This window comes from Coffea arabica, chromosome 8c, assembly GCF_036785885.1.
Source record: "Coffea arabica cultivar ET-39 chromosome 8c, Coffea Arabica ET-39 HiFi, whole genome shotgun sequence".
In the NCBI taxonomy this organism is placed as follows: Eukaryota; Viridiplantae; Streptophyta; class Magnoliopsida; order Gentianales; family Rubiaceae; genus Coffea; species Coffea arabica.
In genome coordinates, this window is record NC_092325.1 from 37,476,886 (window position 1) to 37,548,974 (window position 72,089).

The 72,089-nt window shown below is 36.3% G+C and overlaps 5 protein-coding genes, 1 long non-coding RNA gene and 1 other non-coding gene across 7 annotated transcripts; 5 read left to right on the plus strand and 2 right to left on the minus strand.

Annotated features, from left to right (window-relative positions):
• The first annotated feature begins 18,421 nt into the window (after window positions 1-18,421).
• Window positions 18,422-18,528, plus strand: LOC140013957 (small nucleolar RNA R71). Its single transcript, XR_011820809.1, has one exon. It is a non-coding gene; the product is annotated as a small nucleolar RNA R71 (small nucleolar RNA).
• A 3,854-nt stretch (window positions 18,529-22,382) lies between these two features.
• On the minus strand, window positions 22,383-24,472 carry LOC113705490 (isoleucine N-monooxygenase 1-like). The gene is made up of 2 exons (XM_027227353.2): window positions 23,474-24,472; window positions 22,383-23,006 (listed from the first exon to the last, which is right to left on the minus strand). Exons 1-2 carry the CDS (start codon window positions 24,470-24,472, stop codon window positions 22,383-22,385), a joined length of 1,623 nt encoding a protein of 540 aa, XP_027083154.2.
• Window positions 24,473-36,745: 12,273 nt separating this feature from the next.
• On the plus strand, window positions 36,746-38,082 carry LOC140013558 (uncharacterized). The gene is made up of 2 exons (XM_072062873.1): window positions 36,746-37,507; window positions 37,750-38,082. The coding sequence occupies exons 1-2, from the start codon at window positions 36,746-36,748 to the stop codon at window positions 38,080-38,082; spliced, it is 1,095 nt and encodes a 364-aa protein (XP_071918974.1).
• An 890-nt stretch (window positions 38,083-38,972) lies between these two features.
• LOC113706065 (uncharacterized mitochondrial protein AtMg00310-like) lies at window positions 38,973-39,377 on the plus strand. The gene has a single exon (XM_027227957.2). The coding sequence runs from the start codon at window positions 38,973-38,975 to the stop codon at window positions 39,375-39,377; it is 405 nt and encodes a 134-aa protein (XP_027083758.2).
• A 5,391-nt stretch (window positions 39,378-44,768) lies between these two features.
• On the plus strand, window positions 44,769-47,454 carry LOC113706601 (uncharacterized). The gene is made up of 3 exons (XR_003452059.2): window positions 44,769-44,980; window positions 46,368-46,431; window positions 47,197-47,454. It is a non-coding gene; the product is annotated as an uncharacterized lncRNA (long non-coding RNA).
• Window positions 47,455-49,111: 1,657 nt separating this feature from the next.
• Window positions 49,112-49,750, plus strand: LOC113706066 (phenylalanine N-monooxygenase CYP79D16-like). The gene has a single exon (XM_027227958.1). The coding sequence runs from the start codon at window positions 49,112-49,114 to the stop codon at window positions 49,748-49,750; it is 639 nt and encodes a 212-aa protein (XP_027083759.1).
• A 2,660-nt stretch (window positions 49,751-52,410) lies between these two features.
• Window positions 52,411-59,262, minus strand: LOC113706067 (isoleucine N-monooxygenase 2-like). Its single transcript, XM_072062875.1, has 2 exons — window positions 59,038-59,262; window positions 52,411-53,034 (listed from the first exon to the last, which is right to left on the minus strand). The coding sequence occupies exons 1-2, from the start codon at window positions 59,260-59,262 to the stop codon at window positions 52,411-52,413; spliced, it is 849 nt and encodes a 282-aa protein (XP_071918976.1).
• Window positions 59,263-72,089: the final 12,827 nt, after the last annotated feature.

Genomic DNA, 72,089 nt, shown 5'->3' on the forward strand with positions numbered 1-72,089 from the left:
CCACGAATAATCCGTTCAAGCCTATCTATTAATTTTGAATAGGTCTAAATAGGTACCCATTAAATCCATTTAATTGATGGGTAGTGGATCAATTCGACCCACCCATTTAAAATAATTATACATGTAAACTCAACTTTTAAAAGTGTTAGACAAATAAATTTGAATTTCTTGTTAATCTAATAATAATAAAATACTATTATTTTTTGTCAAACAACATGAAAAAATAAAAGAAAAAAGTAGAATTTTAAGTGATTCATAAATAGGTAATTAAGTATACTCATACCCATTTATTAAATGGATTGATCCAATTACAACTCATTTATACCCATTATTCAATTATAACACGTTCAAATCCATCTATTTCACCCATTTTGACACCTTTGGAGGGTCAATTCAGAACTAAAATATATCTGTTAAGGGATCTAATAGATACTTTTAAAAGTTGAATGACCAAAGAAGATATTCATAAAAGTTGAAGAATTATTGGATTCGTTTATTCAACAAGAAATCAAAATAAAGTCATTCTCCTAGTGGCAATCGTTTTGAACCCCACATTGATACGAGAAAACTATTGAACATAACCACATGAATAGACAAGCGATGAATGGTCCGCCCCATATTAAGACAGGTGCAAGGTTGGCTCGATCGAAGGGGGATGAGTCCAAATTCGCCTAATCCTTGTAGAAGTGAAAAAAAAAATTTAAGAAGAAGAAAAACATGTTTCGACCGTTGCCATTTTCGAACTACAAATTGTGTGGTTCACAAGAATTGGCCGTGTACATTGAACAACGATGGTTTTGTCAACGTTTCGTCGGAGTCTTGTTTACTCGGTCAGGAGTAACACTACAGGATGATTACCCATGACTTGGATTTCATCAGTCATCACGCTTATGATTATATGAAGAACTAATCACGACAGTCATGCAAGTATATTCACTCTTTTTGAAGTTTATAGGTACTAATTCAGAGTGTTGAAACTATCAAATATGGTTTAGTACTGCCTCCAAATCCGTCTTGGGGAAAAAGAAATCCCTGCTCAGCAATTGTTACCATGATCAGTAATCCATCTTAGTTCTTTGGACTTCTGAGCAAGATGTCAAGTTCGAACATTGGAACTTACAAGCGAGTGTGTTTGAGTAACTTCTTATCTGCAAAAAATTATTTTATTGCATCTCGTAAACGCATTTTTAACAACATTTTTATCTTTTCAAAATCCCTCGTTCAGTGTACATGGCCAATTAATTTGAACCAGAAAATTGTATACCTGTCGTTCTCAAGTAGTAATAGTGTCGAAGCATGTTTGTCATCAGGTACTTGATGTTTTCAGTTAACATATTGGGTTTCTAATCTCCACTTATAGACTCCCAGTTATTTGTGGAAGTCACTTTCAGATTTTTTGATTGGCTGTTACGAGGATCATTAATATGATGGTCGTAGTTGTACTGAACGATTTCCAATAATCACGTTAATGAATCTTGATTTTCATCCAATAGAAAAAAAAACTAGTAATTATGTGGTAACAATCCAATTATTGAAGAAGAATGGTAGTTGGGTAATGGGAGATGGATTCTGTAATCTTTAAAGTTACATATACCTGCATCCCGGTCTGGTTAATTACGCTAACTAGTACAAATTAGATCCCTTCAAAGGACCACCACTTTCCACTTATGGTGTTGGATTCTGTTCTGCCTATCTTGCCTTCTTCATAATCCGTATGATGAAGACGGTGTCCTTGATGAATACAAGGTTTCCATTTAAGGCAAGTGATGAAGATGGTGTCTGATTTAGGAAAATGGATGTAATTTGAAAGGGAGTTCGTCAAATAATCGGCAAATTGGACATCAGATGACCCGACAAGTGGGTTGCCCATCTTCCTTTAAAAAAAATTGGGTTAGTTGCAAAATGCACTCTTGAGTTATCACCAACTTGTAACCTGCACCTGGAATTATGAATTGTAGCAGTAAAATATATTACCTTCATCTTGGAATTTTTGGCAAATTATTCAATTGCCATTCATTTGGTGGGCTGAATATTAACAAAAAGACTTAAACCCCCCTGCAAAATATATGTTGAGTAATTTTGCATTTTACAATTTCATCACTACCACCTCCAGTCTATTTTGCTCATTAGCAACTTCGATAAAAGGAATTTGTTCTTTCTTCTTCTCCAATAGTTTTTCACTTCTAGTGCAATGTATGTTTACACATTGTGAGGACAAATCTCTCTGCTTTTGCCTTTCTTTTCTCTGTTCTTTTTAATTTTTTTTTTGTAAGGTTCTGTCTTTTCTTTGTGTTGATGAATAGCGTCTTGGAAAAGTCTGAAGTAACGACAGTTATGATAACGAATCTATTTTTACTTAATATGATAGGTAAAAACACTTTTAACAACCATTTGATTACCTGTTGGACCGGTCACCTAAATGAGATAATGCCTAAAAATTTGGTTAGTAAGTTTGACATTAAAAATAGTAAGTTAACCCCATAAATTAGTAACTTTTATGTCTCAAAAAGCAAATCGAAATAAAAATGAAAGTTACTTTTTTTTTGAATAAATTACTACTCTATATTCGAAACTTACTTTTTGAAGAGTAAGTTTAGTTCAAGTAATAGTAAGTTTTTATAAATGAATAATAAATCTTGTTGATAGAATAGTAAATTTGGTTAATCGTCAAAACTTACTAATTTGTGGCATAAATTTACTATTTTACTTAAAGAAACTTATATTGAACAAGTATTAGGAAGTTTATTTAAAATAATGCTAATATTTTTTATTAATGATTGAAACTTAGTATTATAATTAGTAATCTGGTAACATAAATGTATAATACATGATTGTATGTAAAATTTATAAATGTTATGTGTTTTAAGCATTTTAATAAATGTATGTATGGTTTATAAATGTTATGTGTTTTAATAAATTTATGTTGTAGGTCACAAGTATAAAAGTTAAAGTTGTATTAATGTGGCATAATCATTGAAAATTATAGTAAATTTACAAGTTTCGTGAGTTTCAAATATATTTTGCATCATTTGCATTATGGATTTGTATGCATATTTTTTTTTATCAAACTTATTTTTAATTGGCAAATAGTATGTATGTTATTAGAAAATGTCATTTTATAATAATCATAATTTTTTTATAGGTGAATGGAATATAAACTGCTAAAATTGTCAATTCATGAATGATTAAATCTTACTTCTTTATGGCAAGTATTAGTTTGATTAACTAAAAAAATACTGTAATCAAGTGTACGTTAATGATTCGAAATTTGCACCCCTATCACTATTTTGTTATTACTACTACAAGTTTTTCTAGTCAAAGTAAAACAAAATCAAATATCTTTTCCTTTTTGTATGTAGTGTTTATGTTTAGCAAAAAATTATTAAACCATTTTTACATTACATAATTTCTAATGAAATTAGTAACATTTTCTAAATAAATTGGAATAATTTCTAATTCCTGTTCAGCAATTGTTACCATAATCAGTCATCCGTCTTAGTTCTTTGGACTTCTGAGCAAGAATGTCAAGTTCGAGCATTGGAACTTGCAAGCCAGTGTGTTTAAGCAACTTCTTATTTGCAAAAATTTTATTTTATTGCATCGTAAATGCATTTTTAACAACATATTTATCTTTTCAATGTCTGGCCTTGTTTGACAAATGAGTTTTTTTTGTTGTTTGTCTAAAACTTTACTGTAACTTACTATAAAAAATGTAGAAAATTTTTTTAAAGTGTGTAAATTTTAAAATATTTTGAAATATATAGTTTAGAAATTTTGAAAAGTTTTATAAGATTACTCTAGTTAGAGTTGTTAAAAACTTATTACTCTAGTTAGAGTTGTTAAAAACTTGCGAATGACAAACTTAATCAAAAATTTATTTACCAAACAGGTCCTCTATTTTTTTACATATATCATATTTTAAATAAATGGTATACCCTTTTTTTAAAAATATTTCAAATAATCTCCTGTCCTAACACGCTGCTTTTAACATTTGCAGGAGAGGTAACTAAATCATGAGAAAGTCATTAGGGTCAAACCTGTTCTGTTCCAGACATTTGCCACCTCAGGGCCCCAATCTCAAGCCAATTTTAATTGGAAGTTCATATTAATGACCCCCCTAACAACCAAACAATAAACCTGAAAGTGACTACCACAAATATCCCGATATTGAAAAAGGCCGAACTTCAAACATGATTGGGAGTCTATATGTGGAGATTAGAAACCCAACATGTTAACTGAAAGGGATAATTGCAGAAACCTCCCCTGAGATTTCTAATATTTGCACTAACCTCCCCTGTGGTTTAAAAAATTATACTAATCTCCCCTGAGGTTACTAATTCTTTGCAAATTCAGTCCAAACTATTAAAATATTGTTGTTAGGGAGTGACATTAAAAGTTTTACCAAATTTGTCCTTTGTACTACATGTCCAATGAATGACAAAGTACTACAAATCAATTAACAATTAATAAACTCTAAGGAGTATAGTTTATAGGCAAATACGCATTACTTATTTAAAGTACCGGCTCTTTACGGGTATTTTACTTTCGAACATTTAATTTATGATAAATATATCAATATTTGTAAGTAAAATTCAAAAAGTGTTATAGTAATATTCTTGCAAAAAGGAAATCGGTAGGTTATTTATTTAATATAAATTAAATTTTTTTAAAAAAAAGAAATGACCCATAAAGTATTAATTTTTTATGATTTTCATCCATTACATAAGTAAAGTATTCGCTTTTTATGTGTATTTTATTGTGAATCATTTAATTTATATTAAATACATAAATATTTATAACTAAAATTGAAAAAGTGTTATATTAATATTTTTACAAAAGAAAGATTGGTGGGTTTTGTATTTAACAAAAATTAAATATTTGAAAGTAAATACAAATCTGTATTTGAGCATAAATATTTGTATTAAATTAAATGTTTGAAAGTAAAATACCCGTAAAGAACCGGTACTTTAAATAGTTACCGATTCTTTATGGGTAAACACGCATTACTCATTTAAATTACTGGCTTTTTACGGGTATTTTACTTTCAAACATTTAATTTATGATAAATATATCAATGTTTGTAAATAAAATTCAAAAAGTGTTACAGTAATATTCTTGCAAAAAGAAAATCGGTAGGTTATTTATTTAATATAAATAAAATATTTTTTTAAAAATGACCCATAAAGTATTAAATCTTTATGGCTATCATCCATTACATGAGTAAAGTATTGGCTCTTAATGGGCATTTTATTCTAAATCATTTAATTTATGTTAAATACATAAATGTTTGTAACTAAAATTAAAAAAGTGTTATATTAATATTTTTATGGAACAGAGATTGGTAGTTTTTGTATTTAACAAAAATTAAATATTTGAAAGTAAATACAAATCTGTATTTGAGCCTAAATATGTGTATTAAATTAAATGTTTGAAAGTAAAATACCCATAAAGAGTTGGTACTTTAAATAGGTAATGCGTATTTGCCTATAAACTATACTCCTTAAAGTTTATTAATGATTAATTGATTTGTAGTACTTTGTCATTCATTGGACATATAATACAAAGGACAATTTTGGTAAAAAATTCTAATTTCACTCCCTAAAATAATATTTTAATCGTTTGGACTGAATTTGCAAAGGATTAGTAACCTCAGGGGAGGTCTATGTAATTTTTCAAATCACAGGGGAGGTCAGTGCAAATGTCAGAAACCTCAGGGGAAGTTTCTGCAATTATCCCTAACTGAAAACATCAAGTACCTGATGAAAAACATGTTTCAACTACTTGAGAACGACAGGTGTACAATTTTGTGGTTCAAATTAATTGGGCATGTACATTGAACAACGAGTATAGGAGAATAGGTGGAAAGATGAGACATCGTTAGCCATTGCTTATTTTCCGTCAATTGTCCTTTGCAGACACAGAATATATCTAATATGACGAGAAAATGAAGAAAAGTTGTTGCTTGCAGAACATGTCTTTCAGTTGTTGATCCTAGTCCACGTGCTCCTCAGTCACGGTTCCGAATATACGCAAACTCAGTGCCATTATAGATGAACAATAAAGACTATTTGATTATTGTAACCCCAAATAGAACAAGACTATGTTCGTTAAGGAATCCAGTCAACTGGCAATATCAATATAAGTTTTTTTTTTTAATTTTACCTATTAGACTGTAAGTATACAGGTCATTTCGTAATTTTGGGCAAATATCAGGTCGATTCCACAAAGAACAATTTAAACAAGTACTAGGCTCTTATTTTCTCTATTATTTAGACTTACGAGAAATCTGAGCAAGAAAATTATAATGCTATTGTCTACAAATGTGGATTAATAAATTGAAAGATACAAATGGAGATTTCTTTACTAAAAACTTAAATCTAGAGATATAGATTCCACTTATGGCATAAACAACACAAATGAATAGATTTACCTCTTGTTATTATTCTTGTTAAATCAGGGATTCATTTCTAATATTACCAAATCTCATTCTCATGATAAAATGGCCTAAACTAGTTCAGTTTTTCCTATCTTCATGGTGAAATACTAATTCTATTATGTTTTTCTTCATGAAATGCTAAGTAATCCACTTAAGTGTACCTCTATTTTCATGAACATACAACTTAAGCTCTACTCATGTGTTTTCATTGTTACTACCAATTCTCATTGAATAATAACAACTATAAACATGCCATTGGTGATCAAACAATAACAAGTAATTACAACTACACAAATAGACAAGTCAATACAAGATACAACAAATGTAAATCGCATTCAATTCATATCATTTAGCCATAAATTTCATCTACTCCCTAGATAAAGAAGTTTAGCTGCTCATGAATGATATAACAATCAAACTCACAAGTTTATTAATGCAAAACATAATAAAGTACAAGTACAAGAAAGATAAAAGAAAGCTTAGCCAAATAATGGTAAAGCCCTCAAATTTCTGATATGTCTTGTACAAGATGATTACAAGTGAAATCTTCAAGTGCTTTCTCAAGAACCTCTAGCTAGAGAGAAATATGTAAGAAAAAAACTAGCTACGGATGGTCCTCCCCTGGCTTCTCATTCCTTTTCTGCATAAAATGTGGTAGAAAGGCACTTTCTTCTCCTTCATGATTCCAACAACTCAGATTTTGTAAAGAAAGTCAAAAGAAATGTTGTTTTGACTTGTCAATAACTCATTTTGTCTTCCTTTTTGTTGCAGAAGCATGTGCCACCGAATTCTCTCACCCAAGATTGCTGGAAAGTTGTGTGAAAAGTGAGGAAAAACGGCTGTGCCACTTGCAGTAGAGAAAGATAGATCCGAGCCTAGGATCCGAGGGGTGAAGAAAGTTCTGAGCTCAGATCATGGAGGACTGAGGCCTTTCTATATAAATCCGAGCTCGGATTACCTTACCTTGGATCCATTGCTCCAGAAGTATAGATGAGGCTTGGATCGCCCTTTGTTTACTCGGATCCGAGCTTGGATCCGTGCTTGTCAATTTCCAGATTTTCACTTCTTTCCTTTTTCTTCATTTTTACTCCTAGTTTCTTTTGTACTTTATCCTCTGGACGATCCTTACATTTCCTTCATCTTGTGCATAAATTTCATATATCAATATCCTTCACAATTTTACAAAATTAACGCATTGATCCACTCATTTATCAAGTTTTGAACACTTAAACAATATTTAAGCAATTATCATCAAAAGAGTTCAAATATGACTTTAATCTTCTCAAAAAATACCAAAAGTTCATGCCAAACTTGTACAAAATATACGTTAAATATTTTCTTATCAAATTCCTCCATACTTGAATCATTGCTTGTCCTCAAGTAATTTCACACATAACTTACTACAATGATTCAAGAGATAAAACAATATACGTACTTTTGTCAAATTTAATTTCTTAAAACTTAGAAACCAATCATTATGCAATTTCTCAAGTTACACTAAATACTCATAATATCAAATTAAAGAAAGATAATTATACCTTAATTTCAACAAATTCAACTCAATCTCTCATTCTAACCTAATATCATCAATAAGCAATTCACATAGTCAATTTATGGTCTTTCTCATCATATATCCATCAAAATTTTCATAACTAAGATGGATTTATTTATACTTTTACTTAAATAGTGATAATGCCTTTTTACGCGAAAATCGACACTTTTAGGTGAAGATTCCCGGTTACTCAACATTTCACTTATTCAAATTGCTAAATATACTCTTAATTTCAATACCTTTTTACGCGAATGGCGACATTTGTAATTGCCAACCCCCGACTACTTAGTATGTGAATTATTGGAGTAGAATAATAATATATTTATTTATTTATTTACTTATATATATACATATTTTTACAATCAAATATCCCTCTAAGCATAATTAAAGGATGAATCTGGTTTTGTTTTGACTATATCAATCACTTACTTATAAAATTAAGTAAAAATGAGAAATATCATTAAATATGCAAAATTTTAAGCATAATTTTCCTCATTTAACCGAATATACTTTCTAAAATGTAAAAATTCTAATTGCATAATAACTAATTTCAAGTCAAATGAGGACTAAATGACAGGTTGTCAGCCTGTGCAATAATAAAACCTGTTCAAACTAAAAGTAATTTCTGTAGATAGTGGTGCGTAGGGTCGAATCCACAGGGATTGGGAGTAATTGTTTCTTTTCAAATTCACAGTGACAAGGGGGTGTTTTTGTGCAAAAGATGACAACCATAGAAATCAAATAAAATCTAAGAAGCTACTAAAAATTAAATAACAAATTACTAAAATCAAATGAATGATAACTAATGATCTAGCCAAGGAATAACTTCAGCAATGGTTCACCTAATTGATAATCGATGCACAAGTAATTCCAATTATTTATTAATAAATAGGTTATAACTGCCAAACAAGCGATGACAGTCAATGCCTCCTTACTGTGTCGGTGATTAAAGTACGCCCGTTAACCACTACTCCAATTGAGAAATAACCTTAGGTACGCCCATAAGATTTAATTCCCCAATTGCCTTACATATTAGAGGAGGCCTATTCTAACCAAATAACACACTACCAGAGTTATTTTAGGTTAGCCCGCGTATTCCCCTGACACAAACCCAATCATGCCAGTTATCACTATTTTGACACAATTAAACAATTACGGATTTAACGTCCCAATTGACAATAGATTATCAAATTAACTAATTATCCGGATCCAAGACAATCAATTAACTAAACAATCATAAGCAATGTAACCAGGGAATATGCGAATACCAATAAATAAAAGAAAAAGGTAAAATTAAATCGATCTCACAATTTTAGACGAGTCAAAGCATCCGTTGCTCCTTGACTAGAAAAAGGGGTTTACCTCATTATTGATGAGGAAAACCCATGCAAGATCGAAGCATCAGTCGCAGCCATAGTCTAGAAATTTAGGAAACTTCAATTTGGTTCAAGGAATAAAGAGAAGTAAAGTTACAGAGGATGATTTAGTCTTCCATGGCCCTGACTCACGTAGGAGGCAACCACATAAGACCCAAAGGGAAGAGTCAAAAGGAAAGCTAAACTAAAGGTCCTGCCATACGAGAAGGAAAAGCTACCAAAGAAAAGTCAAAAACTAAAGCTTCCAAGTAGTCTCCTGTGCGGTGGCTCTCCTTCTGGAGAGGAAGAAGCCCCCTTCTAGCCCTGCATTCCTTTTCCTTCTTTTATGTTGTTTTCTGCAAATTACCAGAGAGGGTCGCATCTTGATATTCCAAAAATACCCCTGGACGCCTGCTACTTGAACTCCTTCCTAATGACTGTTAAATTGGCACTTGTTATGATATTTTCGTTGTACTCCCTGAAATAAATGCAAAATATTAAAAGTGAGTAGAATCTAACAATTAATTCAAATCAAGTCAGATAATAGGGAAAATTAATAATAAAATAAATGGTAAAATTGAAAAATTAGGCACTTAAGATTGAACATTTTGGCCATTATTTTGAAAAAAATTGCAATGAAATATTGAAAAATATTTTGAAAAATTTTTGATAAAGTTTCCCCATATAAATGGACAAAACTCCCTGCCAACAACCTCAATTTCAAGAAAATTAACCTCATGACAGTATTTCCAAATATGATTCCAACATTTCTAAGTCATGAACAATTAAAATTATGCACTTCAAGACACAATCACCCATAAGACAAAGTAATCCCTCTTCTACTCTTAAAATTGACAATGTTCTCATTGTAGAGGAAGGTAAAAGAAACTAGTACTCCCCTCAAAAGAAGTGGTGATGCAATTTGAAGCTGCTAATCCTCACGAACATCCAAATTCTGCCCAAAAATGAAACAAAGGGTACGAAGAAACATAAGTAGCACAAGATAATCCAAATGAAAACTATAAGATTTAAACCGAACACAATAAAAGAAAAATAAAGAAACAAAAGATGTAATCAACTAAGGATCTTCATGGCTGCTTGGAACGAGGGTCTACGGCGTCCTCAAGTCCATGAGGACCATATGATGTACCAATATGCCCCTCCTCATAATGAGGCGTCGGAGCAGGTGATCGGCGGATGCTAAAATAATCCTCAATCACCCGAAGACGATGATCATGTCTGTCTAATCGCTCCGTCATCAGCCGCTCCGTCTAATCGATTAGCTCCATTACCCTCGTCTCCATGCAACATATGGCATTAAGGACTTCTTGCCACTTGGAGCGCAGTGGAAGAGGTAGTCGTGGAATAAGAGGAGGTAGATCCTGTTGTGCCTCCATTTCTTGAACAACCGGTTCCTGCTGAGTGTAAGGTGGGGGCTGAGCTGAGGTCGACACTTCTCCAACGTTGCAAACCAAAGAGGCTCCAAAGTCTGTAGGGATACCCAAGGACCTGAGTAACGAAACATTGACTTCATCGGCAGCTTTAGTGACAATAGCTCGTTCAGCTCTAAGAGACACCTTGAGCTTCTCAAATAGGATGGAAAGAAGGCGAGGGAACCCAAAACAGGTTTCATTGGCTTTCATGCGGGCTGTGGTCCGCATGTAGTTGATAATAATACTGGCAAGAGGGATACCAGTGAGCTGCTGATCCACACCATGCATCATCTTGTCCAAGAAATAAAAATCGCTGTTTCGGAGCTCCCTTTTTCCACTCTTCTTTGGCACCACATTAAAGGCAAAAAGATAGAATATCAAGTGGTACCTAGGATCGAAAGAATCGGCATATACGGTGAGCTTTTTCGAATTGCCTCGCTCACGGTACTGACCCTTAAGACGTGCCACAGTTTCTCCCACTTGTCATGGATCATGGGCTTTGAATTCCTTGGTCAGCTTTAAGTCCACTCCCTCATCTTTGAACTTGATATGCTGTGTAATGGTCTCCCTATGGATGGACACCCTCTGCCCTCGGACCCAAGAGACAATCAAATTGGCGTTGTGGCTCTGCGTATTTTCCACATTAGCGTAAAACTCCCGCACCAAGTCTGAGTAGTAATGCCGTGGCAACTTCAGTATATTCTCCTATCCAAGTCGCTTGAATGCTGTGGGCATCTTGTAATGATCGTCCACCTCGGGTGCCAGATATTTCTCAATTATGATCTCCTTGTCCAATTCGGCTTCATACCACTGTTGGTTTTCAAGCGAAATGAATCGCGTGGTATCATAATCCGGAGGTGGCTCGTCACGGCTAGTGGACGCTGTCTTACGCCTGGAGCGAGGTGGCGACTTAGGTGAGGGAGATTCCTCAATTGGTGACTCCTCAGGTGACAGAGTGCGTTCCTTGCTCGAATTCAGCAAAGGAGTGCGAATATGAGATCGTCTTGTGCGAACCATGGTACCTATATCAAAGAAACAAGATCAAACGCACATTAGAAGAATTCTAAATCTCTTGAAAATACACAACCCACAATGTTAAAAAGTAATTTGGAAAAATTTCGGCAGAATTTCCCCTTGAACAAGGACTAAACTCCTTGCCAACATATATCCAAATACAATCAAAGGTCCTACTTAAATTATTTCAAACACAAATGCACGTGTATGATATGAATTTCAATCCAAAATCATATCACATGGCTCAAAAAAAAAATCCACTCACCACTCCATCTCTTGAAATTTCAAACAATAAGCAAGAAAAAGGTAAAAACTAGAAATACAATATGTTTGCAAAGTTATTGGATACACAATCAATCTTGGAAAACCACCTAAAGTAACATTTCAACGCTTATGCTAATATTATGTTCAACATCAACCATTTAGCATTGTTACCCAAGGAATTCATACCAATTTAGACAAATAATCATATGTTGTCCTTTAATTAGCATAAAAGTAATCTCCATTTTTTAAAAACAATTCAAACTAATCCAGAGAAACAAGGAATTTTAGACCAAAAAGTACAATGTGCTTTAACCTCATAATTGAGAAGAAAAATTATTCAAAAATATTACCAAAGCCACAATTCTCTCAATACTAAGCAAGAAAATAGTTGCAACAACTTATTTTAACACAATGTACCACAATTATAACAAGACATTTCAACAAATAAACAATTATCAAAATATGCTCAAAAAACTCGAAAAATGTAAAATTAGGAATTATAAAATGTCAAAGAAAATTGTAAATTGTTACCTCAAATGTGTAAAGTGATGGTGGAGGATGATAATGATGCAAAGATGATGAAGAAACAACCCCAATTTTGACCACAAATTGCGAAATTTCAATGCAGCCCGAATTTCAGTTTGGAAGATCAAAACCCTCCAAATTGATGTTTTTAAAACGGAATTGTTGAGGGTTTATGATCACAATAGGTTGGGGAATGTTTTTATGGTGAAAAATTGAATGATTATTGGATGAAAAGGAAGATTGGTGAATAGGGGCTAGGGTTTCGGCAGAATAGGAAAGGGAGAGCTGGAAAAATGAGAAACTGAGCCCTCGATTTCTTTCTTATCGCGAACCAATCCAAGCTCGGATCGATTTGATCAGGGCTCGGATCCGATGGGCTTGGATTGGGCCTTCTAGATGATCAGTCGAGCCCTCGGATCCAACTGGGTTTTGTTGGATCCGAGCTCGGATCCCCTATTTTCACTTTTGATCCTCAATTGATCCGAGGTCGGATCTATCTGGATTTTGTCGGATCCGAGCTCAGATCAGCACATTTCTGCACTAATTGCAGAAACTGCAATTTTTTAGACTTTTCCTCCATTTTTCGGCCAATTTCAAATTACACAAAGGACAAAATTTGTATCAAATTCAACCTCCCAGGCAAGTGTAATATACCATAAACACAATATTCAATCTCTTAAAACACATCAAACATATCTACATTGCAAATCGAGGGGTGAGATTCTTTGATCATTTTTGTATTTTTACACCAAAATGGCACCTTTGAGCATGAAATACACAACAAATGAGTCCATGAGCATTTTATAAACATGTTATCACCGAAATTCACTTGAATATACTTGAAATGCACATTACATATATGAATGAGAATTCTAAACACTTAAAGCACAATTTGGTAAGAAAACCTCCCTTTTTACACTTGTTCTTCAAATGCACCTCCAAGATGGATGTTGGAACTTCGGTACCTCCTACAAACAAATGAAATATATATAATTAGTCAGTTAAATCATACCAAAATTTAAGAAACACATAAAACACACAACTATAATATTATTATTGGGTTGCCTCCCAACAAGCGCTTTATTTATAGTCGTTCAGCTCGACTCTCCTATAGTTTGTTTAACTCTCCATTGTGTTTCCTAAGAAGTAAATCACTCCTTTAGGAACCTTTTCTCTGGCCAAATAGGGCTTCAATCTTTGACCATTCACTTTGAATGGGACACCATTTTCTCCTTTTATTTCCACTGCCCCATAAGGAAATGTGCGAACTATTTCAAATGGTCCGGACCATCGAGACTTAAGATTTTCCTGGAATAATTTAAGTCTTGAATTAAACAATAACACCTTTTGCCCTTCTTCAAAATGCTTAGGAAGAATATGTTTGTCATGTCAGAATTTTACTTTTTCTTTGTAAATCTTAGCATTCTTATACGAGATCAATCGCAATTCTTCCAATTCATTCAACTCGAACATTCTCTTTTCACCTGCAGATTTAAAATCAAAATTAATAGCCTTAATAGCCCAATAAGCTCTATGTTCTATTTCTACAGGTAAATGACACGCTTTCCCATAAACAAGCTTATATGAAGACATTCCCAACGGCGTTGTAAATGCCGTTCTATACGCCTACAAAGCATCTTCATGCTTGTTTGACCAATCCTTTCTCGATCGGTTGATAGTTTTCTCCAAAATGATTTTGATTTTCGGGTTGGCCAACTCCGTTTGACCATTGGCTTAAGGATGATAGGGAAGTGACTTTTTATGCCTGCATCCATATTTAAGTACCAAAGTGTCAATAGTTTTGTTGCAAAAATGCTTACCTTCATCGCTTATTATTGCCTTTGGAACTCCAAACCTATAAAATATGTTCTGTTTAAGAAATTTAAGCACACCTTTAGCATCATTAGTTTGTGAAGAAATGGCCTTCACCCATTTAGAGACATAATCAATTGCTAAAAGGATGTACTTATTATTATATGAGTTAGGAAATGATCCCATAAAATCAATGTATCAAACATCAAATAGCTCAACTTCCAAATATGTAGTCAGAGGCATTTCATTCTTCCTTGAGATATTGCCAGTTCTTGGTATTGATCACAATTTTTAACCCAATTTCTAGCATCTTGGTACATAGTAGACCAATAAAATCCTGATTGCCATACCTTTGCTACTGTTTTAGTTGTACTAAAATGACCTCTCGTTTCAAGAGTATGATAATGCATTAAAATACTATGTACCTCTTCTTCCGGAACACATTTTCTAATTATTCCATTTGCTCAATGTTTGTAAAAGAACGGTTCGTTCCAAAAATAATATTTAGCATCATTTAAGAACATTTTTCTTTGGTGAGAATTCAAATCACTTGGTATCACTCCACTAACTACAAAGTTAACTAGATCAGCATACCATGGTGACTTATAAATTGCCATTAAAAACTCATCTGAAAATTCTTCTTTAATGGATGAATGGTCTTCTTGAGGCATGTTCTCCAGTCTAGAAAGATAATTAGCGACTAAGTTCTTTTTCATCTTTGATCTCCAAATCAAATTCCTGCAATAATAAAATCCATCGAATTAGTCGAGATTTTGCATCTTTTTTATTTAAGAGATATTTGAGTGCTGTATGGGTCGGTATAAATGATAACTTTAGATTCTACTAAATACGATCTAAACTTATTCAATGCAAATATCACTGTTAGCAACTCCTTCTCTGTTGTTGCATAGTTGACTTGGGGTTCATTTAGCTTTTTACTTGCATAATAAATGACATGAAGTCGCTTATCATGTTTTTGCCCAAGAACAGCTCCAACTGCAAAATCACTCGCATTACACATCAATTTGAATGGTAAGCTCCAATCCGGTGATTCTATTATAGGTACGGAGACAAGTTACTTTTTCAACCTATTGAAAGCAATTAAGCACTCATCATTAAAGTGAAAAAAAACATCTTTTGCAAGCAACTCACATAAAGGTTTAGCAATTTTGGAGAAATTTTTAATAAACCACCGATATAATCCCACGTGTCCAAGAAAGTTCCGAATGCCTTTCACATTGGTAGGTGGAGGCATTCTCTCTATAACCTCTATTTTAGCTTGATCTACATCAATACCTTGTGAAGAAATTTTTGACCTAGAACAATACCCTCACAAACCATGAAATGACATTTTTTTCAATTGAGTACAATGTTTGTTTCTTCACATCTCTGCAAAATTAGATTTAAATTGTTAAGACAATGATCATAAGTGGATCCAAATACAGAAAAGTCATCCATGAAGATTTCCATGATTTTCTCATTAAAATCAGAGAAAATTGCTATCATGCAATGTTAGAAGGTGACCGGTGCATTGCACAGTCCAAAAAGCATTTTTTTAAATGCAAAAGTGCCGTAAGGATAAGTGAATGTGGTCTTCTCTTGATCTTTCGGTGAAATGATTATTTGATTGTATCCTGAAAAATCATCCAAGAAACAATAAAATTCATATCCAGCCAATTTTTCTACCATTTGATCAAGAAAAGGAAGAGGGAAATGATTCTTTCTAGTGGCTGTATTCAGTTTTCTATAACCTATACAAACTCGTCACCCAATCACAACTCTAGAGGGAATCATTTCATCATTTTTACCATGTACTATGGTTATCCCCCTTTTCTTTGGCACTACATGAATAGGAGAAATCCAAACACTATAAAAAATTAAAAAAAATTATATCTACATCCAGCCATTTAAGAATCTCTATTCTTACCACTTCTTTCATGTTTGAATTTAACCTCCTTTGAATTTCAACCACCGGCTTAGAATTTTCTTTTAACAAAATTCGGTGTATATAAATAGTTTGACTGATTTCCTTGATATCAGAAATCATCCATCCTATAGTCTTTAAATGCTTCCTCAAAACACATAAGAGCTTGCCTAGTTATTCCTCATCTAGTGCAGAATTTACAATCACCGACAATGTTTCTTTTTCTCCAAGAAATGCATATTTGAAGTGTTTAGGCAGTGGTTTAACCTCAAGCTGTGGAGCTTGCTCACACGATGGTGGAGGTAACTCTTTGCTCATCCCTAACTCCTCATATGCATTGCTCCTTTTGTAAGGAACCTGTGCCTGCAAAAATTGAGTCATTTCTTTAACTTGTTCCTCTTGTAAGTCTACACCATTAAGACAAAGTTCAAGGAAATCATCATCAAGATTAACTTGACTTATCTCTAACGCCAATTCATCACATATGTCAACAGAATAAACATGGTCAGTAAAAGAGGGATACTTTTTCACTTTATTCAAATCAAACTCCACTTCCTCTTCACCAATTTGAAACTTGAACTTACCACGTTCAACATCTATTATTGTACTTGCAGTGGTTAGAAATGGTCTACCAAGTATAATAGGTACATTGACATCTTCCTCCATATCTAAAACAACAAAATTAACATGAATAATGAATTTCTGTAGTTTAATGAGTACATTCTCCAATATACTCATTGAATGTCTAAAAGACCTGTCAGCCAATTGAAAGAAAAATGTTAGTACGCTTTAAATCTTTCAACCTCAATTGCCTAACCACAGTTAAAGGGATCAATGAAACACTAGCACCAAGGTCACAAAGTGCTTTAGAGAATTCTACAGCCAATAATGCAAGGAATTGTGAAACTCCCTGGATCTTTCAATTTTGGTGGCAATTTGTTTTGTATAATGGCACTACATTCTTCCGTTAATGCAATTGTCTCACTATCTACTAACTTCCTTTTCTTAGTCATTATCTCCTTGAGAAACTTTGTGTATGAAGGAATCTGTAAAATAGCATCAACAAAAGAAATGTTAATATGTAATTATTTGAAAATATTGACAAACTTCTCAAATTCTTTGTCATTTCTCGAATGCTTCAATCTTTGTGGAAATGACACCGGTGGAGGAATTGATGTTGTATCTCCAATTTGTGGTTCATTTTCTTTCATCTTTTCTTTCCCTTTGATTTTCTTGCCATCTTCTCCTAATTCACTCAATTGCTTATATTCTCTTCTTTCAAATTCTCTTTCACTTTCAGTTACAAGTTTCTCCCCCACTTCCTTACTACTACGGAGGGTTATGACCTTCACATATTCCCTTGGATTCACCTCAGTCTTACCAGGTAAGTCCCCTTGGTTGCGATTGTTGACCGCATTAGCTATTTGTCCCAATTGGATTTCAACATTCCTGTACATATTGGTGAGCTGGTCCATCCTTCCCTCAATTCTCTCAAACCGTTGAGTAGTGGCACTGACTAATTTTGCAATTTTATCATTTGATACATTTGCCAGCTTCTCAATTGCCAATTTCCAAGCTGGTTTAGACTCCGGAAGTGGTTGCTTCGGTTGAAAATCCGGTGGATTAATTAATCTTTCTTGGTTATCTTGATCATTCTATCCAAAATTCGGATGATTACGCCATCCTGGATTGTAGGTATTAGAGTATGGATTATTTTGGGGTGGACAGTTGTTATTGTTGAAATATTGAACATGTTCGCTGCTAGAACACATAGAATCATCATGATCTCCGCCGCAAGTAGTACAACATGCAACAACTACTCCTTGATTAGAGTTAGAACCAATATACCTATTAAATATCCTAACCACATTATCTATCTTTGCAGTTAACATATTCAAGGTATCTACTTCCAGCATACTTGCGGTTCTCCTCGTATTACCTCGTTCGTTGGCCCATTGGTAGTTGTTAGCAGCCATTTTTTCAATCAATTGTTGAGTTTCCTCGGCTGTCTTTCCCATCAATGCTCCTCCCACTGCCGCATCTACATGCGTCTTTGTTAGATAGGTGAGACCATTGTAAAATGTTTGGACCACTAGCCAATCTGGTAAACCATGATGAGGACATTTTCGTTGCAATTCCTTATAGCGCTCCCAAGTTTCGTACAATGTCTCTCCTTTCTGTTGAGAGAAACTAGTTATATCTATTCTTAGTCTAGCAGTTTTTCCAGGTGGAAAGAATGTATTGAGAAAAGCCTTAGTTAATTCAGCTCAAGTAGTAAAAGTATTCGGAGGATGAGATTGTAGCCAAACCTTGGCCTTGTCCCTTAGTGAAAATGGAAATAATCGAAATTTAATTACATCATCACTAACACCATTAAACTTAATTGTAGCACAAATTTCAAGAAATGTTGACAAATGAGAATTTGGATTTTCGGTAGCATTACCTCCATATTGAGATTGTTGTACCATTTGAATTAGTGATGGTTTAATTTCAAAATTATTAGCATTTATCGTTGGCCTTGCGATGCTAATTTGAGATCCTTGTGTACCCGGTAAAGCAAAATCTCGTAAAATTCACCTATTTGGTTAATTTTTTGTCATTTCTTTCTCAAATGATAACCCTATCAAGATTTCTTCTATCGGCTGCCAAATCTCTTGTTCCTCTTGATGTGGTATATGCCTCCTTTGTCTCCAAAGTGTCCTCTCAATTTCAGGATCGAAAGGTGCAATTTCTCGTTTTGATCGGTGCATACACTATAAATAAAAACAAGAGAAATTTTACAGTTTTAATTGTTAAAATCAACTATAAACAACTTGAATAAAAATAATGAAAATATCTAAATTAATAGAGATGATTAGACCCTAATATTGCCGCTCCCCGGCAACGGCGCCAAAAACTTGACAGGATTTTTATATCAATGCAAGTTTATTTCCGAATTTTACTTGTTGAACTGCAAGTATACAGATCACTTAATAGTTTTGGGCAAATATCAGGTCGATCCCACAAGGAGCAATTTAAACAAGTACTAGGCTCTTATTTTCTCTATTATTTACATTTACGATAAATTTGAACAAGAAGATTATAATGCTATTGTCTACAAATTTGGATTAATAAATTGAAAGATATAAATGGAGATTTCTTTACTAAAGACTTAAATCTAGGGATATAGATTCCACTTATGGCATAAACGACACAAATGAATAAATTTACCTCTTGTTATTATTCTTGTTAAACTAGGGATTCATTTCCAATATTACCAAATCTCATTCTCATGGTAAAATGGCCTAAAGTAGTTCAGCTTTTCCTATCTTCATGGTGAAATACTAGTTCTACTCTGTTTTTCTTCATGAAATGCTAAGTAATCCACTTAAATGTACCTCTATTTTCATGAACATACAACTTAAGTTCTACTCATGCGTTTCCATTGTTACTACCAATTCTCATTGAATAATAACAACTATAAGTATGCTATTGGTGATCAAACAATAACAAGTAATTACAACTACACAAATAGACAAGTCAATACAAGATACAACAAATATAAATCACATTCAATTCATATCATTTAACTATAAGTTTCATCTACTCCCTAGATAAAGAAGTTTAGTTGCCCATGAATGATATAACAATCAAACTCATAAGTTTATCAATGCAAAACATCATAAATTACAAGTACAAGAAAGATAAAGGAAAACTTAGCCAAGTAATGGTGAAACCCTCAAATTTCTGCTATGTTTTGTGCAAGATGATTACAAGTGAAATCTCCAAGTGCTTCCCCAAGAACCTCTAGCTAGAGAGAAACATGTAAGAAGAAAAACTAGCTACGTATGGTCCTCCTCTGGCTTCTCCTTCATTTTCTGCATAAAAAGTGGTAGAAAGGCACTTTCTTCTCCTTCATGATTCCAACAACTCAAATTTTGTAAAGAAAGTCAAAAGAAATATTGTTTTGACTTGTTAATAACTCATTTTGTCTTCTCTTTTATTGCAGAAGCATGTGCTACCGAATTCTCTCACCCAAAATAGCTGAAAAGTTGTGTGAAAAGTGAGGAAAAACGGTTGTGTCACTTGCAGTAGAGAGAGGCAAATCCGAATCTCGGATCCGAGGGGTGGAGAAAGTTCCGAGCTCGGATCATGGAGGATCCAAGGCCTTTCTATATAAATCCGAGCTCAGATCGCCTTACCTCAGATCCATTGCTCCAGAAGTGCAGACGAGGGTTCGGATCGCCCTTTGTTTACTCGGATCCGTACTTGTCAATTTCCAGATTTTCACTTCTTTCCTTTTTCTTCATTTTTGCTCCTAGTTTCTTTTGTACTTTATTCTCTGGACGATCCTTACATTTCCTTCATCTGGTGCATGAATTTCATATATCAATATCCTTCACAATTTCATAAAATTAATGCATTAATCCACTCATTTATCAAGTTTTGAACACTTAAACAATATTTAAACAATTATCACCAAAAGATTTCAAATATGACTTTAATCTTCTCAAAACATACCAAAAGTTCGTGCCAAACTTGTACAAAATATACGTTAAATATTCTCTTATCACTAATTACTAATATAAGTTTCATATTCTATACTAATTTGTATCTATCAATTCAATGAATACTATGTAATGTAATTGTTAATGGGATTAATCTTGAATATCTAATAGTGTCTACACCAACAAGCATGGATGCATATTACATGTGCCAAAATGAAAGATTAAATTCAACTAAATTGAGAATATGCACATTTATCGGTACCACTACTATACATTATTATAATGTATATAAAATTAAGGGATTTTCTAATGGATGTGCATACTAACAATTATTACCCTACCTTACATTTATATACTTTTCTTATTTAATCTTACCTACCTTTCGTTATATTTCTTTTCTTTCTCTAATTAATTTTACATTTCCAAAAATATGACATCTAAAATATGTCTTAATGAAGTTGAGTACCAACAGGGCACCTGTTAGACAGACCCTAAAATTAATCCTAATTAATTAATTAACATAAACAGAGAACTTGTAATATCTCACACTATCTCCTTACAAAGGAAGAGTCATCAAAATGCACATCCAAAGATATTACTTACCTTCTAGATGACTAGTACTAGATTATGTTATATTACATGTGACATAAACACTTGCCAAATGAACTACTTGCCTAATGTTAGTTTAAAAACTATTTTCAACATGAACTATTCCCTTGCTTTCTTGAAGGGCTGTTACAAAGAGTCTTTGATAACAACCAATTACAATATTTTACTTACACTTGATTTACTATATTAATAGAGGCATATATGCATGGCAATTAGATATACAGTACCCCACACGGTTTGATTATTGCAGTTTTAAACAACTTATTACACGGTATCGTAATTGATGTTTTTCGGACTATATTAAAAAGTGGTGATTGAAATTCACCAGTTAACCGAATTTTGATGGTTGTCCACAACATAGAAAGTAGTACAGCAAAATTAATTATTAAGCCTCGCAAGGTCACAGATAAAGGTGTATTGTCTTTATGGCTCACTTTAAGTGGGTGCATTGAACCAAGCAATCGGATATATGGACCAAGAAAGGGCCTACATTTGGGGGGAAGGACATTTATGCACATGTTTTTGGTACCAGATAACTTGTCGGATATATATTTATTTTAAAAGCAGTAACTAATTTCTTTTCAAGGATGTTTGTGCTGAAAAAGGAGAAACGTATTTTATAACAAGTTTTCGAGCACATTATTTCCTTGTAACAATGGTAAAATCTTATTTTCAGAGCAAAATGGCCTGAAGGAATCGATATGCCAACCAGACTATTTTAGAAATACATAACAACTTGTAGTAGTTCTGAGCTAAACTATTCGACAAAAACTTAATTCCGAAACCTCGATTACGAATATTTGGATTTCATATCTTATCACAAGTCAATCAAGAATTTGTGCAGAATTGGCTACACTTAGTAGAAGTTCATTAGGAACCGTAAAAGTGAAAAGATGACACTAATAACAGGATAGGGAGAGTAGACACGAGAAGATGATACATAAGAAGGTAAATCATGAAAAGGTATCATCCTAGTTGAATTGTGGGAATCGTGGTTCAGCAACTGCAACGAGAGGTTTGGCAAGGAAGCCAGCATCCTCGCACTCTGCTAAATCGATTTGCGAATGACCTGATGGAATCTTCCAGCTAAAGCATTGAAGAAGTCTGGCCAGCAACATCACAGTGAGTGTGGAACCCAAAAGGACTCCTGGACATCCACGCCTTCCGGTGCTGAAGGAAAACATATTTAATTCTGGATCGTTGAGATCCATTCTAGCATCCTCCATGTCCTTCATGTGGCGCTCAGGCTTGTACTTCAGCGGATCCTCCCAGATTCGAGGATTACGGCCAAGTCCTGGACGGCTGAGGATAACATGGCTACCTTTCGGGATGAAGTAGCCACCAACGACGGTGTCCTGAGTAGATACATGAGGAACATTAAAGGGTGCTAATGGATGCAGCCGAAAGGACTCTCTTACGCAGGCCTTCACATATTTCAGCCTCGGAAGGTCAGATTCTTGAACAAGTCTATCCTTTCCAACCACGGCGTCTAGCTCTTCTGTGGCTTTTTGAAGCATTTCAGGTTGATTTAGCATCTCTGCTAATGCCCACTCCACAGCATTTGATGGATTATCGACTGTTGCAAACATTAATTCCTGTCGAGCATGCATCATAGTAAAGTTAAAAGTGAAACTAATAATCCTTCTTTTCCAAGTCCAATAATCGACTCTGACCGAACAACACCATATTGCAAGTTGCATTTTGTTGGTGATTAGGGCTTATTGAGATTCCATCCTTTTCTAATTTCTGCTAATCAACATATATGGTCAGAGCGTGGCTGATGGGCTTGAGCACACATAAACCACATCATTAAAACGTGAGCGAACAAGATGATGTCGTCTTATGTCACCTTTTGTACGTCATTTGATGTGGACATGGTTTACCTGAATGTTTCACAGCATTGAGTCTGCAAGCAAGATTTTAAGTTTTGGAGTGTGGCCCCTACGATTGATTTTGTACTTATGTGAAAGGGCACTAGCTGATAAGGAGCTAAAGTTTGATTTACCCCATTTGTTTAAGAAATTGTTTATGTAACCATGCAGCAGGATAGAGGATTCCTTACAGTAATTTGTGCTCTCATCTCCTCAGTTGTTAAGAGGGGTCTGCCGTTGCTATCTTTGAGCCTGATTAGGACATCAAGAAGGTCTTCTTCCTCATTTTTCAAGCCACTCTCCCACATTTTAATCCTTTTTTCAATTTCGGGATCTTGGTGCTTTCGTACACATGCAACGGCCTCAGTAAGAATCTTTCGGTGGCCATCAAAATCAAAAATCTTCACCCAGGGCATGTAATCTGATAAGCTGAATGCATACAAATAAGCAAGGATTTTGAAGAGTGCATTGATATGTTCAACTTCCTCAGCACCTGGTCCTCCATCTTCCATTCCTTTCCCGAAGAATCTCTTGTTGAAAATCATCTTTCTAATCACATTTCCGCAGTAGTGTTGCGTAACCAATCTTATGTCCACTAGCCCAACGGTGGCATTGTCCTTGCACTGATTGTAAACGTAATTAACCAAATGATCTGCTTCCTCTGCTCGCTTGCTATGAAGCCATTGGTGTTTAGCAGGTGAGAGCACACTGGAAATGACCATCCTCTTCATTTTCTTGTATTGATCGCCCAAAGGTGAAAGGCCGGTTGTCAAGAATCCTCCACTACAAAGCTCTGCAGACATACAAACAGGTCTGCTGGAGAAAATCGAGTCTTGTTTCTTACAGAACTGGCGAGCGAGCTCAGGAGAAGTGACTGGAATGACATGAACACCGAAAATGCGGATACATGCAATTTCGGTATTCAAATCATCCATGAATTTACATATCCATCGATTTGTTGGTCTGTTTCTCAGCATTTGGAAAATGCAACCAATGAAAGGCAAGGGTTTTGGGCCAGGAGGGAGAGGGAATCGACGAGTTTTGTTATTCTTTAGACAAATAGTTAACCATTTGTCCATCTTAAAGATCACCAACAAAACCAAAGCCATGAATCCTGAGAAATATGGGATCCATGACATTGAGGTAAATCCCAAGCTTGAATCAACACGAAGACTGGAAGTGTAATTCATGACTTGAGACCGTATGAAAGTTCTTAAGAATTGCTTTGAGCTTTTGGTATATGTGAGAGGTATTGAGTGTCTGCAATTCCCGTTGATGGTTTGTAAAGAGTGCAATTATGCGAGCTTTTATAGGAGAAATTTGTTGGTAGCATTAGGTATCTATGATTTTGAGTAGCTCCCACGGACTTTTGGATACCATTATTTTTTTTTTTTCCACTTAGGGTTATTCCAACTTTTTGGATAGACTAATCCCCTAAAATTGTGTAGAGTCTTGTTCAAAAATGCACATTTTCTTTTTTTGTGGTTTGTAAAGATTAGCCTTAGTTTTTTTTTGGATATATATATATATATATATATATATATCTATTTTAAAAGCAATACCTAATTTCTTTTCGAGGGTGTTTGTGCTGAAATAGGAGAAACGTACATTATACCAAGTTTTAGATCATGCTATTTCCTTGCAACAATTGTAAAAATCTTATTCTCAGAGCAAAATGGTCTGAAGAAATCAATTGCCAAACAGATTATTTTACAAATACATGACAACTTGTAGTAGTTCCAAGCTTAACTCTTAGAGAAAAACTTTATTTATTAGGTGATATTCTGAAATCCACCCTACATTTTGTTGTAGGATTGTTATATTTTAATAGAAAGGAAAGACACGATATAATAAAAGGAATTTCGTAAAATTTCCTAAGAAACTCTTCATATTGAAACTTACCATCTCTAGTTATTGCAATCAGAATATGTGTAGAATTGGTTACACTAAGTTATATTAAAATTAGAAATTTTCTGTTTTTCCATTTATTTTTTGTTTATTGTCTGTGTATTAGTATATAATTAAAATCTAATTTAGTTAAAAAGGCACTCTTTTGGTTAAAGTAAATTGTCGTACCTTCAAATAGAAAATTTTCAATCATTTCAATTTGTTCGACAAGAAATGCTTTTAAGATATCATTACTATGATAAGTTCTTTATCTTAAAGAATGAAAAAAAAATTTGTTTTAAAAATTTTATCCTTTGGATCTTACTTAGGATGAAAACAAATTTTAATTGGTTACGCAGAATATAGTACAATAAGAAAATGAAGAAAGTTGTTGCACGCAGAGGATGTCTTTCAGTTGTTCATCCTGGTTCACGCTCCTCATCATTGGTGCTTCAGAGTAAACGGAAAGTCGTAGCTATTATAGTTGAATAATGCAAGACAATATGATTATTGTAATGAGAAAGACAAGACAATGTTTGTTAAGGAAGTGTTCGATATTCGAATTTGTTGGATTTGTGGCCAGCCTATTTGCGGGCCAAACCACAAAACCAAATACTTTTAGGTTTACGTCAAAATTTGACTTGGACAAAAACCAAAAAGGAGTAGCAGCCGCAAGAAGCAATTGGTCTTCGTGTGAGAAAAAGTGTCAGCCGTCATCTTCTTCCTTGTTGAGAGAAAGACGAAGAGACAGCAAGAGTAAATAAGATAGAGAGCGAAAAATTTCAAGGTCTTGATTGATTGGAGGGTGATTCAAAATCTAATTGAAACAAAATTTTATCCATCCGATATCCTTTCGTCAGACTCTACTTATCTACCGGTTCACATTTGAATTTCCTCTTCGTTTGGTAATATCTTTTCAAACCCATTTCTTTGACAGTTGTAATTTTTGGGAGTGATTTTGTAGCAATTTTGCTTAGTTGGTAATGGTGATATTATTATCATCCGAATATTTCGGGTAGACCTGTGTATTTCTATTATTGTGATAGTGGAGATTTTAACTGGATTAGATCCCGTGGTTTTTCCCAATTTGGGTTTTCCACGTAAAAATCTTGGTATCCCGTGCCTTTATTTTTCTTGCATTTTATTATCACTGTTGGTATTATTACTTGGTGATTTGGTTTATTCCTATTTTAACTGGTACGTGAGGAAAGAGAAATTAGTCCTGAACTAACTCTAATATTGTGTGCCTGTACCGATACCCCTTTCCCAACAGAATTTTAGAATGCCTGGCATCACTTATGAAATTTTGTTTGATTAGCATATTCGTAGAGTTTCTACACCCATCCTACTTGCAAGCATCCAAGAGAATTTTAAGATAAATTCGAAATATTTAGTTTGATGTTATTTTATATTTCTATACTAATGGTCGTAGATTTGTTGTATTCACATATAATGTTGGGTTGATAATACGAACAGCGGAAGAGTATTTCTGATTATGCATTTTAATTGATAAAAAAAAAATCAAATTCAGGGCAAGCCATCTTAATCAACCTGCATTTTGAGAAATATGTACTAGTTTAGTGCTCGCACAGAAAGGTTCACTAATAAGTCATGCATAAGCAAACCATACAATGGCTTCCATATTAAGAGTAGGAGGATAACTTCTAATTCATTCACGAATCACATATTCAAATGATAGGAGACTTCTAACCAAATGCTACCCTTTACGGGAGGGTGATCCAATGCAGCTATTCTAAGAGGTGTTTTCACTTTTGGCAAATCTTTCCTACCCTCCATCATTTTTCTTATAAATTTGAATTATTTTATGTACAATAAATCTCTATAACCATTTTAAATGGATACTAAATACTTAGCATTCACTACTTCTTACAATTTATCTAAAATGGGTTGATTCAATAACCTAACAGACTACTTAAAATTGAAAATTTTGAAAAGCAAACGAGGAAAGATTCACCAATTAAAGCCAAATGGGTCATACTTTTAAAAATGAACAAAGGACATTAAAGAAAGCCATTCAATTAGTTGCCAAATAGAATGAAAGCAATATATGAATGGCTCACAATTGAAGAAAATATGATTTATATCAAATCAGCATAACTTTAGTACCTCTTTTAGCCTAACTTATACAAATTAAAATGATTAGGAAGAAAAATAAAATGCCCTGTCCACGTTAAAAGAAAATATGAAAATGAACTTAACTTAAAACATAATTGATAAGTGACTAATTTACGTAATAATTGTATGACATTTTATATTATTTTTAGTCACTTTGGGTATATTATTGGAAGAATATGAATCATTTTGGCTATAATTGGTGAAAAATGCTTTTAAGTGATTAAATGAGGTTTTTATCACTTTTTACTTGGATTTTGTGTATTTTTGACAGTTTTGACACATTTTCGTATTTCGGCTATAACTTGAGTTACAATGATCGGATTTGGATGATTCTTGAACCCATTTGAAGATAAGAGATAGATCTACAACTTTGGTGAAGACATCTGAATCCAGTTTGAAGGTTTTCTAGGTCAAAAGGCCGAAGTACAGAGTCAATTGCTATTGGTCGAAACTAGAACAAGGCATGGAGCAGGCAAGGGTATTTCAGTCATATCTCAGCCTACACAGATCCAAATGAGGTGATTCTTGATGCATTGGAAAGATAACTCAAAAGGCTACAACTTTCGTGTTTTAGACATGAGCTGGTTCAGTCTCTAACATCAAGAAAAGATCGGTTGAAGTTGGGCCAAAAACAGAGCAAGTGATCCACACTCGGATCCACTATTCATCCGAACCCTCGGCTGTTTCTGGGTTAGTGGATCCGAGCTCGGATCCATACGGATCCGAGGCACTGTAGCAGCTCGGATCACTGTAGCAGCCCAGATTTACTGTAGCAATCCGGCCGGAATTTGGCCGGATTTGTGGCCGGATTCCTGGCCGGATTGTGGTCAGAAAAGGTTGCTATGTATGCGTAAAACTCAATTTCACCTCCACCAACTCACATGGGATGCTAGACATGTGAGAAACATTACCAGCTGTAAGGAGAAAGTGTAAAGCTTCATTTCTTGACCACCTTTCATCATTAAAGAGCCAAATTCATTGCAACAAGGAGGGGATGGAGTGCATAGCAGAAAAATAGAGAGTGAGCTACGGGAGAAAGCTTGAAGCTGCAAAATGTAGCTCTTTCATCTCCCTAGTATTAGTTTAGCTTAGTATAGAGTAGTGTAGCTTTTCCATTCTTGTTTATTATCTAGATTAGGATGAAGATGGAGGATGAAGAAGGCAAGGAAGAAAGCTCATGTGACAAGGGTTGTATTCCTTCAAAACTCTTTATCTTTTGTATTTGATTCCAAGTTTAGTTAATATACAAGTTCTGAATTTTGTGTTCAATATGTGTGTTTACAGTTTAAGCCTTGGGTTTGGTTGAACTTTCTATGATTGTTAGTGTTTATTATTTGGTTATTTGACTGCTATGATTTGAGCAAGTTATTTAGCACTTTGGCTTCTTAAATCATGATTAATCTGGTACCATTGATTGTGATTATCTAAGGTGTTGTTTCTGCAATGAAAATTGAGATTTAACACTAGTTCAAGAAGTGCTAAACATAGGGAGTACACTCACGAAAGTAGAGGTGCACTTATGTGATTTTTAGTGATTCATTTCATGTAATTTCATTGAAAAAATGAACTTGTAGCTAATTTCATAACCATGAAAATAGGTATGGATTAGTTATGAGTATAGTTGATTCACTACGAAAGTAGGTTTCACATGTTTAAGGAAATTACACTATAACTAGCCTAGATGTAGTACTAAATGATCCAAATATAGCACTTGCATGAGTAGTTAGGGATGCCACAACCTAAGGAGCTTTTATTTGCTATTTTCTTGTATAATTTCAATAGGTTTTAATTTGCTATAATTCGTTGATAGTCTAAATAATAGAGAAGATTTAGTAATACCGGTAATTGTTCACTCTTCCTTGTGGGATCGACCCGATATATACCCTAAACTACTAGTTGATCTGTATACTTGCAGTGAACGGGTGTAATTCGGTTTTTTAACTTGCATGTATGTAAAAATACCCGTCAAGTTTTTGGCGCCGTTGCCGGGGAAGATTTGGCAATATCGGTGTGAAGAGCAACTTTATTAGTTTAGACATATTATTAGTTATACTGTGAATGTTATTTTCTGTGTTTTATATGTGTATGTGTTTTATCACCTATTCTTCTTACTAATTTTGCTCTTAAGTTGTTTAAAAGCAATTTTAGGTAATGAGAAGGGTAGGTCAATTTAGAGGACAATGCTTGAGAAGTGGAAGATTGGAAATGTATGGTTACCAAGTGCAAAGCTCCTTCAACAGAGGTAACCAAGAATTTACTGAATGTATGTCTTTTGAAGATGGTTTAAGGTGCTTAAAGGCAAAATTTGATGTAATTAAGTTACAAGTTCAAATGGACACCATGATGCATGAAATTGAGCAGAGGAGGAATGTTAATGTTTTTAATTCTTATCATGTGATTTGTGACTTGTGTGGAGGTTATCATGTTACTAATACATGTATGCAAGTACAAAATGTGGATTATTATGATGAATTAGAGCATTACAATCCTTGTTTTGATCAATATAGTGCTAATTGGAGCAATTCTCCTACTTATGGTTGGGATAATCAATGTACTTATAGTGACTCTCCTTATTTTTATGATTACCAATCTGAAAGTGTCCAATATGAATCAAAACCATCTTGGGAGTTGACAATAGAGAAGTTAGCTAATGCACCTTTGCCTTGGGAATTAGAGAATGAACCATTAGCTAATGATTCTAATGCATTTTGGGAGCTAGCTGCAAAAAATTATTCTAATCAATTTGATTTAGCAATAGAAAAGCTAGCAAATGCAACTTCCGACCGTTTTGATAGGATTGAGGAAAGAATAGATGAATTAGCTTCTCACTTTGGTAGAATACATGAGCAATTGAATGCATTGTGTGAAGTTATTTCTTCTAATAAATTGCAAAATGATCCTAGCATGAATGGTAGGAATGTTGTATGTGAAAATGGATTGCATTTTGATGAAAATGATGAATCTCAATTGTGTTTCAATGAGCAAATGTCCATTTCACATGATAATATCTTTGGAACTAACTTTGAACCTCAAGATGTGAGTTTTAATGACTCATTTTTCACCCCTCTTGAGGAGTGCATTGAAAGTATAGGTTCTAAAGGTATTCCTGCCCAAGATACTCTCATGACATTTCCTTTGGTAAGTTCTCAAGTGGTGTATATTCAAGGTAATATCTATGAAACACTTGGAATAGGTAAGCTACTTCCATTTCTCACATCATTAGATCTTGTGGCTTTTGCTATAAAGTCACCTTTTAATGATCCACCACGACCAAAAATGGTGGATTATTCGTTAACTAAGCCTTCTTGAAAAATGAGGTGATATAGTCAAGCTATTGACTTTAAAGAAGCGCTTATTGGGAGGCAACCCAATGCTTGTTTAAGTTGGTGTTACTTTGGAGTGATTTTATGTTTAAAGTATAAATTTGAGTTATTTTGTTGTTTTTCATTTGTAGGTTTTAGAAAAAGATGCAAAAGTGACCAAATGAGGTGAAAAGGGCGAAGTTTGATCAAAGATTTCAATACCTCAAATTCAGTAATTATGGTTTTTGATGCATTAAAGAGGTTTAGAATGCATGTTTAGATCATTTTACATGTGCATGAATGGTTTATTTTGACATAGAAATGATCTAGGGTGTATTTTGAAGAATTGGGGTCAAACTGAAAAATTGAAAAAATTCTGCAATAAGTGCAGATTCAATGGATCCAAGGCCTCGGATCCACTTCTGCAATCAGAAAAACTTCAAGCTTCTTGATCCGAGCTCACTTATCATGATCCGACCTCGGATCCTTTCCAAAACGAAGCCTCGGACCACTTTTCCTCATTCTTCCCTCTTTTTCCTCCTTCAACTCCACTTTTCTTCTTGTTGGTTGCAAGCTTTTATTCTTAAGAATTGTATTTTTGTCTTTTTTCAAGGTGCATTAATTGAAGTCTCCATTCTTTCAAGTAAAGTTGGAAATTCATCACATTGCCATGGATTCGGATCGCGCAAGTTCATTAGGGGAGTATTACTTTCTCTTATTTTCGTTATTTTTCCTTTCTTACATTGAGGACAATGTGAAGTTTAAGTGTGGGGGAGGAAAATATTAAACTTGCATTTACTTGCCATGTGATGATATTTTGTGGATATAAATGCTTAGAAATGTTGGAATTGTGTTTGAAATGTTTGCCATGTGGATAATTTGCTTGAAATTGGGTTTGTTGGCAGGAAGTTTTCTTCCATTTATAAGGAGAAACTCTGTAAAAAATTTTCTAAAATCTTTTTCAATATTTCACTATGGCCCAAAAGTTCTTCAATTCTTGCATTCTCATTCAAAAAAGGGCTAATTGTTCCAACCTTATTCTTCCAATTGTTGAAATGTTATATGTATTTTGGAAGGTTTAGTTCTCATTTAACTTGGAAATAGTATTATGCAATTAGAATGTTTACATTTTAGAAAGTATATTTGGTAAAGTGAGGAAAATTATGCCTATAATTTTACATGTTTAATGAGATTTCTTCTCTTTATTTAATTTTGCAAGTAAGTGATTGATATAGTCGATAAAAGTTATACTCCTCCTTTGATTATTCTTATATATTTTCTAAGAGGGGTTATCTATTTATTGTCCTTTATTTCTGAAAAAGAAAAAAAAAAGTAGAAAAAAAAAGAAAAAAAAAGAAAGTAAATAAAAATTGTTCTACTCCAATGATTCATGTACCGAGTAACCGGGGGTTGGCATCAACAAATGTCGACATTCGCGTAAAAAGGTACTTGAATTAAGAGTATGCATAGCAACTTGAATAAATGAAATGTTGAGTAACCGGGGATCTTCACCTAAAAGTGTCGATTTTCGCGTAAAAAGGCATTCTCACTTTTTAAGTAAAATTTGTGTGAATAAATCCCTCTTAGTTATAGAATTTTGAGAAAAAGATGATTATAGGAGGAGGAAAGTTATAAATTGACTATGTGATTTGCTTATTTGTAAAATTAAGTTAGGGTAAGAGATTAAGTTTAACTTGTTGAATTTAGGGTATAATTATCTTTCCTTTACTTGATATTATGAGTATTTAGTGTAAATTGAATAATTGTATAATGATTATTTTCCAAGTCTTGAGGAATTAAATTGGACAAAGTGCATATATTATTTCACCTCTTGAATCATTGCATTTGATTATGTGTGAATTGCTTGAGGACAAGCAATGATTTAAGTGTGGGGGAGTTTGATAAGTGACTAATTTACGTAATAATTGTATGACATTTTATATTATTTTTAGTCACTTTGGGTATATTATTGGAAGAATATGAATCATTTTGGCTATAATTGGTGAAAAATGCTTTTAAGTGATTAAATGAGGTTTTTATCACTTTTTACTTGGATTTTGTGTATTTTTGACAGTTTTGACACATTTTCGTATTTCGGCTATAACTTGAGTTACAATGATCGGATTTGGATGATTCTTGAACCCATTTGAAGATAAGAGATAGATCTACAACTTTGGTGAAGACATCTGAATCCAGTTTGAAGGTTTTCTAGGTCAAAAGGCCGAAGTACAGAGTCAATTGCTATTGGTCGAAACTAGAACAAGGCATGGAGCAGGCAAGGGTATTTCAGTCATATCTCAGCCTACACAGATCCAAATGAGGTGATTCTTGATGCATTGGAAAGATAACTCAAAAGGCTACAACTTTCGTGTTTTAGACATGAGCTGGTTCAGTCTCTAACATCAAGAAAAGATCGGTTGAAGTTGGGCCAAAAACAGAGCAAGTGATCCACACTCGGATCCACTATTCATCCGAACCCTCGGCTGTTTCTGGGTTAGTGGATCCGAGCTCGGATCCATACGGATCCGAGGCACTGTAGCAGCTCGGATCACTGTAGCAGCCCAGATTTACTGTAGCAATCCGGCCGGAATTTGGCCGGATTTGTGGCCGGATTCCTGGCCGGATTGTGGTCAGAAAAGGTTGCTATGTACGCGTAAAACTCAATTTCACCTCCACCAACTCACATGGGATGCTAGACATGTGAGAAACATTACCAGCTGTAAGGAGAAAGTGTAAAGCTTCATTTCTTGACCACCTTTCATCATTAAAGAGCCAAATTCATTGCAACAAGGAGGGGATGGAGTGCATAGCAGAAAAATAGAGAGTGAGCTACGGGAGAAAGCTTGAAGCTGCAAAATGTAGCTCTTTCATCTCCCTAGTATTAGTTTAGCTTAGTATAGAGTAGTGTAGCTTTTCCATTCTTGTTTATTATCTAGATTAGGATGAAGATGGAGGATGAAGAAGGCAAGGAAGAAAGCTCATGTGACAAGGGTTGTATTCCTTCAAAACTCTTTATCTTTTGTATTTGATTCCAAGTTTAGTTAATATACAAGTTCTGAATTTTGTGTTCAATATGTGTGTTTACAGTTTAAGCCTTGGGTTTGGTTGAACTTTCTATGATTGTTAGTGTTTATTATTTGGTTATTTGACTGCTATGATTTGAGCAAGTTATTTAGCACTTTGGCTTCTTAAATCATGATTAATCTGGTACCATTGATTGTGATTATCTAAGGTGTTGTTTCTGCAATGAAAATTGAGATTTAACACTAGTTCAAGAAGTGCTAAACATAGGGAGTACACTCACGAAAGTAGATGTGCCCTTATGTGGTTTTTAGTGATTCATTTCATGTAATTTCATTGAAGAAATGAACTTGTAGCTAATTTCATAACCATGAAAATAGGTATGGATTAGTTATGAGTATAGTTGATTCACTACGAAAGTAGGTTTCACATGTTTAAGGAAATTACACTATAACTAGCCTAGATGTAGTACTAAATGATCCAAATATAGCACTTGCATGAGTAGTTAGGGATGCCACAACCTAAGGAGCTTTTATTTGCTATTTTCTTGTATAATTTCAATAGGTTTTAATTTGCTATAATTCGTTGATAGTCTAAATAATAGAGAAGCTTTAGTAATACCGGTAATTGTTCACTCTTCCTTGTGGGATCGACCCGATATATACCCTAAACTACTAGTTGATCTGTATACTTGCAGTGAACGGGTGTAATTCGGTTTTTTAACTTGCATGTATGTAAAAATACCCGTCAATAATCTATGAACCATACACTTAAAAAACTAATACATAAATTATTATACCCATTTCCATTTTCAGATCTATTTTTTCACTTAATTAATCTAGACATTGAGTGTAAGGAAAACCATTCTTTTTATTGCTATATACATAAAAAACAAATGCAAAAATTAGATGTCTATGCCAGTTCTTAGATCTATATCAGTTTTTTTAGATCCACTGATAAAACCCAAATAGACTACATTTTTTGTAATAAATAAAGGAGATTAAGCAAACCCATTTAATTTGTAACTTAATAAAATAGAACTGAAATATAATTAGCTCACCTTTAAACTACATATGGTTCATGTTAAATAAAAGGAGAACTTTAGTTATCCAACTTTTTAGAAATTTTTCGAAGTGAATCTCCATTTCACATTATTTTCTCTCTCTATGAGAGTTCCTTTCTCTCTCTAGTTGAGATCTCTCCCCTAGTGGGTGGTTTGAACTTTGCCGCCTTCAAGTTCAATTTCCCGTACTTTTACATTTCGTTTTCCCCACATTCTGAGCCATAGATTCATTTGATCGTCTAGCTTTGATAAACAATGAATGCATTTCTGAAGTTAACACATAGAATATGGATTTGGTCTGCATCTTTTGTGTACTTTCTTCGTGAAGATTTGGTCAGCTGGATCTGTTCAACTGATGAATAGAGCTAGCTACCCAATCTTAATAGAGCTGGTGTTAGATCCAGATTCATAGTTTTTTTTTTCAGTTGTTTTCCTTACTTTCATCGTTATTCCAGCTGTGTTCCTTGCTGCTGTCTTCGTTGTTAGGATCTAGTGGTAGTATTCCTTTTCATAATCTGCTAAACTTGGCTGTTAACTGCTCTCTTTGTGCTCTCCAGATTTCCTCTTGGAACTGGTGTGCAGTAGCTCATCATCCTGTGGTCATCAGTGAGGAGTTCTTGAGTATTGCAGCAGTGGCTGAGGAGCTTGAGGAAGTAATGAGAAAATTTGATCTCTCGGAGAAGGAGGAGGTAGGAATTCAAATTGAGGCGGATGATATTCTCCAGGGAGTGGCGGAATGCAGAATGAGCATCATTGGCAAAGTGATTGGTGAGAAGGTGGCAAATATCGCAGGTATTAAGAGTTTTACCAGTAATATATGGATTTTTGCTAAGAATGTGAAGGTGGTAGAAATTGGTGTGAATCTGTTTCAATTTCTTTTCATGAACCAAAATGATATGGACAGAGTTCTGAATGGGAGGCCGTGGGTTTATGATAATTCACCATTGGTTGTGATTTCGTGGAGGGAGGGAATAGAGATAGATGGTATGGCTTTTAGTAAAACTTGGATTTGGGTGCAGATCTGGAACCTTCCAATCCATTGGATAACTAAAGAGATAAGTCGTAAGATTGGAGGAGTTTTTGACTCAGTTAAAGAGGTTATTCTTCCAAATGGCGGGGGAAAGAAGGGAAACATATTAAGATTTTAGTGGAAGTTGATATTGAGAAACCACTGTTGAGGGGAACTACGGTTAGGATGAACGGTAATGCGAAATGGATTGAGTTTAGGTATGAGAAGTGTCCTGATTTCTGTTATTGTTGTGGACTATTGGGACATAATGAGAAAAATTGTAGGATTAAAGGAAACTACCTGGACAAAGAAACACAATTTGGAGCTTGGATGCGAGCTAGTAATTCTAGAATCCCAAAAAATAGAATAAAAGCTATTCAAATTATGGAGAGAGGGCTGGGGAGTCTCAGAGGGATTTTGGCAAGGAGAATGAGGGTAATAATCTACTCTTGCCATAGGGGGGTAGTGAAACCAGCTGGAATGGGAAGGAGGGTGTAGCAAATACTGGCAATATAATAAGTAGTGGTAGTAAAGGGGAGGTAGGGCTAGCTGAGAAGACTAAGGGGGCTGAAACCCAACTAAGCTTGGGTGGGGAGATAGCTGGACCCAAGATAGAAGAGAAAGGGGAACAGAGTTTTGGGGAGGGGAGTTTGGACCAGACTGAGAAGGTGGAGGATGATAACATGTGGCTTGATGGGGGTCAAGAAGAGGAAAAATTGGGTAGGGGTAGGGGGAGAGAGAAGGGAAAAAATCAGGCAGCTGAAAGCATGGGTAAGAGTAAGCGTTCTGGGAAATACAAGGGTAGTAGGGGGTGGAGAAGATTGGTTCAGGAAGTTGGGAGGAGAGTGCCATTGGGAGAGAAAAATTCTGGTATGGAGATAGAGGAGTCTGGTAAGAGGAAGCAGGGTGATGCTCTTGGAAAAGAGAACTGTGGGGAGCCAATGGGAGGAGATCAGAAAAAATTGAAGGGGATGGAAGGGGAGGTTGACAGGGAGTGTTTTCTGAAGGTGGTGGAGCCCAACCTTAATGGGGCTCCCAGCCCTCAATGAGAGCTGTGGTGTGGAACTGTCGAGGTTCTGGGAGCCCCTTGACAGTTTCCCAACTTGAGGAGGTTGTGAGACTCCACTCCCCTGAGTTAGTCTTTTTAGCTGAAACTAAAAACAAAAAATTTGTTATGAATAAGATTAGGATGAGACTGAGATATGATAGTCTGTTTGTTGTTGACCCTATAGGTAGAGCTGGAGGTCTGGCTGTAATATGGAGGAAGGACTTAGAAGTTAAAAGAGTTCTTTTCACTGATTTTACAATAGAATGGAATGTGGAAGGGAAAGGTACTGAGGAGGATTGGTGGTTTGTTGGGATATATGCTAGTAGTAGTTATCAGCTCAGAGAGCAACAATGGAAAACCATAGAACATAGAACTAATATATGGGGTAGGAATTGGATCTTAGCAGGTAACATGAATGATCTGCTGTCCAGTGGGGAAAAATGGGGAAGGAAGCAGAGGAGTGATAGAAGTTTTAGAATCTTTAGGAATTTTGTCAATAATAATCAACTGATAGATATTGGATTTGAAGGGATTCCCTGGACTTGGTGTAACAATTGGGATGAGGAGGGTGAGGTTAGGGAAAGGCTTGATAGGATCCTGTGTAGTAGGGACTGGAGTAGAGATCATGGTAGAGCTAAGTGTGTGCACATTCAAAATGAGGCCTCTGACCATTGTATGTTGTTGCTGGATACTGAGCCAAAGAATAAGAAATGGAAAAAGAGATTCTACTTTGATAAGAATTGGGTGCAGCATAGGGAAGTAAAGAATATTATCTCAACAGCTTGAGATAAACAACAGATGGGGTCCAGGGGTTCAAGTTAAAACAGAGAATTAAAGAGTGTAAAATGGCATTGCTACAATGGAACAGGCAGTGTAAAGCCAATGCTAAAACACGGATCAGCAGGATCAAAAAGGAAATAGCAGAGGTTCATATAGGACAGTAGGCAGATAAAAAAGGGAGATTGAGTGCTCTTAAGAGACAGCTTACTGAGGCTTACAAGAAAGAGGAAGCTTACTGGGGGCAAAAGGCTAGAGTGCAATGGTTGAAAGAGGGAGATAGAAACACCAAGTATTTCCATATTGTGGTTGCGGGGAGAAGGAGGAGGAACAATATATCTTCCCTGCAAAGAGAGGATGGTACTTGGTGCAAGTCTGAGGGAGAGGTTGAAGGGGAGATCAATGGGTATTTTAGGAAACTTTTCACTTCTACTAATCCAAGGCAATTTGATGCAATACTCAATGGCATTCCCCAGGTGATCACAGGACAGATGAACAACAAGCTCACCAGACCAGTCTCTGAGATGGAAGTCAGGAAAGCAGTTACATCCCAATAAAGCCCCTGGACCTGATGGTATGACACCTTTCTTTTTTCAGCATTTTTGGGATATCATTAAAACTGATCTGATAGCTGCCATCTCTAGCTTCTTTTATTCTGGTCATTTACTGAAAGCTATTAATAAGACTATCATCACTTTGATCCCTAAAGTTGGCTCTCCCATTTCTGTGTCCCAATATAGACCTATCAGCCTTTGCAATGTAGTATATAGAATTATTTCTAAGGTACTTGTGAATAGGTTAAAACCTTTCCTTAAGCACTGCATTAGTAGTAATCAGTCAGCTTTTATTCCTGCAGGCAAATAATTGATAATATTGTGATTGCGCATGAAAGTATTCATTGCTTAAAACAAAGAAGAACATGATCTAATGAGTTTATGGCTCTGAAACTAGATATGGCAAAAGCCTATGACAGGGTAGAATGGCCTTTTGCGGTCAAAATACTGGAGAAAATGGGATTTTGCCAGCTTTGGATAAACAGGATTTTTAAATGCATGTCATCTGTTGTGTACTCTTTTAATGTAAACGGTAAAAAGAAGGGTATGGTTAGGCCATCTAGAGGAATTAGGCAAGGGGATCCATTATCCCCATACCTATTTGTGCTTGTGTCTGAAGGACTGTCCTGCCTGTTAAAGCAGGCAGTTAACAATCATTGCTTGTCAGGCTTAAAGATTGCCAAAGATAGCCCTGCTATTTCACACTTATTTTTTGCAGATGATACTCTCCTATTTTGTAGAGCCAGTTTGAAAGAGGCAAGACAGGTGATGAGAATCTTGGAGATTTATGAAACAGCATCTGGGCAGAAGATTAATACTGATAAATCTTCTGTATTCTTTAGTAAGAATACAGATGAGAGTAAGAAGGCAGAGATTTTAGGCTTACTGGGGGGATGAAACAGGTGGATCAGAGCAGGCATCTGGGGCTACCTATGGTTATTGGCAAATCCAAAAGACAGGTTTTCAACTATATTAAGGTCAGGGTGTTGGAGAAACTTAAAGACTGGAAAGAAAAATTGTTGAGCCAAGCTGGGAAGGAGGTCCTGTTGAAGTCTATAATAGTAGCTATGCCTGCATATGCTATGAACTGTTGTAGGTTGCCTAAGAGCTTATGTCAAGAAATGTGTAGAGAAATGGCAAGGTTTTGGTGGGGGGAGAGTGAAGGGAGGAGGAAGACTCACTGGGTGGAATGGGGGAAGTTGGCTGCAGTTAAAGGGAAAGGGGGTTTAGGTTTCAGAGATTTGCAGGATTTCAATAGTGCCATGTTGGCTAAGATGCTGTGGAGGATTCTGACATAGCCTAACTTGCTGATGAGTAAGGTGTTGAGGGAGAAATATTTTAAGGGGGAATCCATTTGGCAGACACAGGTTAGGGCAAGAGACTCTTGGATATGGAAGAGCCTTTTAAGTGCAAGGGAGATACTGGAGATAGGAGCTAGGAAGAGGGTGGGGGATGGTAGAACAGTGGATATCTGGAAGGATAGGTGGTTACCAGATGGAGGGTCAGGTATGGTGGCCTCTCCAAAGCCAGCAGATTGTCCTGTCCAGAAAGTTCATGAACTGATCCAGGATGGAAAGTGGAACATAGCAGTGATGGAATCTATGCTCAGTAAGGAGGATTGCAAGAAGATTGAAGTAATCCCTATCAGCCTATGTGGAGGGAAGGATAAGCTGGTGTGGCCATGGACTAAATCTGGACAGTATTCAGTTAAGACTAGGTATATGCTGGCTAGAGATATGAGAAGGGAATGGAGGAGGAAGGAACAACAAGAAGCCAGTAATAGCAGAAATACATGTCACTCTAATGTATGGAAGGTGCTATGGAACTTAGACATAAAATACAAACTAAAACACTTTCTCTGGAAGTGCTTGCATGGGGTCCTGCCAGTCAATGAGGTGATCAGGAGTAGGATAGGTATAGGAGAGGATAGGTGCAGGTGTTGTGGGGAGATGACAGAAACATTGGAGCACTTGTTTTTCTTTTGTAGTCATGCAGAGCTTATATGGAAGGAAGCTCCAATTGATTGGGATGGTCTAAAGGAGTACAGGCACAGTTTCTGGCATTGGTGGAATAGCCTGATGGAGGTGCAGAACAGAATAGGAGGACGGAGCCACATTGCTTTAACAAAGGAAATCCAGAAACTAAAGTGCAGTTTAATGAGGAAAGGAACTGTCCCAGAAGAATAGTCAGTAAAGCTGTTAATGAGTGGTCTGAGTATCAAGAAGTGAGAAATGGGGAGGGAATGGTTGCGGAACAAAGGAAAACACAGGTGGATGAGAGTAGTAAATGGGTTCCACCCCTACAGGGGGTTGTCAAACTAAATACTGATGCAGCCTTGGAGGTTAAAGAAGGTAGAATAGGTTGGGGAGTTGTGGCCAGGAAAGAGGATGGCACGGTAGTAGGAGCTTGGGCAGGAGGTGAACGAAGGAATGGCATCCCGGCAGTGGAGGTGGCCTTAGCCATCAGGAAAGCTGTCGTCAAGGCTAAACAGTGTGGGTGGAACAAAGTGGAAATCCAATCTGATTGTAAACAAATGGTAGATCTGCTCAAAGATAGGAATGGGGACACTACAAGAAATATATTTTTCAGTGACAAAAATTTATGTGACAACAAAAATCTTGTCACAGATAACCTAATTCAGTGACGACATTAGATGTCATCACAGATGAGTACAGCACAAGCATAATCAGTGACAACATTGGAAGTTGTCATTCTCAACTCGTCACGAAATAGTTGGCGTGCATCTCATTTGATGCCGTGGGAAATGAATTTATGACAACTCAAGTAAAGTCGTCACAAATGCTCTCTCTACAGTGACAACATAACTTGTTGTCATTGAAAGTCTACCAGATTCCAATTTTGTGACAACTTTTTGCATCACTGTATACTACAGTATTTTCATCAACTTTCACTAATTCTACTATGACACCCTAATTTTATTTTTTAGCCCCCAATTCTTTTATATTAGCAAAAGCACCGAAGATATGACACCCTAATTTTATAATTTAGCCCCTATTCATTACGTATTAGCAAAATGCAAATGATATACTAACAAACTATTTTTAGATATTTGTAATTTTTGCTAAGTTGACATAATAGACATGTCTGAGCATAAAAATTTTTTCACGAATTGTTTATTATTCCTTATAACAACCCCCAAAAATCAATAACTGAAATAATTTGAAAAAATGTAATTGAATATAATTTGTAGTCTAATGTTAGCACTGTGAAAGATTAGTATAACGTGTAATACATCATAAGTAATAATTATTTTCATATGGAATGGGTATATACGAAATTAAAATTATTCAGTAAAATATCTGTCGTGCAATAAGATTGAGAGTTGTAACACATTTAATAGAATATTTGATTACATGTTTCTTTTAATTTATTATAAAAACTAAGTAATAGACAAAGAGTAGGATAAGCATGAGTAAGAAGTGCTATACTGTATATAAGCAATTCTATAGTATTTTCATCAAATTTCACTAATTTTACTATGGCACCCTAATTTTATTATTTAGCCCCCAATTCTTTTATATTAGCAAAAGCACCGAAGATATGACACCCTAATTTTATAATTTAGCCCCTATTCATTACGTATTAGCAAAATGCAAATGATATAATAACAAACTATTTTTAGATATTTGTAATTTTTGCTAAGTTGACATAATAGACATGTCTGAGCATAAAAATTTTTTCACGAATTGTTTATTATTCCTTATAACAACCCCCAAAAATCAATAACTGAAATAATTTGAAAAATGTAATTGAATATAATTTGTAGTCTAATGTTAGCACTGTGAAAGATTAGTATAACGTGTAATACATCATAAGTAATAATTATTTTCATATGGAATGGGTATATACGAAATTAAAATTATTCAGTAAAATATCTGTCGTGCAATAAGATTGAGAGTTGTAACACATTTAACAGAATATTTGATTACATGTTTCTTTTAATTTATTATAAAAACTAAGTAATAGACAAAGAGTAGGATAAGTATGAGTAAGAAGTGTTATACTGTATATAAGTAATTCTATAGTATTTTCATCAAATTTCACTAATTTTACTATGGCACCCTAATTTTATTATTTAGCCCCCAATTCTTTTATATGAGCAAAAGCACCGAAGATATGACACCCTAATTTTATAATTTAGCCCCTATTCATTACGTATTAGCAAAATGCAAATGATATAATAACAAACTATTTTTAGATATTTGTAATTTTTGCTAAGTTGACATAATAGACATGTCTGAGCATAAAAATTTTTTCACGAATTGTTTATTATTCCTTATAACAACCCCCAAAAACCAATAACTGAAATAATTTGAAAAAGTGTAATTGAATATAATTTGTAGTCTAATGTTAGCACTGTGAAAGATTAGTATAACGTGTAATACATCATAAGTAATAATTATTTTCATATAGAATGGGTATATACGAAATTAAAATTATTCAGTAAAATATCTGTCGTGCAATAAGATTGAGAGTTGTAACACATTTAACAGAATATTTGATTACATGTTTCTTTTAATTTATTATAAAAACTAAATAATAGACAAAGAGTAGGATAAGCATGAGTAAGAAGTGCTATACTGTATATAAGCGATTCTATGCATGTTAAAATTTTGAAACATGTTTTATTGTGTAAGTTTTATTGTAAGGTAATTTCTTAAATAATTTGTATATTGAGTTGTCCAAACCCAAAAAGATGTATATAGACACAAACAAGCACACATATATATACATGCACAAAAAAGAAACCAATATCAAATAATTTATTTGATATTTATAGATGAGATTAAGGAAAAAAAAAGAGATTAAGTATGAAAAAAGAAACCTGAAAAAAAAATTTGGCTAAAAAAAAAAAAGAAAAAAGATGTATGAAGCTAAAGGCGTGAATCTTGGAATCTCAAAGACGTGCTTAGATGCCAAAAAAAAAAGAGCGCCAGTCTGAAATCTGAAAGAGGCGCGAGGCGGGTGGCTGAAATCTCTACAAAACGACGTCGTTTTGGTTGTTCACACACAAACAAAAGTCTCGCCGCTTCTCTCTTCCAACACTTGGACAAATTTCATTCTCAATCTTTCCTTCCTATGGTGAACTAACCCTTCCTTCCCGTAGATTCAAAATGCCGCTCGCCACCGTTAGCCGCTGAAGTCCGCCGCAATCCACCACCATCAGCCGCTGAAGTCCGAGCTATCCAGCACCATAATTTATTCTTCAGCATTTCCTTCACCACTGACGATAGCCCTTTCTCCCCTCTATTGACCCGCAACCGCGTCGAGCTCTTTAGCACCAGCTCAGGTGAAGGAAAATAGAGGAGGGCTTTGGCAGTAGAACAAAACAGAGGGAAAAGAACAAAACAAGAAAAAAAGAACAAAATAGAGGAGAAAAAAAGGGCGGCGCACAAGTGAGCAAGAAAAGCTGAAGGGGAAGCTTGAGAAAGGGCGGCTAGGTTTTAGAGGAGAAAAAGAGAAACAGAAGAGCAGAGAAGCAGCTAGGGTTCTTGGAAGGGAGGCCTTGAGCGTGAAAAGAAAAAAAAACTGAGTGAAGGAAGAGTGGCGGCTGACGGGAAGATCAGGAGAGAAAGACGCGGCAACGGATAGAGGAGGAAGAACCAGGTCACCACCAGTCCGCGTCCGCTCTGTTGCTGTCTGCCATCGCCAACACCACGCACAACCTCCTGGGCTGCTGCCGTTCTCTGTAACACTAGATGAAGGCTCTCGGACGAAGTCAGACCTAGTCATCTTCCAATTCCAACTCACCGTCTTCGGCTTCGTCATAATCGCCGTCGCCACCGCTCAAGTAAGAGCACTATAAGTCACCCCTTTTTCTTTGAATTTCAGTTCCTTCCCAAGTCCTCTAAGCATGTCTGCCATGGCTTCGTTTATTGAAATTTCCCCGTTGATTGTTCAAATTTTAGCATGCGCATGTTATATCATGATTGAATTTGAAATCCCTTGTACTTCTGATGATTTTGGGGCCAACCGTGGCTTCATTTGAGCAAAGAATTGCTGGAATTTTTCATGTTCGTTTACTGTTTGTTGAAATGCCCAAGTGGTCTAACAGCAGGCCATAACAGGGCATTCGTTCAATGCTCATTGCTGCATTTTATCTTTCCCTATCCTTGTCTCAAGTTTTGGTTGATGAACTTGTAAATCTGATTAGCATATCAGGACTGCCTCTGAATTTCATAGCTTTCTTTCTAATAACTACACATTGTGAGATTTTTTTTTTCCCCGAAGGGTATGACATGCTTTGCTCTACAAAATGGGAGAAAGTATCAACTTTAAGGCCACTTTTGAAGCGAACATATATATATAGTTGTAATAATTTCAAGCCGGTTAGTTGAGATTGAATGATACATTTTAGAAATGCACTCTTATCATCTGCAATTGAGTTGGATATTTGAGCTATCTGCTTCGCTTGAGAGCAAATTACTGTTCTTGTTCCTCATGTTATCGGCTTCAATACCATCTATGAGAGTCAAGGAACTTCATCAATGATAAGAATATAATGCCTTAATTTTCCTCCTTACTAGAGTTAAATGCAACAACATTTTAAGTGAACATAACTTTTCAAGGCCATGGTAATTAGACCTCTGGAGAGGTCACAAGTATTAAGGAACTACTCTTTTGCTCGCTGATGCAAGAACCAAATTTATGAGCTTGATATCCATCTCGTAAGCTAATTCCTCTATGTATAAGCTCATATTATCATGCATGTCATGCTTTCCATCTTGTATTACACAAATTTGGAAGCAAAGCTAGAAGCAACATTGGTGCCTGATCTCCATTTTGTTTTTTAGATGTATATGAGCGGCTTGTCCAGGATGGTAAGAAAGCTGGTTTCTTTCAGTTGCTGGCTACGCAAACTGTCAGTGCTGTATGGCATGTAAGTATGAGCTATAGTTTTTTTCTTTCATTTCCTTTCTTTTGAGAAGACATGGTTTCATTAGTTTAGTATTATATTTCTGATCATATATCACTATCGGAATTGGTAGTAGTTGTATTCATGGAAGTTAAACATTTATGTTCCTAACAGGTGCATGGGTCCTTATTGTAAAATATATATTAATTAGCTAAATACAGGTTCTCTTCTTGGTTTCTTAAAATCAGCTAATTATAGTTTCTTTTAAGCTAAAAGCATCTGAGTAACAGAATCGATTTTATACAGAAAGGCTATTTATGAGGAGCAGTCTTCTAGTTAGTTTTGAAAACAGCTTTTTAGGTTGGAGAAATTTTAAAAGTGAAACGTAATTCCAAATTTTTGGAGTTCACCTTTTGGATGATCACCTTTTCTAATCAGCTTCAGAAAAGCTGAATCGAACAAGGGCAACTTATTTTTCTTGCATGGTCTAATTAGTTTTGATAACCTGTGCATGCTAACAATTTCAACAACATGATTCTGTAGGGTACTGGCAAATAAAACTTGATTGCTTGTGCTGGCCATCTTCTATGATTTGCCTATATACTTGGCTTTCCTGAATCAGGAATATTGGTCGATGCAATATGTTGTTGTTTCTTGAGCTGCATGGAGCACATTTTGGTGCCATCCATTTGGTCCTATTTACTGATTTTATTGTGATATAAGAAAAGAATATAGTTGTTATCTTTGGAAGATAACTTAACCAATTGATATGGAAATCCGGATGTTTCCATATAATCAAAAGTTGCAATGTTGGAAAGAGTTATAGGACGACAATTGCAGGCTGGAGGAAAAGATGGACTAAAACCACAGTGGAATGTTAGTAATTTAATTAATATGTGGTCTTGCTGCTTATGGAAGAGCATGACCAAAAAAAGGTAGAATAGAAGTAAAGGGCTGATGTACAAGGGTGAGATTGAATGGGATAAAGTCTTGGTTGTGTTCTTGGCTTCCTGATTATCACCATGTTTAACATCCTGGAAACTTTGTCAAATGCAATAAAGAGAAGAAGGCATGTTTTCAATTTATATTTGTATTTAATATGTGTTTCCACATTCCTTTATATCTTTGATGCTCTGATCTCGGGCTGTTATGATGACCTGTGTTTGATGCTTATATTCTTTGATAATAGTCCCCAGGTCATTTTCTTCCTAATTGCATTATCCTTTGTATTATTGCCATCTGAAAGCAAATGCATCTTTGTTACCCCAATTTTGGTGATAATACTTCTCCCTTCCCTTGAGACGCAACATGTCCACTAGCCATATGACCTTTCATTTCCCCCCTTTTTTTAGATAATAAATAATCTGAATATCACCTCATTACATAATTAAATGTATCTGTTGTGTCGCAGGGATTGTATCCTGGGTACATGATTTTCTTTGTTCAGTCTGCTTTGTTTATTGCTGGTTCAAGAGGTATGAATATGGTCTTTACTTTGGCATATTGTGGTATAAATAAATTGTTTGCTCTTCATAGTTATTACAATTGAGGCACTTGAATTCTGGTTCTACAAAATAGAGATTCATTTTTAATACAATTGGGTTGCTTGATGTCAATTTAGTTGCTTGATGGCACTTGAAATCTGGTTCCACCAAATCTGATTCCTGTTTAATGCAATTGAGTTGCTTGAGGCTGATTTAGGTGCTTGAAATCTTGTTCATGTTTGATTACAGCCATTGAGGTGCTGGATGTTGCAACCAAAACTTTAGTGTTTTTAAAGCAAATGTGTTTAAATGTTGGGATGTATTCCACTTTTTTCTTTGTCGAACTCATCTAAATTTTTCTGTATCAGAATTTTTTTTTTGTGCTAAGGAAAAAGAGGCACCTGTGATTGTGTGTGTGTGTGTGTGTTTTTTTTTCTTGATATACTGTGTGGTTCACGATCATCTAGGCTCTCAATGTTTTTAGGATTTTATTGTTGTTATTGTTATTGTTATTGCATATATATTTGTGAACATGCAGATATTTATTGTGTTTGTATTGTTATTCTATATTTCACAGAATATATATTCAATGTCTTATTTGCTATAATTTCACTTTATTTTTGTGTTAAGTAATTTACTTAGATTGCTATAATTTCAAATTAGAGTGACATTAGTTTTTATAATATGGTGCCTATCTAGAAGTGTAGTTCCAGTTTTAACACCAGTGCTCATTGCTTCAATTTTGGTAACGTGTAGGTTCTAACACGATTCCCAAGAAGAAGAAACCAGTCATTGCTGTGAAGATGGTTTTTGAATTGAAGACTACAAGGCCTATCGTGCTCATGTTTTGTTCTAGATGGGAATCGTGCTCATATTTTTGTATAGAACTTTACTACTCTCTATTGTGGATGGAAAATCACTAGTATTGTAACTGAATGGCTTATTTTGGATGGTGCATGGTTTATGACTCATTTGAGGCAACATTTATATATATATGTATTTGGGTTGATCTTCTATTGGAAATGAATGTTGGCTTTCTTTTCGTATGTTGGCTTTTTTTTTTCTCCTTGCTACTCAATGAACGTTTTGTGATTGTTGGCAGCTATGTTGCTTAATTAACATTAGATTATTGCTTTTTACAAAAAAATAAATGACAATAAAAAGTTGTCACTGCCAACAAGTTTTACTAGTGACACCAGAAAGTCGTCACTTTTTATGGATAGAAAACAATGACAACAAAAGTCGTCACTGAACGGAAGCATAATGTGACAACTCCAAGGGTTGACTACGACAAGAATTTAGCCAGTTTAGTGACAATAAAAGTCGTCACACAATGTACAACAATGAGTGATGACAAGAGTCATCACAAAAGCGAAATCGTTTGTGACGACTTTCAACAGTCGTCACATGGACCCCCTTTTGAGACATAGAACTAGTGACAGCTCTGTGACAGTAGTAAAAGTCGTCACTGACTTTTTTTGTGACGACTTCTGAATTTTTAGTGACGACTTTCGCCTGTCACAGAAACGCAATTTTCTTGTAGTGTGCCATTACAGACTCAAATGATAGTATTCAATATAACAAATTACAAACAAGCCAAAAGACAAACCTTCAACTCTGATACCACTTGTTGGGGAAATCGGGTAATTTTCCACTCAAAATATAACTAGTGATTAAACCGATTCAATAATTCCCAGGAAAGATCGTCGAAACAATCTCCTTAGACAGAATTACCATTCCAAATAAATTCCCAGGAAAGGCTGGAGGGGTCACAAGCGGTCTCACTTAAAACCCAGTCTCCTAGATAGAACTTACGTGCACGGTGTATTATCACAACTATACCCGTGTATACATAAATAATACGTACACACGAATAAGAAAAATACACCCAAATGAATCGTATAAAACACTACAAATAAACCCGACAAATATAGACAAATATATTCAATACTATATTACAACAGAAAAAGAAACTACTAAATAAATGCGGAACAAATAAAAGAGATATGGAAAGAACGCACCCGAAAAATTAATAACGGAGTTCGGCCAATTTTGCCTGATCTCCGAACACCGCTCAAGCGACCTGCTTTTATAATTTAGGAGAGAAGAAAGAATACAAAGAATTACAAAATCCTTATGGGTAATTCTTTGTTGTTCTTGGTACAATTCAATTGGAAGGCTTGAGAGCTATTTATAGCTCTCAAGCAATCCTACAACTCCTAAAACAACCAATGTGGGATTAAGAATTAAGCCACCAATTTCAACAATTGTTGGCTTGTAAAAGTAAACAATTGAGGCTTTGAATTCAAGGTTTTGAATTCAACACTAGTGCCTTTTCACATAAGTACAAAATCATTCGTAGGGACCATACTCCAAAACTTAAAATCTTGCATGCAGACTCAAAGCAGTGGAAACATTCAGGTAAATCGTGTCCACATCAAATGACGTACAAAAGGTGACTTAAGACGACATCATCAGCCATGCTCTGACAATATTAAAAAATAATTTGCCCAAATTTGTTGATTAGCAGAACTCAGAAAAGGATGGAATCTCAATGAGCCTTAATCACCACCAAAATGAAACTTGAAATATGGTGTTGTTGTACGGTCAGTTGGTTACTGAATTTGGTTAAAAAGGATTAGTATTAGTTTTCACTTTTAACTTTACTATGATGCATGCTCGACAGGAATTAATGTTTGCGACAGTCGATAATCCATCAAATGCTGTGGAATGGGCATTAGCAGAGATGCTAAATCAACCTGAAATGCTTCAAAAAGCCACAGAAAAGCTAGACGCCGTGGTTGGAAAGGATAGGCTTGTTCAAGAATCTGACCTTCCGAGGCTGAAATATGTGAAGGCCTGCGTAAAAGAGTCCTTTCGGCTGCATCCATTAGCACCCTTTAATGTTCCTCATGTATCTACTCAGGACACCGTCGTTGGAGGCTACCTCATCCCGAAAGGTAGCCATGTTATCCTCAGCCGTCCAGGACTTGGCCGTAATCCTCGAATCTGGGAGGATCCGCTGAAGTACAAGCCTGAGCGCCACATGAAGGATATGGAGGATGCTAGAATGGATCTCAACGATCCAGAATTAACTATGTTTTCCTTCAGCACCGGAAGGCGTGGATGTCCAGGAGTCCTTTTGGGTTCCACGCTCACTGTGATGTTGCTGGCCAGACTTCTTCAATGCTTTAGCTGGAAGATTCCACCTGGTCATTCGCAAATCGATTTAGCAGAGTGCGAGGATGCTGGCTTCCTTTCCAAACCTCTCGTTGCAGTTGCTGAACCACGATTCCCACAGCCCAACTAGGATCGCGATGCTTTTCATGATTTACCTGCTTATGTATCATCTTCTCGTGTCTACTCTCCCTATCCTGTTATTAGTGTCATCTTTTCACTTTTGTGATGTTGCAAAATAAGCGTCACATCTAAAATCATTAAATGCTTTCCTTTTTTCCTATTTAAAGATACAACTTTTACGGTTCCTAATGAACTTCTACTAAGTGTAGCCAATTCTGCCAAAATTCTTGCTTGACTTGTGATGTGAAATCCAAATATTCGTAATCGAGGTTTCTGAATTAAGTTTTGTCCAATAGTTTAGCTCGGAACTACTACAAGTAGTTATGTATTTCTAAAATAGTCTGGTTGGCATATCGATTCCTTCAGGCCATTTTGCTCTGAAAATAAGATTTTACCATTGTTACAAGGAAATAATACGTTTCTCCTTTTTCAGCACAAACATCCTTGAAAAGAAATTAGTTACTGCTTTAAAAATAAATATATATCCGACAAGTTATCTGGCACCAAAACCAAGTGCATAAATGTCCTCATTTTTCTAAAAATCCCACCTTTCATAAATCTTCTCCCCAAATGTAGGCCCTTTCTTGGTCCATATATCCGCTTGCTTGGTTCAATGCACCCACTTAAAGTGAGCCATAAAGACAATACACCTTTATCTGTGACCTTCCGAGGGTTAATAATTAATTTTGCTGTACTAATTTCTATGTTGTGGACAACCATCAAAATTCGGTTAACTGGTGAATTTCAATCACCACTTTTTAATATAGTCTGAAAAACACCAATTACGATACTGTGTCATAAGTTGTTTAAAACTGCGATAATCAAACCGTGTGGGGTACTGTATAATTGCCATGCATATGTGCCTCTATTAATATACTAAATCAAGTGTAAGTAAAATATTGTAATTGGTTGTTATCAAAGACTCTTTGTAGCAGCCCTCCGAGAAAGCAAGGGAATAGTTCATGTTGAAAATAGTTTTTAAACCAACATTAGGCAAGTAGTTCATTTGGCAAGTTTTTATGTCACATGTAATATAACATAATCTAGTACTAGTCATCCAGAAGGTAATTAGTGATATCTTTGGATGTGCATTTTGATGATTCTTCCTTTGTAAGCAGAAAGTTAGAGATATAACAATTTCTTCGTTTCTATTAATTAATTAAGATTAATTTTAGGATCTATCTAATGGGTGCCCGTTAAAATATATCTCAGATGTCATATTTTTGAGACATGTAAAATTAATTAGGGAAAGAAAATATATACAAGCAAGGGTAGGAAGATTAAATAAGGAAAGCATATAAATACAATACAGGATAATAATTGTTAGTATGCACAGCCATTAAAAAATCCCTTAATTTTATATACATTATGATAATGTATATATTAGTGGCATGGATAAATGTGCATAATCTCAATTTAGTTGAATTTAAACTTTCATTTTGACACATGTAATATGCATCCATGCTTGTTGGCGCATAGATACAAATAGACTGTTAGATATACAAGATTAATCCCATTAATCTTTAGATATACATAGACTGTTAGATATACAAGATTAATCCCATTAACAATTACATTACATAGTACACATTGCATTAATAGATACAAATATGAAACTTATATTAGTAATTAGTATAGACAAACACAAAGGTGTTGCCGGTTGACTGGATTCCTTAACGAACATTGTCTTGTTCTATTTGGGGTTACAATAATCAAATAGTCTTTGTTGTTCAACTATAATAGCTTTGAGTTTGCGCACATTCGGAAGCGTGACTCAGGAGCCTGTTGACTAGATCAACAACTAAAAGACATCTTCGGCAAGCAACAAGTTTTCTTCATTTCTTGTTGTATTATATATATATTCTGTGTCTGTAAACTGTATATTTTTATTTATCTATTAATTTTGTATGTGTATAGCTTACAGGTTATATTTCAATTTCAGTTCATTATCACCATTTCTTTTAGCATGGAAATGACATTTATTTTCTCTTCATAATTATTCAAATTTATAAAAGTTGGATAACTTTTTTTTTTTTCCAATCGGTAACAAATTTCATTAATCAAAGTAAGGATTACATTGTTTGAGCAACTGCTCTTACATCAATTGTGGCTAAACTAGTAAGCCAGATTGGAAAGGACTCCTTCCAACTAATTTCCTCAGACAAGCTAATGGCAAATTTTGCCAGCTTATGAGACACACTATTACCACCTCTTTTAACTTTCCACACCTCTTCTCTGACTCTGAACATACCATAGCAACATCCATTATTTCCTTGTAACAATGGTAAAATCTTATTTTCAGAGCAAAATGGCCTGAAGGAATCGATATGCCAACCAGACTATTTTAGAAATACATAACTACTTGTAGTAGTTCCGAGCTAAACTATTGGACAAAAACTTAATTCAGAAACCTCGATTACGAATATTTGGATTTCACATCACAAGTCAAGCAAGAATTTTTGCAGAATTGGCTACACTTAGTAGAAGTTCATTAGGAACCGTAAAAGTTGCATCTTTAAATAGGAAAAAAGGAAAGCATTTAATGATTTTAGATGTGACGCTTATTTTGCAACGTCACAAAAGTGAAAAGATGACACTAATAACAGGATAGGGAGAGTAGACACGAGAAGATGATACATAAGCAGGTAAATCATGAAAAGCATCGCGATCCTAGTTGGGCTGTGGGAATCGTGGTTCAGCAACTGCAACGAGAGGTTTGGAAAGGAAGCCAGCATCCTCGCACTCTGCTAAATCGATTTGCGAATGACCAGATGGAATCTTCCAGCTAAAGCATTGAAGAAGTCTGGCCAGCAACATCACAGTGAGCGTGGAACCCAAAAGGACTCCTGGACATCCACGCCTTCCGGTGCTGAAGGAAAACATAGTTAATTCTGGATCGTTGAGATCCATTCTAGCATCCTCCATATCCTTCATGTGGCGCTCAGGCTTGTACTTCAGCGGATCCTCCCAGATTCGAGGATTACGGCCAAGTCCTGGACGGCTGAGGATAACATGGCTACCTTTCGGGATGAGGTAGCCTCCAACGACGGTGTCCTGAGTAGATACATGAGGAACATTAAAGGGTGCTAATGGATGCAGCCGAAAGGACTCTTTTACGCAGGCCTTCACATATTTCAGCCTCGGAAGGTCAGATTCTTGAACAAGCCTATCCTTTCCAACCACGGCGTCTAGCTCTTCTGTGGCTTTTTGAAGCATTTCAGGTTGATTTAGCATCTCTGCTAATGCCCATTCCACAGCATTTGATGGATTATCGACTGTCGCAAACATTAATTCCTGTCGAGCATGCATCATAGTAAAGTTAAAAGTGAAAACTAATACTAATCCTTTTTAACCAAATTCAGTAACCAACTGACCGTACAACAACACCATATTTCAAGTTTCATTTTGGTGGTGATTAAGGCTCATTGAGATTCCATCCTTTTCTGAGTTCTGCTAATCAACAAATTTGGGCAAATTATTTTTTAATATTGTCAGAGCATGGCTGATGATGTCGTCTTAAGTCACCTTTTGTACGTCATTTGATGTGGACACGATTTACCTGAATGTTTCCACTGCTTTGAGTCTGCATGCAAGATTTTAAGTTTTGGAGTATGGTCCCTACGAATGATTTTGTACTTATGTGAAAAGGCACTAGTGTTGAATTCAAAACCTTGAATTCAAAGCCTCAATTGTTTACTTTTACAAGCCAACAATTGTTGAAATTGGTGGCTTAATTCTTAATCCCACATTGGTTGTTTTAGGAGTTGTAGGATTGCTTGAGAGCTATAAATAGCTCTCAAGCCTTCCAATTGAATTGTACCAAGAACAACAAAGAATTACCCATAAGGATTTTGTAATTCTTTGTATTCTTTCTTCTCTCCTAAATTATAAAAGCAGGTCGCTTGAGCGGTGCTCGGAGATTAGGCAAAATTGGCGAACTCCGTTATCAATTTTTCGGGTGCGTTCTTTCCATATCTCTTTTATTTGTTCCGCATTTATTTAGTAGTTTCTTTTTCTGTTGTAATATAGTATTCAATATATTTGTTTATATTTGTCGGGTTTATTTGTAGTGTTTTATACGATTCATTTGGGTGTATTTTTCTTATTCGTGTGTACGTATTATTTATGTATACACGGGTATAATTGTGATAATACACCGTGCACGTAAGTTCTGTTTAGGAGATTGGGTTTTAAGTGGGACCGCTTGTGACCCCTCCAGCCTTTCCTGGAAATTTACTTGAAATGGTAATTCTGTCTAAGGAGATTGTTTCGACGATCTTTCCTGGGAATTACTAAATCGGTTTAATCACTAGTTATATTTTGAGTGGGAAATTACCCGATTTCCCCAACAAGTGGTATCAGAGTTGAAGGTTCGTCTTTTGGCTTATTTGTAATTTGTTATATTGAATACTATCATTTGAATCTGTAATGGCATCTGACAATTTCACGTCAAGAATTATATCTGAGGCATCGGCTTTCTCGTCCACATGGTCGAGAATTCCAATGTCAAGTTTGAAGGTGGCAGTGGAGACATTTGACGGTACTAGCCATTTCGACATGTGGCAAGGCGAAGTCATGGACTCCCTTTTCCAACAGGGTCTTGACATTGCCATTGAAGAAAAGAAACCATATGACATAGAAGAGAAGGAGTGGGTACCATAAATCGGTTGGCAAGCGGAACTATTCGATCGTGTTTATCCAAAGAGCAAAAATATGCTTTCAAGAACGAGACTTCTGCATGGAAATTGTGGAAGGCATTGGAGGGAAAATTTCTGAAAAAGAGTGGTCAGAATAAACTCCTAATGAAGAAAAGATTGTTCCGATTCGATTACCAACCAGGTACTATTATGAATGAACACATCACTATGTTTAATCAATTAGTAGCAGACCTGTTAAATTTAGATGTAAAATTTGAAGATGAAGATTTGACTTTGATGTTGTTGTCATCCCTTCCTGATGAATTTGAACATTTGGAAACTACGTTACTTCATGGGAAGGAAAATGTGTCTTTAGATGTTGTATGTTCTGCTTTGTATAGTCGTGAATTGAGAAAGTAGGATAAAAAGAAAAAGAAAGTAGCTGCAGCAGATGAAGCGTTAGTGGCAAGAGGTCGTCAACAAAGCCAATCAAAAGGGAGAAGAGGAAGGTCTAAATCGATAAGTAGAGTTGCCAAAGATGAGTGTGCTTCTGTCGTGAGAAAGGGCACTGGAAGAAAGACTGTCCAAAGTTAAAGAAGAAAGGGAAAGCTCCGCAAGACGTAAATGTTGCAGAATGCAAAAGTAATACGGAATCAGATTTCTCTTTGGCTGTATCACCTTTAACATCCCATCCAAATGAGTGGATTTTGGATTCAACTTGTACCTACCATATGACTCCCATGCGGGAGTGGTTCTTTGAATTTGAAGAACTTGATGGTGGAGTTGTGTACATGGGAAATGACAATCCATGTAAAACAGTTGGGATAGGATCAATCAAACTGCGTAATCATGATGGATCCACCAGAATCCTGAAAGATGTTCGGTACGTGCCGAATTTGAAGAGGAATCTCATCTCCTTGGGACTCTTGAAATCAAAAGGCCTGGAAGTGATGATGCGAGATGGAATTCTTAAAGTAACTTCGGGAGCACTTGTGATGTTGAAAGGTGTGAGGAAGAATAATCTGTATTACTACCAAGGTAGTACAGTTGTTGGGACAGCAGCAGCAGCAACATCTTCCACTAGCAAGAAAGATGCAGAGGCAACAAAGTTGTGGCACATGCGATTGGGACATGCTGGTGAAAAATCCTTGCAAAATCTTGCAAACAAGAATTATTGAAAGGTACGAAAGTTTGTAAATTAGAATTTTGTGAGTATTGTGTTCTGGGAAAACAAAGAAAAGTGAAATTTGGCACTGGTATCCATAATACCAAGGGTATTTTGGATTATATGCAATCAAATGTGTGGGGACCTGTCAAGACTCCATCCCTTGGTAGCAGGTATTATTTTGTCATTTTTAATGATGATTTTTCCAGAAGAGTTTGGGTGTTTACTATGAAGAGCAAGGATGAGGTGCTACAGATTTTCCTTAAATGGAAAGCTCAGGTTGAAAACCAGACGGGAAGAAAGATCAAGATTCTCCGAACAGACAACGGTGGAGAATACAAGAGTGATCCCTTCCAGAAGATATGCCAAGAATGTGGCATAGTTCAGCACTTCACAGTTAGAAAAACACCGCAGCAGAATGGGGTGTCAGAGCATATCAACAAGACACTAGTGGAGAAAGTACGTTGCATGCTGTCTAATGCTGGGTTAGGCAGAAAGTTTTGGGTTGAGGCTGTGACATACGCTCAACATCTCGTCAATCGCTTGCCATCATCTGCAATCGGTGGCAAGACTCCATTAGAGGTATGGTTTGAAAAACTTGCAACAGATTATGATTCTTTGCGTATTTTTGGTTCTACTGCATATTATCATGTAAATGAATCAAAATTAGATCCACGTGCAAAGAAGGCTCTCTTTATGGGCTTTAGTGCTGGAGTTAAGGGATACCGGTTGTGGTGTCTAGAAGCAAAGAAAATCATTATCAGCAGGGATGTTACCTTTGATGAATCTGCCATGCTGAATAAGGTAATACAAGATGGAACCAGTGGTACTCCGCAACAGGTGGAGTATACGCCGAAACAGGTGGAGTTTGAGCAAATAATGGTGAGTCCAGCAAATAGCACCATCAGTGACTCTCCCATGGTAGAAGAGGAGTCAGATGAGGAAGAGGTTTCAACCCAAGAACCTCAACAGCAGCAAGAGTCAATTGCCGTCAATAGGGCAAGACGAGAAATTCATAAACCTGCTCGTTTTGTTGACATGGTGGCTTATGCACTTCCAGTTATTGATGATGTTCCATCCACATTTTCTGAAGCAGTTCGAAGTACAGAAAATAATAGATGGAAAGATGCTATGGAAGAAGAGATGCAATCTCTTCAGAAGAACAAGACGTGGAAGTTAACACAACTATCAAAGGGCAAGAAGGCAATTAGATGCAAATGGATATTTGCAAAGAAAGAAGAATTTTCTGACAAGACTGATGTTCGCTACAAGGCAAGATTAGTGGTTAAAGGCTATGCTCAGAAGGAGGGAGTTGATTATAATGAGGTATTTTCTCCAGTTGTTAAACATTCCTCTATTAGAATTTTGTTGGCCTTGGTAGCGCAGTTGAATTCGGAGCTAGCTCAACTTGATGTGAAGACTGCGTTCCTTCACGGTGACTTGAAGGAGAAAATCTATATGTCTCAACCAGATGGATTTAAAATTGCTGGTAAAGAAAATTGAGTTTGTAAACTGAGCAAATCGTTGTACGGATTGAAACAATCACCGAGACAATGGTACAAACGATTTGACTAGTTCATGATGAGTCAAAAGTACACAAGAAGCAAATACGATCACTGTGTGTATTTGCGCAAGCTACGAGATGATTCCTACATCTATTTACTCTTGTACGTTGATGATATGCTGATAGCATCAAAGAGCCAAGTTGAAATTGATAAATTGAAGGCTCAGTTGAGTAAAGAGTTCGAGATGAAGGATTTGGGAGAAGCCAAGAAGATTCTCGGCATGGAGATAAGCAGGGATAGAACGAGCGGCAAGCTTTGTCTGACACAGAAACAGTATTTGAAGAAGGTACTACAACGTTTTGGCATGAATGAAGATTCAAAACCTGTAAGTACTCCGCTTGCTCCTCATTTGAAACTTAGTAGCCTATTATCTCCAAAGACGGATGAAGAGCGAGCATACATGACGAAAGTCCCGTATGCTAATGCAGTTGGTAGTTTGATGTATGCAATGGTGTGTACGAGACCTGACATTTCACAGGCAGTTAGTGTGGTAAGCAGGTTTATGCATGATCCAGGCAAGGGTCATTGGCAAGCTGTGAAATAGATTATATGGTATATCCAAAATACCGTAGATGTTGGATTAGTATTTGAGCAGGATAAATCACTTGGTCAATGTGTAGTTGGATATTGTGATTCTGACTATGCAGGTGATTTGGATAAAAGACGTTCTACAACTGGCTACTTGTTCACATTTGCCAAGGCGCCAGTCAGTTGGAAGTCTACTTTGCAGTCAACGGTGGCTTTGTCAACAACGGAGGCAGAGTACATGGCGATTACAGAAGCTGTGAAGGAGGCAATTTGGCTTCAAGGATTGCTTGAAGACTTGGGAGTTGGTCAAAAACACATTGATGTATTTTGTGACAATCAGAGTGCTATTCACTTAGCAAAGAACCAGGTCTTGCACGCAAGAACGAAGCACATTGATGTTCGCTATCACTTTGTGCGGGTAATCCTCGAAGAAGAGGAGATTTTTCTTCAGAAGATTCGGACTACGGAGAATCCTGCAGATATGCTGACCAAGGTGGTTACAAGGTCCAAGTTTGAACATTGTTTAGACTTGGTCAATATCCTGCATATTTGATTGGCGCCTGAGGGCGTAAATTTGGAAGCACCACAAGAACCAATTGTTATTTTTGGGTGGGATTAGAAATTATGCCAAGGTGGAGATTTGTTGAATTCAAAGCCTCAATTGTTTACTTTTACAAGCCAACAATTGTTGAAATTGGTGGCTTAATTCTTAATCCCACATTGGTTGTTTTAGGAGTTGTAGGATTGCTTGAGAGCTATAAATAGCTCTCAAGCCTTCCAATTGAATTGTACCAAGAACAACAAAGAATTACCCATAAGGATTTTGTAATTCTTTGTATTCTTTCTTCTCTCCTAAATTATAAAAGCAGGTCGCTTGAGCGGTGCTCGGAGATTAGGCAAAATTGGCGAACTCCGTTATCAATTTTTCGGGTGCGTTCTTTCCATATCTCTTTTATTTGTTCCGCATTTATTTAGTAGTTTCTTTTTCTGTTGTAATATAGTATTCAATATATTTGTCGGGTTTATTTGTAGTGTTTTATACGATTCATTTGGGTGTATTTTTCTTATTCGTGTGTACGTATTATTTATGTATAAACGGGTATAGTTGTGATAATACACCGTGCACGTAAGTTCTGTCTAGGAGATTGGGTTTTAAGTGGGACCGCTTGTGACCCCTCCAGCCTTTCCTGGAAATTTACTTGGAATGGTAATTCTGTCTAAGGAGATTGTTTCGACGATCTTTTCTGGGAATTACTGAATCGGTTTAATCACTAGTTATATTTTGAGTGGGAAATTACCCGATTTCCCCAACAACTAGCTGATAAGGTGCTAAAGTTTGATTTACTCCATTTGTTTAAGAAATTTTTTATGTAACCATGCAGCAGGATAGAGGATTCCTTGCAGTAATTTGTGCTCTAATCTCCTCAGTTGCTAAGAGGGGTCTGCCGTTGCTATCTTTGAGCCTGATTAGGACATCAAGAAGGTCTTCTTCCTCCTTTTTCACGCCACTCTCCCACATTTTAATCCTTTTTTCAATTTCAGGATCTTGGTGCTTTCGTACGCATGCAATGGCCTCAGTAAGATTATTTCCGTAGCCATCAAAGTCAGAATGCTTCATCCAGGGCATGTAATCAGATACGCTGAATGCTTACAAATGAGCAAGCATTTTGAATAGTGCATTGATATGTTCAACTTCCTCAGCATCTGGTCCTCCATCTTCCATTCCTTTCCCGAAGAATCGCTTGTTGAAAATCATTTTTCTCGTCACATTTCCGCAGTAGTGTTGCGTAACCAATCTTATGTCCACTAGCTAAAATGTATCGGTTGAGGGATCTAATAGATACTTTTAAAGTTGAATGACCAAAGAAGATATTCATAAAAGTTGAAGAATTATTGGAGTCGTTTATTCAACAAGAAATCAAAATAAAGTCATTTCTCCCGGTGGCAATCGTTTTGAACCCCACGTTGATACGAGAAAACTGTGGAACATAACCACATGAATAGACAAGCGATGAATGGTCCGCCCCCCATTAAGACAAGTGCAAAGTTGGCTCGATCGAAGGGGGATGAGTCCAAATTCTCCTAATCCTTGTAGAAGTGAAAATTTAAACAAAAAAAAATGAAGAAAAACATGTTTCGACTGTTACCACTTTCGAACGACAAATTGTGTGGTTCACAAGAATTGCCCATGTACATTGAACAACGGTGGTTTTGTCAATGTTTCGTCGGAGTCTTGTTTACTCAGTCAAGAGTAACACTACAGGATGACAAGCCATGGCTTGGATTTCATCACCATTTCTCGCGCGCCATCACCCTTATGATCATATGAAGAAGTAATCACGATATTCATGCAAGTACATTCACTCTTTTTGAAGTTTATAGGTACTAATCTAGAGTGTTGAAACCATCAAATATGGTTTAGTACTGCCTCCAAATCCGTCTTGGGCAAAGAAATTCCTGTTCAGCAATTGTTACCATAATCATTCATCCATCTTAGTTCTTTGGACTTCTGAGCAAGAATGTCAAGTTCGAACATTGGAACTTACAAGGGAGTGTGTTTGAGTAACTTCTTATTTGCAAAAATTTATATTATTGCATTGTAAACGCGTTTTTAATAACACTTTTATCTTTTCAATGTCTGGCCGGTTCGGCAAATGAGGGCCTTGTTTGCCAAGCAAGTTTTGGGTCAAATTTGTCTGCTACAAAATTTTCTAACAATTTTAACTATAATAATCTCAAAAGAATTTTCAAAATTTTTAAACTATGCACTTCAAAAAATTCAAAATTTTACACACTTCAAAAAATTTTTTTACAACTTCTACAGTAAATTTTAGACAAAAACACTCAAAAAACTCACTTATCAAACGAGGTCGAGTTTTTTGGGTGTTTGACTAAAATTTTACTGTAGAAGTTGTAGGAAAAATTTTTTAAATGTGTAAAATTTTTGGATATTTTGAAATGTAAAATTTTATGAGGTTACGGTAACTAAAATTATTAAAAAACTTACAACAGACAAACTTAATCAAAAACTTATTTACTAAATAGGCCCTCTATTTTTTTTGCATACATCATATTTTAAATAAATGCTATACCCTTTTTCAAAAATTGTTTCAAATAATCTCCTGCCCTAACACGCTCTGCTTTTAACATTTGCGGGGGCGGTAACTAAATCATGAGAAAGTCATTGACGTCAAACCTGTTCTGTTCCAGACATTTGGCACCTCGGGGGCCGTAATCTCTAGTCAATTTTAATTGGAAGTTCATATTAATGACCCTCGTACCAACCAAACAACAAACCTGAAACTGACTACCACAACAAATAGTTTATTTACGCATATTTACGTATATTTACCAACAATTTTCTAAACATGATTGGGAGTCTATATGTGGCCATTAGAAACCCAACATGTTAACTGAAAACATCAAGTACCTGATGAAAAACACGTTTGGAATCAACTACTTGAGAACGACGGGTGTACAATTTTGTGGTTCAAATTAATTGGGCATGTACATTGAACAACGAGTTTTTGCAAGAAATTCTCAGTCAAGAGTAATAGTAGGGGATGATTATCCGTAATTTGGAAGCCACAGACTCAGTCAAACGTGATACCAAAATTAGTCACTGTTTCTCACACAACCTTTATCACATGTCGGATCGGGAAAGCCATTGACTCAGTCAAACTTGATACCAAAATCTTGATCAGGAAAATTTGAGGGCAAAAAAAAAAAAGAAAAAACCAGTATATTCTTTTTCTTTTTTAGTTTTCATTTGTCTTTTTTGTTGCATATTTTCACATTATTTAATTATTTTATAATTTACACATCATATTATTTTCACTATCGATCCGATCTGTCAAATCCTTTGATCCCTAACCCTCAAGAATCGAACCACCGTCCAAGTCGACATTGAGACCATAGCCTACAGTGATTATATTTTTTTAGCTAATATAATATTTGAACTTACAATTTTTTAGTCGTTGAAGTCTTTTACAGCCAAAGTACCATCACATGGGTAGGCCAAAAACTTGTTGGTGGTTTGGGGTGGCGTGGCGTGGGCTGGGGTGGGGCGGGGGTGGGGGTACCAACTGCCATGAAGGGTGTGGTTCAGAAGCTTCTTCGGATAATTTATAAAAAGACTCTATTAACCTGCGGATTTGATCGATGGAATCCGTTTTCTACCTAAATACACTGTTGGATTTGTTGATTCTAGGAAAAAGCGACAGAGTTCTTTAGCTCTTTTAACGTTTGGCAAAAACAAAACAGATTTTGGACAGACTTCGGGTTTAGTGATGACGTGGGAAATTTTGGACCACTTGATCTACAGGAGGAACTGCAGACAGAATCTATCCAAGTTATTTGAATAGAGTATTATTTGAAATATAATTTGGAATAATTACTATAGTACTTTCTATGATTTGATGTATGTGAGATAAAAAAATGGTTGAAAATATAAAAAGGTGGGATTGAAAAATGTGTTTATGATGTAAATGAAATATTATTTGGAATAAGTTTACTATCCAAACAAATCACATGACTCCTTTTGGATTGGCTATTTCTTCAAAAAATAATTTTTTCAAATACAATGTTACAGTAATATACAATAAGTCAAAAAAATCCCATTCATATTAGTATATCAAATATTTCAAAAAAATTTATAGTAAAAATTTTTTATATACACTGCTACAATAAAATATTTCAAAAATACCCCAAAAAATAACTAATCCAAAAGGGGCCCATGTTGTTTTGAAAGCAGAATTTGACTTGTGGGTTCATCAAAAAAATCTTTTTTTTTTTTTAAGTATTAGGGTTGTAAGAGAAAAGGGATATGGATTTTAAGGTATAGTAGTAGGCAAATACTTTCCGTTTTTTTTCCCTCAATTTCAACTTGATTTGGCTCCCTTTGTCTCTCTCTTTTTGGAAGTAGAAGGGGAAGAGGGAACCCAACAACTGGGATGTTTAGCATCAGGGAGAAAGAAGCAAAAAAGAGGAAGGCGGAGTGTTTAATTAAGAACTTCTTGATGGAGAGCTGCTTGCTTGTTAGAGTTGTATAAAATGTGGAGGAGGTCAGAGTAGAGACCAAAAAAGTTCCGGCACAATGTTTAGGGCCGGGATTCGGGTTTCATTCTTTTTATTTATTTTTTTAATCTTTTAATCTTTTCACTTTCCCTTTTATTTCTAAAAAAGAAATGAGATGTTCCCAAAGATACGAATTTCTGAGAATTTATTCCAATTTTAGGAGAGTTAGGAGCCTGGTGTCTGAATATTTAATTCTTAGTAGTGACGTGATAAGTTTTTACCGTGAAACATATGTTAACAACAAGCCACGTCATGTCACTAGGCCTTACGGACAAAATTAACAACATACCAAAAAAAAAAAAAAAAAAAAAAAAAAACCCCACTCCTTGAGTGGCTCATATCCATGCAAAACATTTTCAAAAGAGCAATCTTTTTTTTTTTTTTGTCGATACAGGGTGTCCCGATCAATTCTTACGGGGTCCGACTAATTTCCTGTGATTCGAACCCGGCGTCCCAATCCGATCAAGACACGATAAGTGCACAGGCGTCCCCACAACGCAGTTTCAAAAGAGCAATCAAATGATGAAAACCTGACCTTTAGATTTTTGCACAAACAACATCAATGGGATTACCATGTTGTGTAGGACGGACAATTAATTTTATCGTACCTCGAAATTTGCAACAAAGTCCGCAACACTACTCTTGATTGAATTTCTTGCAAAGAAGACCACATAATCAAAATCCCTCGTTCAATGTACATGGCCAATTAATTTGAACCACAAAATTGTACACCCGTCGTTCTCAATTACTAGTAATTGTGTCGAAACATGTTTTTCATCAGGTACTTGATGTTTTCAGTTAACGTACTGGGTTTCTAATCTCCACTTATAGACTCCCAATTATCTTTGAAGCTCAGCTTTTTTCAGTCTCAGGAGGAGTAGAAATTGGAGAGCTGCTTGGGGATCGAAAATCATTGGGAGAGAGGATAAAAGGGCCATCACTCATTTGTGTTTTAGCAAGTATGTGAGGGAGAAAAATTTTTGGCTGCTTTAGGGCAATTGGGAAACAGGATGGAGAGAAGAACAAGAGAACTAGTTACTTTAGGGATTTTGGACACAATTGTCAACAGAATTTTTTGACTAATGTCTAATTGAAAATTAAGAGATAAAGGTATTACATTACTAAAATTCATGGTTTAAGGTGTAAATTACAAACCAAAGATAGCTCAAGGTTGCATTTTGTATTTAACCTAAAATGTTTGTGATTGAGATTTATCCATAACCCTAATCTGAGTTATTGACTAGAAGTATAATCTAGTCAAGTCGAGTTCAAGTAATACACTACTCGAGCTCGACTCAAGTTAAAAAAAACTTGAGGTCAAGCTCTCGATTTTGTTTTGTCTTACTTCTACTTAAGATCGAGATTGATCAAATTGAGTCCAATCGAGCCCAATTTAGTCTATATAATATAAATTTATATTTTATATAATTTTATTCAAGTGATGAGATAGGCATTTCACATTAGTTGTCAAATGAGTTGTTTCTAGTTGTCATTTTGACTCTTGAAACTCTCATGAGTTGTCTTTCCAATTTTCCACCCTTTCCTTGATAAGATACAGCCGAAATTGATAGCTGAAATTGAGTTAGAAAAGTTGTGTAAAAGTAGAGCAAGTTGATGAGCAAGTTATAGAAAACATAAGAGAATACGCGACCTCAGGAATACGCGACTTCTACTCGCGTATTGGAGGGTCGCGTTTTCACTTCAACAACACTCCAACTGCTATTTTCTCAATGATGGAGGCCAAACTAACTCTTGTTCAAACACATAAAAGTTGTAGTCATTTGAGTTAGCTTTCCAATGCCTCAAGAATCATCCAGTTTGGAGCTCTGTGGACCAAGATATGACCAAAATGCCCAGGGCTGGTCAGAGCTCTATTTCACCTTTCAACAATACAGTTGCATTTCTGTATTTTGACTCTTTGACAATGAAAACAACCGAACTGAACTTTGATGTTTTTATACCAAATGTAGGTATATCTCTTAGCTTCAAAATGGTATAAGAATCATCTCAATCTGAATATTGTAGTTCAAAATATTGCCGAAATACCATAAGGTGTCAAAGCTGTCTTCACTTGCATTTCTTCCTTTGAATGTTTTGCACTTCATGTCTTCTTTAAACTACTTTAAATCATCAATAATCATCCAATTATCTTCTCAATTCATGCCATTTGATAATTGAATCATTAAACCTACAAAACATGAAGTTTTCATTATTAAAATCTATAGAAATGCAATTTTTCACACTTAAACCATCAAAAGCATACTTTCACTAGAATTTAGTTAATTAGCTATAAAACTAAATAAAACACACCAAAACTAACGAATAAAGCACACTAAAAACATGTAAAATATACTATTATCATAAGCATAACTTTAGTACCTCTTTTAGCCAAAGTTATACAAATTAAAATAATTAGGAAGAAAAATTAAATGCCCTGTCCATGTTAAAAGAAAATATGAAAATGAACTTAACTTAAAACATAATCTATGAACTATACACTTAAAAAACTAACACATAAATTATTATACCCATATCCATTTTCAATGTATTTTTTTCACTTAATTAATCTAGACATTGAGTGTAAGGAAAATCATTCTTTTTTATTGCTACATACATAACAAAAATGCAAAAAATAGATATTTGTACCAGTTCTTAGATCTATATCATTTTTTTTAGATCCACTAATAAAACCCAAATAGACCACTTTTTTTTTAATAAATAAAGGAGATTAAGGAATCCCATTTAATTTGTAACCTAATAAAATAGAACTGAAATATAATTAGCTCACCTTTAAACTATATGTGGTTCATATCAAATAAAAGTAGAACTTTAGTTTCTCTTTTTTTCAACTTTTATAAATTTGAATAATTATGAAGAGAAAATAAATGTCGTTTCCATGCTAAAAGAAAAAGTGATAATGAACTGAAATTGAAATATAACCTGCAAGCAATACACATACAAAATTAATAGATAAATTTTTGGTATGTTTCTGTCTCTTTTTCTTTCATTTTTCTTTCTTACATTGTTGTATTATATCATGCACTCAAAATATTTTTTTTGAATATGTCCAATATAATAATCTTATAATGAGGGCAATCTTTAAGGAGAACTAAATTTTTTCTTATATGAACTTAAATAGAAAAGAGTGCTTTTGGATGGATTTTCTAGGAGTATTGTTTTTAAAAATTTTTTAAAAATATTTTTGAATTGCTATTTATGAAAAATTACAAAGATGGTAGGCTTTTGTGAATTTACACCCAAACTCGATTTTTACCATAAATCATGATTTCATCCTTGAATTTGGTCCAAAATATCTAGAAAGTGATACAACGGTTCGGGAGAGCGTTCAGGATAAGTAAAAATGTGGGGTTAATGAGGGCAATTTATAACTGAGAGAAGGGATGGATAAACATAGGAGAATAGGTGGAAAGATGAGACATATCGTTAGCCATTGCTTATTTTCCGTCAATTGTCCTTTGCAGACACAGAATATATCTAATATGACGAGAAAATGAAGAAAAGTTGTTGCTTGCAGAACATGTCTTTCAGTTGTTGATCCTAGTCCACGTGCTCCACAGTCACGGTTCCGAATATACGCAAACTCAATGCCATTATACGTGAACAATAAAGACTATTTGATTATTGTAACCCCAATATTGTGATCACTGCTTCAGGCAGGGACATGACAGGGATGCATGTTTTGTTCTTCACCCTGCGTTGAAGCTGGAGAAGGTGGTTGAGAAGGCCCCGCTGGTGTCTGCTGGAAAGGAGGTTGTCCAGCCGGTGGGAGGGGATTTTCTAGTGGCGAGCGTAGGGGCGAGGGCTGGGGGAGGTGCGGCAGCACGGCAACAACTGGGGGAGATCGAGCTGCACCCGCTGGTGTCTGCTGGAACGGAGTCTGCCCAGCCTTTGGAAGGGATTCGCCTGTGGCCAGCATAGGGGCAAGAGCTGGGGAAGGTGCGGCAGCGCGGCAGGGGGAGAATGTGCTGTATCCGCTGGTGTCTGATGGAAAGGAGCCTGTCCAGGCTTTACAAGGAGTTTCTCCTGTGGCCAGCGGAGGGGCAAGTGCTGGGGAAGGTGTGGCAGTGCGGCAACTACAGGTCAGTCCTTTGAGGGAGGAGGGGAAGGCAGCAGGGCAGTGACTAGATGATAGGGAGGGGTTGGCGCTGATGCAGGTTGTGGGTTGGGGAGAAGAGCAGCAGCAGGTTGCTACTGAAACTAGCGAACTGCTAGAGACTGCTGGAGCTAGTAAGGGAGGGGCGGATGCAAGTCTGCTGATGCACAAGCGTGCTAGCGGGCTGTCGTTCCAGCAGTTGCAGATGCTTCCATCCGTAGCTGCTGGGTTGGTGGTGGGAAGTGATGCAGGTCCTGGTGTTATGAGTGAGGGAGAGGCCGAGATGAGTTCTGAAGGGCAGTTGGGTGAGGCGGATATCTCCATGGCTGAGCAACGGGCTGGTAGCTTATCGCCAAGGGGGCAATGGTCCCAACGGCATTGTGAGCCGAGTTCCTTGGTGATCGATATTTTCAACCTTGACCCAATCATCCAACAGGTTCAGGAGAAGGCTAATTTTGGAAAGGTTGTTGAGCTAGTTGACAAACCTAGGCGTAAGGGTGTTCGTTCGCGGGCTCCAACTGATCGAACTTTACGCTCGAAGACGAAGGTGTGCTCTAACTCCTTCTCTGTATTATCTGATGATTAATTTTTTATTCTGGAATATTCGGGGTATTTTGCGTACTCCAAATTTTCGTAAGTTAAAAAGAATCATCTCTGAGTTCTCGGTTCAATTAGTAGCTATTTGTGAGCCTAAGGCTCCTTCGTGTGACATCCATATGATATGCGCCCGTCTCAAAATGGATGGTTGGATGGTTAATAAGGAAAGGTCGGTCTGGGTGTTCTATCAAGCTGGCTTTCAATGTACTCAGGTTGGGGAATCTTCTCAACACATTTCCCTTAGAATTTCTTCTCAGGTGTTGCCAGTCCCAGTTTTTCTTTCCTTCGTCCATGCGAAGTGCGCTGAGCAAGAGCGAGTTCTGTTATGGTCAGCATTACTAGTAGACAAACCGATTGAGGATCCATGGTTGGTGGTGGGCGACTTTAATACCATTATCAGTGCGGAAGAGAAGAGGGGCGGGTTGCCGTTCCGGGTTGATGAAGGCGTGAAATTGCGATCATTTATGTCTGAAGCTGGAGTATTTGATGTAGGTTTCTCAGGGTCATGTTTCACGTGGTGTAACAATAGGGGTGGTCGAGCTCGAATCTGGAAACGCCTAGATAGGCTACTATGTAGCCCGCCTGTGGCCCTCATGGGGATGAATTTTGGGGTCCGACATCTTGGTAGGGAACCATCGGATCATGCCCCCCTTCTTTTGTCAGCATCGACTAGACTTGATAACAAGCCTAGATCGTTTCGGTTCTTAAATGTTTGGACATCAAAACCCGAGCTGTTGGATGTCATTCGGACGAGTTGGTCTACCTTTTGCCCGGGGCGTCCGTTGCAGCGGTTGGCGGCTAAATTACAGCATGTTAAACGTGCAATCCAACTTTGGTCGCGGGTGCATTTTGGCAATATCTTTGATGCAGTTAAGCAGGCAGAAGAGGCAGTAATGGCGGTGGAGGCTGCATTTGACAGCGACAATTCACAGCAGCAATGGCTCGCACTACAGGAAGCAAGGGCAGTAATGAGACAATCACTTGTCAAGGAGGAAGCGTTTTGGAGGCAAAAAGCAAGAATTAAATGGCTTCAGGATGGGGATAGAAACTCAAGGTTCTTTCACGCGGTGGTGGCAGAGAGACGGGCCAAATCTGTTATACACCGGATTAGGAGTAGTGCGGGGGAGTGGCTGACGGATGAAGCTCAGATTTCTGCGGAGGCAGTGGATTATTTCACATCCTTATTTCTCGCCGAACCTTGCCCGGCGTCATGGCGCACTTTGGAGGTCATTCCAAAGATTATCTCAAGGGAGCAAAATGATTAGTTGGAGCGTCTCCCCTCAATGGAGGAAATTAAAGAGATTATATTTGCTATGGATGGGGAGAGTGCTGCGGGCCCTGATGGATTCACAGGCAGGTTTTTCACCTTTGCATGGGATGTGGTGGGTCAAGATGTTTTGGAAGCCGTGGTTAGTTTCTTCTGTGGTCATGAGTTGCCGAGGAGTTTGTCTTCGACTTTGATTGTGCTGATCCCGAAAGTGTCCTCGCCCCAAGACTTTAGTCAGTTCCGGCCCATAAGTCTTTGTAATTTTGTAAATAAAGTTATCTCTAAAACCCTAGCGGTTCGATTGGCAAAGGTGCTGCCAAGTATTATATCCCCTCAGCAGAGTGGCTTTGTTAAGGGTAGGCAAATTTTTGATAATTTTCTGCTAGCCCAGGAGTTGGTGTCGGATATTCACCGGAAGAATAGAGGGGGAAATGTGGTGTTCAAGCTTGACATGGCCAAAGCTTACGATAGATTCTCTTGGCCGTTTTTGCTCCAGGTTTTGCGAAGGTTTGGGTTTGGTGAAATATGGATTGATATGATTTGGCGACTTATATCGAATGTGTGGTTCTCGGTAATAGTTAATGGAGCGCCTCAGGGGGGTTCTTCAAATCTAGTCGTGGGCTGAGACAAGGAGATCCGCTCTCTCCCGCGCTCTTTGTGATTAGTGCGGAAGTTCTCTCTCGCCTACTAAACTCTTTGAGTACCTTTCGGGGCTTTACGCCTTTTAGAGTTCCGCGAGGTTGCCTGCCTGTCACTCATCTAGCCTACGCAGATGATATTATTGTCTTCTCTAGTGGTTTGCGGCGATCTGTGCGATTGGTGATGAAGGCTCTGGATGAATATGTTTTAGTGTCAGGTCAAAAAGTGAATCAGCAAAAGAGTTGTGTCCTGGCTCATGCTAAGTTTCCATGGAGTAGGAAGCGGAGTATTGCGGAGATGACTGGTTTTCAGTCGAGGGAGTTTCCGATCAAATATTTGGGATGTCCTTTATATGCAGGGCGGCGGAGGAGATGCTACTTTGCAGGGGTTTGTGAATCGATCATGAGTAAAGTGTTGTCATGGAAAGGGAGGCTGCTCTCGCATGGCGGTAAATTAACTCTTCTCAAAAGCGTCCTTTCCTCTATGCCTATTCACATTTTCGCTGCATCAACCCCTCCTAAGTCGATTTTCAGCACGATGGAAAGAATTTTTGCTGATTTTCTATGGAGCTCCTCTGAGGCTAGGCCACGGTTCCACTGGATTAAGTGGGACCAGTTATGCAACTCATACGACAGGGGGGGTGCTGGTTTGAGATCCTTAAGGCACGTTTTTGATGCCTTTTCCATGAGACTATGGTGGCACTTCCGGTTGCGGCAATCGTTGTGGGCTGAGTTCATGAACCAAAAATATTGTCCCAGTCTTCATCCTTGCTTTGCTGATATTTCCCCCGGGTTTCGTGGACTTGGAAGAGGATGGTGGCTATCCAGGGTGTAGCGGAGCAACACATCCACTGGGTTTTGGCTAGGGGAGGGGTTAGTTTCTGGCATGATAACTGGTTGGGGACAGGACCGTTGTGTCATCATGTGGATACTTTTCAGGAATGTAATGTCTCCGACTTTGTGGAACAGGGTGGCTGGAATGAACGACGGTTGAGTGAGGTGGTGCCTGGCAGTTGGGTGGGAAGGATTATGGGAGTGGTGCCTTCTCCGCTGGACCGAGAGGATTCCATGGTTTGGGCTCCCAGTATCTCCGGTGAATTTTCATTAGCATCAGCCTACTGGATCTCTCGAGAAGGTGGAAACAGCTCTTGGCTCTATTCACGGCTCTGGCTTCCCGGGCTACCGCTGAAGGTTTCATTTTTCATGCTGAGATTGGTAGGGTTCCGTTTGCCGGTGATGGACAGGTTGCATAAACTTGGTATCCACGGCCCTTCTCGGTGTTTTTGTTGCTTATATCCATGCCAGGAGTCCATTGATCACATTTTCTGCACTAGGGTGGCGGCAAAGCAGATTTGGGGATATTTTGAAGGGGTTATTGGAGGATTTCGGGATTCCTATACGCTACGACACAAGTTGGTTAGCTGGTGGTTGAGGCCTAATCGAAACCGATATATGCTATATCTATTCCGTTTATTGCCGGCCTTAATCTGTTGGAATTTGTGGAAGATGCGAAACTCGTTTGTATTTGATGGCCATTTGCGGCCCGTGGCTCAGGTTTGCGCGGCAATCTTTGGGGATCTCAGGGACATTTTTTTAAATAGGTTTCAGGGACACAGGCCCTTTGGTCAGGATTGGCCAGGTTTCTATGGTATGGTGAGTGGTATGCACAGGGTTTCCAGGACCTTGGTGGTTCGATGGAGTTGCCCCGATTCCCTAATGGTAAAGCTGAATTCGGATGGTTATTCTCGGGGTAATCCGGGAGTGAGTGGAGGTGGGGGGGTGCTTCGGTGCTCGGAAGGAAGGTTTCTGTTGGGGTACTCGTGCTTCTTTGGGGAGATGACGAGTTTGCAGGCTGAATTGAAGGCGTTGACTTTTGGTGTTAGATTGGCTATTGCAAGTGGATACTTCGATTTACACTTGGAATCTGACTCTTTCATTCTAGTTCAGATCATTCAAGGGAAGGCTCGGTGCCCATGGCGGTTGCAAGGGGACCTACAAGACTTGCTACAGGTCAGCAGGTTTGTTAGAAGGGTGTCACACTGCTTTCGGGAAGCGAATAGGCCGGCTGATAGTCTTGCCAGTGTGGGTGCGGATTCAGGTCAAACGATAACATATCATTCTTTGCGGGATTTGCCTTCTTTGGTGAGAGGTGACGTCTCCCTTGATCAGTTGGGTGTTCCAAGCTTACGTCGGGTTAGGGCGTAGGTTAAGGTTGTGCTAGTAATGGTTTTAAACTCCATGTATGCTCTCCTTCAATTGATCAAATAAATAAGAGAAAAATATATATATATAAAAAAAAAAAGGAATCCAGTCAACTGGCAATACCTTTGAGTTTGTCTATACTAATTACTAATGCAAGTTTCATATTCTATACTAATTTGTATCTATTAATGCAATGTGTACTATGTAATGTAATTGTTAATGGGATTAATCTTGTATATCTAATAGTGTCTACACCAACAAGCATGGATGAATATTACATGTGCCAAAAGGAAAGATTGAATTCAACTAAATTGAGAATATGCACATTTATCGATACCACTACTATACATTATTATAGTGCACATAAAATTAAGGGATTTTCTAATGGGTGTGCATACTAACAATTATTACCTTATCTTATATTTATATACTTTTTTTTATTTAATCTTACCTACCCTCCTTTATATTTATTTTCTTTCTCTAATTAATATTATATTTCCAAAAATATGTCATATAAAATATGTCTTAATGAAGTTGAGTACCCACAAGGCACCTATTAG

Coding starts and splice junctions, on each gene's coding strand:
- LOC113706065 (XM_027227957.2), top strand. CDS start 38,973: ATGAAACAGGTGGATCAGAGCAGGCATCTGGGGCTACCTATGGTTATT.
- LOC113705490 (XM_027227353.2), bottom strand. CDS start 24,472: ATGAATTACACTTCCAGTCTTCGTGTTGATTCAAGCTTGGGATTTACC. Junction 23,007..23,473: donor AGATGAGAGCACAAATTACT/GTAAGGAATCCT, acceptor CATGCTCGACAG/GAATTAATGTTTGCAACAGT.
- LOC113706066 (XM_027227958.1), top strand. CDS start 49,112: ATGCATGCTCGACAGGAATTAATGTTTGCGACAGTCGATAATCCATCA.
- LOC140013558 (XM_072062873.1), top strand. CDS start 36,746: ATGAGAGCTGTGGTGTGGAACTGTCGAGGTTCTGGGAGCCCCTTGACA. Junction 37,508..37,749: donor ATTGGGTGCAGCATAGGGAA/GTAAAGAATATT, acceptor GAGGCTTACAAG/AAAGAGGAAGCTTACTGGGG.
- LOC113706067 (XM_072062875.1), bottom strand. CDS start 59,262: ATGCCCTGGATGAAGCATTCTGACTTTGATGGCTACGGAAATAATCTT. Junction 53,035..59,037: donor AGATTAGAGCACAAATTACT/GCAAGGAATCCT, acceptor CATGCTCGACAG/GAATTAATGTTTGCGACAGT.